This window comes from Notolabrus celidotus, chromosome 10, assembly GCF_009762535.1.
Source record: "Notolabrus celidotus isolate fNotCel1 chromosome 10, fNotCel1.pri, whole genome shotgun sequence".
NCBI lineage: Eukaryota > Metazoa > Chordata > Actinopteri > Labriformes > Labridae > Notolabrus > Notolabrus celidotus.
Window position 1 is genome coordinate 12977539 of NC_048281.1, and position 71728 is coordinate 13049266.

The 71728-nt window shown below is 40.5% G+C and overlaps 4 protein-coding genes across 6 annotated transcripts; 2 read left to right on the top strand and 2 right to left on the bottom strand.

Annotated features, from left to right (window-relative positions):
* Positions 1–4291: 4291 nt before the first annotated feature.
* On the top strand, positions 4292–11741 carry casq2 (calsequestrin 2). 2 transcript variants are annotated; one of them, XM_034693620.1, is made up of 12 exons: positions 4292–4315; positions 5085–5386; positions 7045–7129; positions 7949–8049; positions 8142–8253; positions 8710–8783; positions 8860–8990; positions 9090–9135; positions 9230–9284; positions 10873–10973; positions 11061–11135; positions 11221–11741. In XM_034693620.1, the coding sequence occupies exons 2-12, from the start codon at positions 5150–5152 to the stop codon at positions 11524–11526; spliced, it is 1323 nt and encodes a 440-aa protein (XP_034549511.1). In that variant the 5' UTR covers positions 4292–4315; positions 5085–5149; the 3' UTR covers positions 11527–11741. The 2 variants fall into 2 exon arrangements, with proteins under 2 accessions (XP_034549511.1, XP_034549512.1); XM_034693621.1 differs by lacking the exons at positions 4292–4315; positions 5085–5386; positions 7045–7129 and adding an exon at positions 7511–7788.
* Positions 11742–14739: 2998 nt separating this feature from the next.
* LOC117819706 (vang-like protein 1) lies at positions 14740–45120 on the bottom strand. Of its 2 annotated transcripts, XM_034693126.1 has the most exons (11): positions 45023–45120; positions 43791–44116; positions 32158–32426; positions 29669–29837; positions 20833–21261; positions 20548–20723; positions 19844–19977; positions 19414–19449; positions 17779–17929; positions 16631–16865; positions 14740–16365 (listed from the first exon to the last, which is right to left on the bottom strand). In XM_034693126.1, the coding sequence occupies exons 3-11, from the start codon at positions 32226–32228 to the stop codon at positions 16105–16107; spliced, it is 1662 nt and encodes a 553-aa protein (XP_034549017.1). In that variant the 5' UTR covers positions 32229–32426; positions 43791–44116; positions 45023–45120; the 3' UTR covers positions 14740–16104. The 2 variants fall into 2 exon arrangements, with proteins under 2 accessions (XP_034549017.1, XP_034549018.1); XM_034693127.1 differs by lacking the exon at positions 19414–19449 and having other exon boundaries at positions 43795–44116.
* A 2242-nt stretch (positions 45121–47362) lies between these two features.
* LOC117820286 (helix-loop-helix protein 2-like) lies at positions 47363–48024 on the bottom strand. The gene has a single exon (XM_034694010.1). It carries the CDS (start codon positions 47999–48001, stop codon positions 47612–47614), a length of 390 nt encoding a protein of 129 aa, XP_034549901.1. The 5' UTR covers positions 48002–48024; the 3' UTR covers positions 47363–47611.
* A 13621-nt stretch (positions 48025–61645) lies between these two features.
* On the top strand, positions 61646–63124 carry nqo1 (NAD(P)H dehydrogenase, quinone 1). The gene is made up of 6 exons (XM_034693937.1): positions 61646–61779; positions 61922–62086; positions 62169–62299; positions 62370–62483; positions 62562–62663; positions 62757–63124. The coding sequence occupies exons 1-6, from the start codon at positions 61776–61778 to the stop codon at positions 63054–63056; spliced, it is 816 nt and encodes a 271-aa protein (XP_034549828.1). The 5' UTR covers positions 61646–61775; the 3' UTR covers positions 63057–63124.
* Positions 63125–71728: the final 8604 nt, after the last annotated feature.

Consider the following 71728-nt stretch of genomic DNA (forward strand, 5'->3'; position numbering starts at 1 on the left):
TCATGATGAACTCAAGGCTAGCCCTTAATCATATTAATAAGGGCCTAAAGATGTATGCTCTGTGGTTTTTTCATGCCCTTATTGGGCAGAGTTTGTATCTATTTACATACACAACAGTGGAGTTAGGCAACAAGGAGATGTTTACCTGCACCAAGATGGGATGGGTAACAGAATCAAGGAACTCGATGTGCATGTTTTGAAATGTCCCACTTTAATGAATCAAATTAAAAGGGAGGTAAGAGTGATGACTTCTACCCTAAAAATGTAACAGCATGACATGCTGAATTGAAAAAATAGAGAAAAAATAGAGTCATTTGTACTAAACTTGGTTGAAGTGGATAAATAACCTTCAGAAAAATTATTTCCTGTTATATGCTGAGCGCCTTGACTCACAGACCTCCGTGTTGATAAATGACATAACCCAGATGCCCACAAGCCCAAACACAGACACATAACATGTGAGGTAACAGATCACACTTCACATGAGTTGGTTTCTGCCTATACATGCATAAATAAGTTGGCACAGAATACGGTGTCTCGGTGTGGGAATCTGCATCTAAAATTTTATGTAATGTTCAAGACCAATAGGGGGTTATGGTTCAATACATCCAGTGGCATTCGCCAGTCTCTTTGCCATATGTCACCCTCACCTCAGGGGTTCTGCTATTGTTCGAGTACGTCTCTGACCACTGACGTTGAATCCAGCACGGGCTGTGAAACTGTCAGATGGCCTTTGGTTAGTGAAGTCATTGCTTTGCCCTTTACTTGTGGACACTGAGGGGGGAGCTGCACTTTACAACTATTTTCAAGGACTATCTTGATATATAAGTATTTGGGATTAATACTATGTATTAATCACAAATTGGCATCATGTTGACCATTTCTTGACCTCAAGCAGACACTCGAGAAACTGCAGTTTTTAACACTTCCTCATTGGCTTTAATTCTCACGGTGGTGATTTCCGCTTGATCGCATAATATCGTGTCATGTCATAATGCATCATAGAAATTAAAAAGGATCACTTAAAGATGAAGTGTTTTGTAATTAGTCTAAATTAGCAGGACAGATTTGGTAGAAATGTAATATAATTTTCATAAGAATGTTCAAACACTGTGTTCCAAATTATTATGCATGTGAATATTTTTAAAACTATGTTAACAGTCGTTTTCAAATTGGTTAAGAAGTCAGATATTGAACACGGTTTTTCTATCCCTCCAAACTTCTTAATATTATTCAAGATCCCTTTTACTTCTACTTTTCTATGTGAGCGCATCTGTTCCCTTGTGTTTGTGCACTTTGGACACACTGCTCCATTTTTCTCCTGTTTCGCTTTACAGAGCAGATAGTTAACATAGCATCCACCCGCAGAGAGAAAACATAAATGATCTGGGAATGATCAGATGTGGTGGGAGGGGGGGGGGGGCAGACACCCCCTCCCACACCCCTGACAAATGCTGGATCCAGTTTCAAGCATTCTTGTCAGCAAACAGACACCATGCTGAAATGTCACATAGCAAGACATTAGACTTTTAATGACTTCAGGGTTCTGAGGTGCTTTGAGGTTAACACTGACCTCATTTCACCTTAAATTAAGATCCAATTTTAATTCTTTACTCAACTAAAAAGCTCATATTTGACCTTTTTAATATAACAGAAAGGTAATATAAAGTAATTTCACAATTAAAATACAACTTTTTGAATTGATCCATCATATTACACTTGAAAAATTGAAATGCATGTTAGTGAAGTTCAAACATATTGCATTAAATCTCCACCAGAAGGCTGTAAAATTGCCATAGACTTTGAACACTGCTCCATTGTATGGTGCGCCCTCTGTCTGTTCAGAGTGGGAATAACAGCTGAATAAAAACACTATCTAGCCATTTAGAAAATATTTTGTCAGTTTGACAATTTTGTACTAGATAAAAATGTCCATTTTCTTAATCAGCTGCAGGATTTCTTCCTGTATGCACACACTAACCCCCCATACGCATCGTTCAGCCAAGCAGAAAGATTAAACAAGTAAAAAAAAGACAGTGTTTTGGTTGGCTGTGTTTCTGTAAGCTACTGTCTTTGATTCTACCAGTATCAGTGGTGGTATCTGTCAGTGCCTCTTAATTTACTTGCTGAAAAGTGTTTTGATCTTCAGACCGGTTATATGAGGTGGCCTTAGGAAACTTTGCCAAAGGATGGTACATTGTACAAAAGTTGAACAAAAGTTTTTTTGTGTGGTTGTGGTTACGGTTAAGTTGGTAAGAATAAATCATTTTAAACCATCAAGGTCAACCATGGTCAGATTGGGCTCACATTATTTGGCTGTTTTTGAGTTTTGCTATTTTTTTAACTGCTTGTTTAAAAACTCACAATTCTCCACACAAGGCCTTCCTTTAAAGCTGATGATCAACAAACTATGATTCAGCAATGCAGCACTTTTTTACTGTAGTCCTTTAAAGGAACATTTAATGGGCGGCTGCTGAAAATGCATCAGTTGGAAGATGAAGAAGAGGAAGAAAGTGGTTGTTGTAGTTTTTGATGGTAAAAAAAATGTCATCCAGCAGTCAGATTCTAGATTTAAATACTCTCTTGCTCAAACTTCAGAGGTGACAGTGGCCTTCATGAACACACCTTGAAGATGAACAGTTATCGAAATATTCAGTTTTTGAGAGTGTGGCCCTAGTAGGGGTCAAAGTTGGATGTTTTAGAGGAGGACTTAAAAAGGAGTGTGGGGTTGAATGGGGTGTTTTGGGGGAGTTAGTGGGGAGTTTGTAAGGAGTTTGAGAAGGGAGAACTTATAAAAGAGCTTGTGGAGATGTAGGGGGGGAGTTAGGAGTTAATGTAGAGTTAGAGAGAAGTGGGGGAATGTGTGTCCCTTTGATGTCTTGCCATGGAAATGGAAGTTTCTCTGACTCCTTCATTAAACTGTCCATCTGCTTGAAATGTTGTATACACGATCAAGGGCCAGGTAATATGCCAGAATTTTTACATCATTGATGAATGCACTATTATGAACAGATCTATAGATGAGACTTTGGTCATAGTCACAGTACTAATGGTAAAATAATGTACCATCTCTCGTATCCTGTGTTCTTTTATGCTATACATTTTAAAGGTATACTGAAAGTCTCAGCCTGAAAATAATCTATATATAATTTTAGTCACATGCCGACATGTCCTTGAGCAAGACACTGAACCCCAAATTGCTCCTGATGTTGTTCAGCATAGTGAATATGTACGAATAAGATTAGCTAATACTGCTGATGGTCCCTTCTATATAGCAGCCTCTACCATCAGTGAGTGAATGGGTGAGTGTGACGAGTAGTGTAGAAGTGCTTTAAGAGGTCAGAAAGGCTAGAAAAGCACTATGTAAGTACAAGTCCATTTACCATTTAGGTCTTGTTAATTTGCACCACATACTACTGTACAGCAAAAGTCATTAGTTCAACACATCCTGCAGCTACAACACACCAAATGTACCCAAATCTACAAAAGCTCCACATAATTTTCGCCAACAGTTGTAATTGCTTTGCTTTTTTCACTTGGAGAAATTTTAATATTCAAATGCTTTTCTGGCCTTTTCTCACTGGATTGAAGTCGGAGGGACTTGTAAATTTGGAAATGATGTACCAAATAGAGTTTATCAATATAATCAAGCATTTGCCTAACCTTTAGATTTAACTGTAGCATATTTAGCTATCACATAGCTATTTATTTTCAAAAAAAAGTGTTTTGGAGGACTTTTTTCAAACAAGAACATGACCCCATCCAATCCAATCCAATTCAATCTAGTCCGATCCCAACCCATTCCACCCCAATCCAATCCATCCCAATCCAATATACTTTATTTTCATTTATTTAACTGTTTCCATTTATCTATCACTTTATTTTCCAAAAAGAAGGTTTTGGAGGACTTTTTCCGAACAAGAACATGATCCAATCCAAATTCCTATGCCAATCAAATCCAATCCAATCCAATCCAATCCAATCCACTTTATGTATAGAGCTCATTTTAACAAACAATTATATTTACCAAAGTGCTGCACAGTAAGACAAAAAAAAAAAGCGGAAATTAATAACATTTCAATTTATACAAAACAAAAGCACATAAGAACACTGTAAACATAAAATGAATAAAAGCCAGAAAAACACATAAAAAAACAGTAAAACAAATCACCAATGCACAAGAATAACTAATACAGCATATATTGGAGATACATGGTTTCTACCTGCAGAGGGCAGAAGAGGCTCCTCAAAAGCAGCAGCGTGCTTTCCTTGGTAGTGGATATGAAGAAGACTGAAGAGGAAGGCATAAATAGAGGTGAGGCCCCAGCTACATTTTTATGAATCAGAGGCAAAGGATAGAGATATTTCCCACATTGTGTTACTCAAAAAGAGATACATTTGAAGTTTGTGGATAGACAGCACACTACACATTTAATACTCTTGAGACCACATCTGCAGATCAACCACCACACACAGATTTGAGTTGCCCTTCACACACCTGTTGGCATCATGAGCAGTCGCTTAAAATACACTAACATTTTTCTACTCTGGCACCAAACCACATAATCACTGTATTTGCAATCCTCACACACCTCTAAATAACTAAACCCCCAAATCAAAGGGGCTACACACTCTTTCACACATCACTGACTACCTCACAGAGACATCACACGGCAAGAAAAGAACTGTCCTCCCTATTGAACTCGCCCCACTGTTGTCCTCTACTATCTCTCTTTCTCACTTGCACATTTATTTTTAGCATTCAAACAACTGGTCTCCTAAAAATGGGCCTATCCTGCAAGAGTAGGGGGAGAGGACTGCTGCTATGTATGGTATCCACCCCCCAGAACCTCGCAGGGCAGGCAGTGCTCCTCTTTTGCCTTTGTTTCTGCAGAGGAAAGCATGAAAGAGTGATCACAGTGGCTGAAAAGGGTGTTAGGTCCTGAGGATGCTTATGAAGTCTTGATTCCTCTTTAAAGCTTTATAGGATGCTTGAGGACTGCTACTGACCAACCAACTTTTATCTTTCACTTTCTTTTTCACCTCCATGTGACGGTGCTCTGGTGACCTTCTCATTTGCACAGTTTTATTCTGTGGAACTAAAAATTACTCTGACCTTCTGCGGGTGTGTGTGTGGTTATTCTGGACCATGCTCTCCCTGTGGTTGTTCCTGCTCCCTTGCCTGAGCCTCCTGCCTCTGGCTCCAGCCGAGAAAGGCCTGGAGTTCCCACAGTATGACGGGAAAGACCGGGTCCTTGATGTCAATGACAAAAACTACAAGAAAGCCTTGAAGCAGCACAACATGCTATGCCTGTACTTCCACGAGCCAATACCAGACAGCAAGGAGCTGCAGAAAAAATACCAGATGACTGAGCTGGTGCTAGAGGTAAAGTGTTTCAAGAGGAGACAGAAATGAAGGAAAAGTTCAGCAAAAGATTCTTTCATTGAAGGAGATAAAAGAAAAGATATAGATTACATGGTTTTGAATGAACAGTATATAACGTATAAAGGTGGTGATGGTATATAGTATATTACTACAAAGTATGTTAAAGCACAAGTGTGAATTTCATCAAGGTCAGTGTGTGTTTCGTACTCTTTCGGAAGCACTCTTGTGACTAAATGCTTTCTCTGTTAGCTTACTGATGTGCATGTTATCTCTAAGAAATGTATCACACACAGGACCAGGGCTCATGACTGTTATAGATTTCTCTTTCAATTCACATTAAGGACACAAACACGATTTCCTCTGTTGTAGGTTTTGGCGGTACCCAGCTAATGAGCTGGGTACACCTCTAATTGATAGATGAAGTGAATCTCTCTGAGTTCCACAGAGTAGAACACATTGTGCACTGTGCCCTGTCTCATGTTACAAATGGCTGAGGGTGAGCTGCTCTCTGATCTGTAGAAGGTAATCTGATCCCAGTCCTGATATTAGCTTCTCTTATTTTACACAGCACAGGTGGGCCATGTTAGTGTAGAGCCAGGCACGGAAACAATGCACCGTAAGATGTTAATGCTGATCACAGTCTACTTTAGGCTGCAATGACTTCTCATGTGCAGAGGCAAGTAGTAGTAGAATGTGTTTCCTGAATATCTACAACTTACACATGGCTTGTTTGCCTCTTCTTCACTGGTTAATAAGTTGGAACACTGTTTATATGTACCTGTGAAGAGATTTTGTATAGAAGCCCAAAGCAGACATGCATCAGCCTAACAACTGATAGTGAAAGTTCAGGGGGGATATAGGACAGTATTTCTTAGCAAATTAACATAACACATTGATAACCCATTTGCTAGCATTGGGCTAAAGGTGATGATAGAATTAAACATCCTCCTAGCTAGCTTTGTTTCAGAGAGGAAGTTGGTTTCCAGCTGACAAAAGTTAGCTATATTCCCTTTTCTATTGTAAAACTAACAACAGTAATATTGGCTTTAGCTGTGACCTGTACCTAAAAGGTTATTTGATATGGTTTTTTTTTACTTGAAATATAGTAATTTTTTAAAAATGATAAGAATTTGTTCAATACCATACTCAATAATCCACCCAAACTGGAAACAGTAATGTCAAAAGTTGCTTCATACCCCCACAGGATAACTTAAATTTTAGTTTTCCTGAGCAATATGTCTATTTCCCTTGTGGCAGTAGACTCTCACTTAGTTCACCTACTGTACTTCATGGATCAATTGCCAGAATAATTTCCCCTGCTTTGGTTATATTTAGATCAAGGCAGTCTGGGTGGTTATGTAAGTGTGTCTCCAGTGCCCCCAGGCAGCTTCAGCACCTCTGTCATATTGCCAACTTTGGTATTATTTCTTTTCCTAAGACCTTACCTGGCACTACAGTCAAACACACATTCCACTTCTCTTCCGCAAAGTCAACCTCAGTGTTTCTGGGTTTTTTATAACTCAACCAGGCTTTATGTTTCCACTGCTCTGAATACAAATGCTCAAAATAAACATCCCCTATATGTGCTGTTTCTTTACATTCTATGTCCAGTTATGTTCTTCCTGCTTAACTCTCCATAACATTTCTCTTGTCTGCAGCTTGTAGCTCAGGTGTTGGAAGAGAAGGACATTGGGTTTGGAATGGTTGACTCACACAAGGATACAAAGGTGGCTAAAAAGCTGGGTGAGTTTATGTATATGGTCTTACCTTTGTTGAAAGATGATTGGCCTCAGATCATCCTTACCCACAGTGGCCATTTTCCTTTGATTTGTCAAGAATAGGTAGAAGAACTTGGTTGTTTTTACAGTGCTGGCTGTTGTGTTGCAGGTTTTATGTTGTTCAAACTTACACAAATTCAACCATAGCACAAGTTGAATCTCCTCCATGCTAACAGACTACCTGTTTTGTGAAAAATGAAGATGTTAACCTGTCTGTCTCCTTTTATGGTGTCATTCTTGTTGAATTGCCTTCATCTTTGTCTTACTGCCCTCTACTGGTCTGGCGGTGTAGTGCATTTACTTTTTTTTTCTCCATAAGTCACTGGCCTGTTGTGCAAAATCTCCACAGGACTTCAGTGGAGACAGTTTTGATAACCTGTTAACTTTCACGACTACAGTTACTGCTAGCACATAACTTCTTTTCAGCCAACCTAGCTAGAATAAAAATGTCAAGCTAACAAAATGTATGCTTCTAGCTGACAAAACATTAGCAGTTTACTCCTTTCTTAGTCAACATCAAGACTACCTAATGGAAACTTTAGCTTTTTGCCCCTACCTAGCTAATGGAATTTATTTTATCAAGGCTGAATGCTAACAGAAGCTGTTGTCTGATTTATTCACATGGTGATTTAACTTCAAATTTGTGCCAGTGTCCCTCTTGATTTCCATTATTTATTTTATTCTAAGTAAAATGATGGAAGTATAAAATGATGATGATATGATTTCAGCATTTTACAAGGGTTACATTAAGTAAAAATGTAAAAATACATGTATTTTCCCCCAGGCCTGGAGGAAGAGGGCAGTGTATACGTTTTTAAGGCTGATCATGTGATCGAGTTTGATGGCTTTCTCTCAGCAAACACCTTGGTGGAGTTCTTATTAGACGTAAGTAAAGAATATCAGGGCAGATCTCTAGTATTGTCAAAGAATAAAAAATGCACCTAATGCTTCTTTCTCTTCTTTCCATCTGTCTCTAGTTATTGGAGGAACCAGTTGAGGTGATAGGAAACGCTCTGGAGCTGAGAGCCTTTGACAGGATGGAAGAAGACATCCGCCTCATTGGTTACTTCAAGAGCGAGGACTCTGAGCGTGAGTGTGTGAAGCTGTCCGCATAAATGAAACATGTGCAAAGTATGTTTGTTTTTTGCTGTCTGATCACAGCTCACTACCTTGTTGGACGGGCCTGGGATGAGCTGTCTGTGGCTCATGCCCTTTATTATAACTGGAGTGCATTTTAACCCCCTCATCTCCATGGATTTACAGATCCATTTTTACCACTGCTGCTCTCACAGCTGCCAACAGCCTTGTTCAATCTCACATGCTGTCAAAGAGCTGAGTCTAGAGTAGCGCTGAATCCCATCTGACCAACTGTGGGAGGATTAAGGGGAGGTCAAAGTTCAACTATTTCCGCTCCCTGATGTGCAAATGTCATGTATACAACAGCAAAAGAAAGCACGAACAGATGTGTTATTCAGAAAACAAGAGCATAGCAGATCCCTGCTGTAGAAAACACTGTAGTTAAAGATCTCTTCTTCTCATCCTCAGATTTTGAGGCGTTCAAAGAAGCAGCAGAGCAGTTCCAGCCCTACATTAAGTTTTTTGCAACATTTGAGAAATCCGTAAGTAGCAAATAAACAAATACAGCTTAATTGTGACGTATGATTGCTCGTGACTGATTTTTCTTAATTGTTTTAGGTGGCAAAAGAGCTGACTCTGAAGTTGAACGAGGTGGATTTCTATGAGCCTTTCATGGAGGAGCCGGTCACCATCCCAGGCAAGCCTCACTCTGAGGAGGAGCTGGTGGAATTCATAACTCAACACAGAAGGTAAAAAAAGAGCAAAATTGAACTGAATGCGCCAATATTTTAAATCTTTGAGAAACATATATTTCTGACTGCTTTTTATTGCATTGTCTGTATCAACAGACCAACCCTGAGAAAACTGCGTGCAGAGGATATGTTTGAGACCTGGGTGAGTTAAAACTGTCATGCCGCATTGGCAACTTTAAAATGTAGTGTTCCCTAAAACTTGACATTTATATTCTTCTTCATCTTCGTCTTCTCAGGAGGATGATATAGAGGGTATTCACATTGTTGCCTTTGCAGAGGAGGAAGACCCTGGTAAGAGGAAGTTATGTGTTAATTGGATATACCTCTGAATATAGCACATATGGGATGATCTTGCTACAGTGGCTGGGAAGTGCAATGCAAATTTACAAAGGATGACAGAGTTTTACAAAGTTGGAGACAAGTTTACATTTTGGAAAACATTTAATGTTTTATAAAACAAAATAACATTAGCAAAACACTTTTACCAAGGCTAGAACAAATTTACAAAATCTGAAACACTTTTACAAGCGGTGAGACAATTTTAAAAGAGATGGAACATTTTTACCAGTCCTGAAACTAATTTACAAACGGCAGATTCTGACGGAAAAGGAATGTACCAAATGCCAGACTTGATCAAGTGAGCGGTTTGTTTTGGCGGAGAAAATGGACTGCCCTGTCAATCACAGGTCATTCTGATGTGTCCTTTCAAAATAAAAGCCAAACCAAATTTGAATTTTTTGTTGATAATCCTGGATATTTTAAATCAGAGATTATGAACAAAGAATCTCAGTTTCCACTGAGTCATTTTTGTTCAGATTAATAGTGGTACGCTATTTTTTAGAATTTATTAGGGATGTAAGGGTACACTCAACCCATGATTCGATTTGAACCCCGATTTTTTGGTAACAATAAGATTCACTCACGCAACACCTTTAGTCAGCTGATTCTAAAACATGCTTTAAACTTAAAACACCTCCACTCCACACTTATTTGTATCGATTTTTTAACTGTCTTGCGATATATCCTTACATCCCCATAATTTACGCATTAGATCAAGCTGTGATTGGCTCGATTACGTTATGAGGTTGTCCACCATTAGTTTGAACTATAACGAATCGGTGGAAATGCCGTAGCCTACGCCATAGGTCTTCGTAGCTCCCATACCTACGCAGAGGTCTACGCAAGTAGCGGATGCGCACCTGCTCCAAAACATAACCACTTGTGAATCGATGCGGACCACAGGCCCTGTGATTGATCAGCTCGGCGACATTGTATTTCCCGCATTTACAGCACTTCCAGGATTCCCGCACATCAGCCGCAAATCAGCCGTTTATTTCATCACCTCCGATGTCTCCTCTCTATTCTTCCCTGTAATCATTGCTGTATGATAAACAGCAACATTTACAGTATCAGCTGTATATTAACAAAATACGCTCTGAATCACTGTGAAAAAGTGAACAAAAACCATAGCAGGGTTGGAAAAAGATGACCCAACTATCAGAGAGACCACACTGCTCTCAAGCATCAAGATTATTGCTGCGTGTCATGGACACATCGATGCACCCTGCTGCGTAGGGTTGACTCAGAAGTATAAACCAGCCTTAGGATGGCAATTTTGAAACCACCCCCATGATTGAATGTGATAAGAAGCTCCTGCAAGCATGAAATCAGCTTAACCGAAAGACCAGAAACCAGAAAAGACTTCATGAAATCATCTTGCCTGTAAGAGAAAAGAAAAATATAATTTGTCAGCTTAATTTTGTAATCCTTTGAGACAGACTGGCTCACTGCTTTTAAGTCTTAAAGCTTACCTAAATTGGTCATATATTTAATTTACAAACATAACTCTGACACTAATTGGAATGTGACATTCTTATAGATGGTTTTGAGTTCTTGGAGATCCTCAAGGAGGTTGCCAGAGATAACACCCACGTACCAGATCTCAGCATTGTCTGGATTGACCCTGATGACTTCCCTCTGGTGAGCCATGACACCACAGACAGAGAGACTCTATCTTAGGCAGGCAGATAAGTAACCTGCAGATCTTTTTTTTCTGACCCTCTTCAGCTGATCCCCTATTGGGAGAAGACCTTCAAGGTGGACCTGTTCAGACCTCAGATAGGAGTCGTCAATGTTACAGATGTGAGTCGCCTCCATGATGTCTGACGTGACAGGAATGTTGAGTTTATCATGATTTGACTTTTCCCCTCCGTGCGTTTGTGAGCAGGCTGACAGCGTGTGGATGGAGATGGACGATGAAGAGGACCTGCCCACTGCACAGGAGCTGGAGGACTGGATCGAGGATGTGCTCTCTGGTAAAGTCAACACAGAGGATGATGATGATGATGATGATGATGATGATGATGATGATGATGAAGATGATGATGAAGAAGACGACGATAACGACGACGAGGAAGAAGACGATGATGAGGACAATGATGAAAATGATGATGATGAGGAGGAGGAGGATGATGGTGAGGATGAGGAAGATGATGAAGAGGAGGATGAAGATGAAGATGATGATGAAGAGTAATCCACAATAGTAGATGTTGACTTTTCAGTTTTGTTGTTGAACAAACTGTACAGTCAAAATAACTTTTCACAAAGAAATAATTCCAAATTTATACTGAAGATGTGCCAGCTCATTATAATAATAAATAATTATAATATCTATAATTGTCATGTTTGACCATGTAAATAAGCCTGGAATGGGTTTTGGAATTTAAAATAAATAATATATACACCTTAGTGTCTTGAATGGACTCGAATGATATGCAGCATACCTATCTCTCTCATACACACACTCAAGTAACAAATACTAGTAGAGTCAGTTGTTGTAATACTGCTGCAGTACCAAGAAGTGCCACAGGATGGTGCCCCATTTCTGTTTTGGTTTCATGAAACAGACAAGTTGCTATCAATCAATCTTTATTTGTATAGCGCCAAATCACAACACGTTATATCAAGACGCTTTTTTAAACCTCAGCTCTAAACTGTACTCTATGTTAAATTATTAACAAAGACCCAACATCAAGACAGGATAAGAACCAGTCCCTTCTTACTAACAGGACTCAGTCTGATCTCATCTTAATCCACCATGAGCATTGCACCTCGCAGTATTTAGCTAGTTACAGCGGCAAGGAAAAACGTCCTTTTAACAGGCAGAAACCTTGAGCAGAACCAGACTCATGTTAGACAGCGTTCTGCCTTGTGGTTGGAAAGAGGGATGGAGGAGAATAAGAGAGTAAGAGAGCGATGATAGTGATGAGTTGGATAGAAGAAGTAGAAGAGGTAGCTGTTGCTGCTGGAGTCTGGCATGTCCTTAGAAGCTGGGGTCTGGAATGTCCACAGCAGCAGACCGTCTACGGCAGTGACTCGGAGGAACCTCCGAGACAATTGAGCTCAGGGACTCCAGAAAGATCTATGGTTAGTTGCTAACCTCTGAGACACAAATTGTTGTTCCGTTCGACCGAGAGAGGACTCTCATTTTAGTGACAAGTTGGTGTAAGCAGTGTTTTTTTTCTATTTCTCACGTATGATTAATGAATAGTGCCGTGCAGACCTGGCGTTGAAGGTCGACTGTTAACTTCTGTAAAATAAACTGCCGTGTGGAGATCCTAAGCGGCCACCTCTGGCGGTGAGAATCAAAGCCAATGCGGAAGTGTTAATAACTAGTTTCTCGAGTGTCTGCTTGAGGCTGGCTCAAGAAGTACCAGAGACCACATACACACCAATTCAAAAAAGCTGATCTTTACAGCAGAAATAAACATGTTTAAAGTCTGGTACCAAAAATGAGTGTAGTCTGAAAAGGCTATTTCTTGATCAGCACACACTTTACGTGGGGAGAATTTTTGTAGCTTTTGGCGAGGAGGCTCAAAGCCCGCCTCTTTACCTCACACTAGCTCGACGGAAGTTAGGTTGATTCCAGCATTTCCAATATGGCTCCCACTGATTCAAAACAGCACTTCAGAAACAGATGGGTGACACCATGGACAATACCTCCATTAATAATAAAGTCTATGGGAGATCCCCGCTCCGTTATTAAGCTCTCGGATGCGATCTTGGGTTGACTGCTAATTGCTAAGATCGCTAGCTCTCTCCGCCTACACCAGCCACGTTACAGTGTAAAATAATTTTGTCAACTGCAATCGTTCTTAGAAATTCATATCTATACTTCTCTCTGTATATATAATTCTTTATGAAAAAAACCTAAATCAATACAATTTGACATCTAGCATACACAAATAAATATCAGGCAACTATAAATATTCAAGAATTACTGTAGTTTGCTTATTTAGTTTTTTAAGTTTTTTAAGTTTTAGTACAGAAAGTCATATATACACAACCATATAAAAGAACCACAGAATACTGCAGAATGCTGACTCATTGCATTAACCTTTCAATATGGCCGACCTCAGAATCTTATCAAGTAATTAAAATAATATTTGTTTAAAAGTTGAGCATCCTGTAAGACAGCAGATATTTAGTCAAAACAACAACAATCAAATCACTTGAAAATTTCAATACAAATTTTTATTTTTTACAAATATGACTTTGACACAGTTGTGATGCTTCGACATGTTCCGGTGTATAAAAATGACAAGGACAACTTGGGGAACTTTACTAGTCAGCTCAATTACAGGTCGGGAGGAAATCTCTTTTCTTCAGTATGTTCCCTTTTCTTTTCTTTACCACTCATTCGTACACACTCACGCAAACACACTTGAAAACTTCACATGTATGGTAAATATGTGTAAACGAGGCACATGTGTAGTCTAGAACTCTTTACAACCACCGACTTTCTAAAAACCCTAAACAAAACTACACCACCAAAACTAACCATGGCAACACTTTTGTAAATAGAGATTTACAACATGACAGGCATCAATAAATACAAAGATTTTTTTCTATAAAACAGATAGAATATTCATACAAATCACCAGTTTGATTGTAAGTCAGGATAGTGTTCTTATCCCAGTAGCTTCAGATAGAGGGCAGTAGTGAGACACTGAGAAAAATACTGACAGCAAAAATACTGACATGGAGTGGAGCTAATATACAGTAAATTATTTATTTGGAACAACTGTTTGAAAACTTGCCAGCATGAGAAAAGTTTTGATTAAAAGTGGTTTAGGATTTGGAGATATGTTAAATCTTTGCTGAAATAAATACTCGTAGCCGTGTCCAGTTAGGTGTTATTTTGCTCCAGGTAACGAAAGTGGTCACATGGCTCTTCCGCTTCCCGAAGAAGTGACCATATGTGTACAGTAGTGACTGTATAAAATGCTCTGTATTCTTCATATTTGCTTTCATTCGATGGCATTTTAACAAGAAACTATATAAAAACTATTGGTAAAAATCATGTCAGAGCAGCTCTACACTTGGACAGTGTACCAGGAAAAAACTGACTGTGTTGACTTCTGCCTCCGTACGGACCTCCGCCATTGCTGTTGACAAAGTTGATATCAGAAGTCCCGCTTTTTCTTGGTGGTCAAAAAGTGACATTGATGAGCATTGATAACCCAGTGTTCCAAAAGTTAAACTTTTCTCTACTTAAGTGCTGAGAGCACTGCAATAAAAATTCAGCTGACGTTAACCCGGGACTTCGACCAGATCAGTGTCTGGTCTGTCTCTGATCCGCTGCAGTCCGGCTCCATGCTCTCTCGTCCGTCAACACCCACTGGTTGCGTTTTCAGAACGCAGCAAAGAGCAGGACAGCTGAACAGCTGGAGTCATGTGACCGAGGTTTTCCTGCAGTAATTACTGCATTAATGAATATCCTCTTCCTCTCCTCATCCATGTTGTCTTTATCGTCCTCTGAAAACCTCTGACCTGTTGACTCCAGGTTTGATTTCCCGCTCGATCTTCTCTGTTTAGATTTATGTGTCGTGCTCCGGCATCCGGCAAAAATAGAAGTCTTGTGTAAATGTTCCAGAGGGCTCCGAAGTGCCGGATCAGAGACGGACAGACTGAAGGCAACGGAGCGTATACAGTGGCTCAGAATAGAAACCTTTCAGAGCCGGTGCCGTGACGGATCGGAGACGGACCGAAATGGATCGGGTGGAATTTTGACCATGAGGGCGTTTTAACCCTGAGGCTGCTGAATCACATTTAGTTTGAATAGAAAACAATCGCTGCTAGCGCAAAAAACTGCGTTGGTGGACACGGCACCAGGCTTCTTGTGTTTCTTTTCACTTGGCTGCTGAGCAGAAGTGTGGTTTAAAAGCAAGTTTATAAAAATGATCAAGTATATGAACCTCAAAAGCATCCAAATTGTTAGTTGTTGTGTACAAAAAGATCAGTTTGCTGCAAACAGCAAATTTCCGAAGTGTGAACATAATGACTTCTGTTTGTAATATATCGGCTACATCTTACCCACTCAGCTGTACTGTAATCAGCATTCAGTCCAAGAGATTCCGGTGATTTTTCTGACATTTGCGAACACGTATTCTTCTATTTACAGTCCAGTTTTCTCCACGAATAAAACGCAAACAGACATGGTAGAAAAGGGAAAATCTCTGAAAAGTAAAAAAAAAAAAAAACATCAGAGCAATCATGACTTTTTTGATGTTAAAAAGTCTTGAGGGATAAGGTATATTCACATATAAATACTGTACAAACATCTGTAATACAGGAAAGAAACTTTGCAAAGACCGTAAACAGAGCAGTTTTGTTGAAAAGGATTCAATGTCGTATTAAATCTCCAGGTCATTACAGTTAAGGAGAAACGAAAGACAGATTGAGACAGATCCTAGGTATCACGCATGTACACACGCACTTTTGCACCCTATATCGCCCACTCCTAAGTCATGAACTTTCCCATGCAGGCACACACTGGCACTTGCAGAAGTAAGGGAAAAGAACATTTGTGAGTGTGATCTTAACAGTGTTCTGCAAACGTCAGGTTAGAGAAATCCAAGCATATTCCCTCCAGCCTTCTATCTTTTTTTTTTTAACTGTCATGTCACCCCTAGCAAAGACAATGACACAGAGATGCTCTATGTAAGAAAATTACATAAACGGAAGTACAAAAACGGTACAAAAAGGTATCTTTTGAAAAACCTAGTAAGGAAATTGTAACAGTCCTTTAAGTCCAGATCATCAGCTCTGGTTAAACGGAGGTTTCTGATTGGAGCAGCAGTATAAACTTGTGGGATTTGGGGTCGATGTACTCCTCAGTGAGTCGAATGTAAGGTATGCCTTTGATGGAAACAGCCAAGGTAAAGTCAAGACATTTCAGCAGAAACTCTGTCCCCTCCTTGATACCACTGGTGACGGAAGCTTCGCTGACCAGAGTCCACTGGTCAGCCATCCAGCGCTCAGGGCCGTACTGCAGAGTGGGACCAGGGGCCAGGTACGCCTCCAGGAAGGCCTGGAATCACAGCAGTTACCAATCACCAAGAAAATCAATCAGTATCAGATAATTCAAACTAACTTACAGTAATCCCAGTTTAGTGTTAGCCATTTGATCGACCATCAATAACAGGTTCAAACTCATTTGTTTTCCAATCTTTTACATCAATGTCTGTGTTCCAAAGATACCATGTGGAACAACATAGAACTGATGGCAATTCATAAAACTGATAGTTAGACTTAAGTTTTGTATATCATTGCTCTAACGTGTGGTTTAAGCTCACCTTAGGGCTCATGTTGTTGATGAGGCAGAAACCAAGGTGCTTCTGGATGCTCTCCATGCTGTGGCAGTGCTGCCTCCTAGTGGTGCGGAGGTATTTCTGCAGGGCCCGGGCCATGGAGGGAAATATGGCCAAGGCGGCTTCGCGCACATCCATGATGTCAGACGGAGTTGCACGCTCATCTTCTTTCTTCATCCTCCGTACATGAGTGAAGGCCTCCTCCACGGCCACCACCAGCCTGACAACATGAAAGTCAGCTTAGGAGTAGTTCTCTAAATAATTCACTCCATCCAATAAATATCTTAAAAAGCTCATAGTGCTCTATTACCTCCATAGAACTCCACGCTCCCAACATGCAAGCCTGCCCATTATATCTTCAGTCTCTAAATATACTATGGGAGGTCGAGCCTTCAGGTATCAGGCACCTCTCCTTTGGAATCACCTACCAGTCGGTGTCTGGGAGGCAGACACCCTCTCTACTTTTATAATTAGGTGTAAAATCTTCCTATTTGATAAAGCTTATAGTTAGAGCTGGCTCAGATTTAGAACAGCTCTTAGTTGCTCCTATAGGCTAAGACTGCCAGGGGAACTGGCACACAGGGATCCTATCTTTTCCCTCTCTCCCCGCTGTCTGCCTATCACTTACTTCCATCTGTCTCACCACTATCACCTCTCTCTCTCTCTCTCTCTCTCTCTCTCTTCATCTCCCTCTATCCCTCTCTCCAACACGGTCTCAGCAGATGTGTGTCTAGCATGAGTCTGGTCCTTCTGGAGGTTTCTGCCTGAAAAATGAAGACTTTCCTTGCAGCTGTAACTTGCTAAATGCTAAAAAGTGCTCTGCTCATGGTGGATTAAGATGAGATAAGACTCCTGTCTGTAAGACGGACTGGATCTTATCCTGTCTTGATGTTGGGTCTTTGTTAGTAATACAACATAGGTCTACGGTCTAGACCTGCTCTGTTTGTAAAGCGTCTTGTGATAACATTTTTTGTGATTTGGCGCTATATAAAAAAAAGACTAAAAGATTGAAACACTGTTTGTACAACAACTGGGTCCTCCTCAGAGTTTGACATGATATATGTGGATTATTATCAAGTCAAGGTAGCCTCCAAGGCATTCTTTTTATTTTGTTTAGGTCACTCATGCCTCACCTGGCTCTGCGTTTCCGCACCCTTCTCTCATAGTCGGCCTCTTCGTAGTACAGCTCATTGTGGGCACTATCTTTGCGCTTGCCAGCAGCTGTAACCATGGCCCGTGACTGATTCCCATTACTGGGCTGTGCTCCCGCCGTGCTCCCCGGGGCTGTGCCACAAAGAAAAGACGGAGGCAAATTGGTTATATCACATTGTGCTCGACATAGCAGTAGCTGACCCTAGCAGACTCTCTGATTAATGAACTGTATCTCAATGTAAATCACGGGCAGGGGGGTGAGGCTTAACACATCACAGGAGTTTTAAAATAACTGTTATATATCCGTTTTGTCTGGGTTATGTAACACTTTTGTAAAAGTTAGAGGGATGTGGGGCATCCTGCCATCAACATCACTCTCTTTTAATGAAAATTTTAATTACAGCGCTGAGAATAGAGGCAAACTCCACTGGAAGCATCCACATTCCTGCACAGACATCCAGATGCAGAAACCTTTTTTATTATCGGAGTGCAGATTAAATATTCATCGTTTTACACTTCAAAGGCCATAGTTCTTGTCTGATGTTTGAATTTACTGGTTTATGTGTGAGACCCATAGAGCTAATGGAGCTTGTGGAGCAGTATATTAGAGCTCCTGAGGATTTTTTAATGTGAGGGAGTCAGATCTGGTCCATATTCATGAAGATCAGTTCAGTTCTGGGGGAGGTTTCAGAGAGTAAACGCTGCAGGTCAGGTAAGGATATAAAACATTAAAGATCTGATCTGCATGTGTGTGTTTATGCAAATGTTCACAGGTGAGAAAGAGAAGCTGAATCTAGTCCACAACTTGGATTAAAGCCTCCTATTTTGTACTATAGAAAGAATGTTTTCATATTATTTGCATGAGCAGCGTTGTAAATATTTTCCTCTGAAAATATGAGTAAACAGCAGCCCTGTTTGACATCTTAGCCTACATATTCACACTGCAAGATGAGTTGAAGTGGATGACTTTGAATGAGAGAGAGAGGCGGGTGAAGCAAGCAAAAAATGAAATGAATAAAGGGAGAAAAAAAAAGGAGAGCCGAGCTGGAGTCGGGCTGAGCGAGAGGCAGGAGAAATGTGGGAGTGTGTGAGGAATGAGCATTACTCTGATGAATTATTTAAGGCTTGAAATTCCAGGATCCTCTGGAGGCCTTTCCTCTGCTCTTTGATAGGAAAGGGGGCAAGGGGGAGGGGTGGATGGGAAGTGCGTCAAGGACACCATATCCCATACGGCATCCCTGCCATAGATCATGAAACCCGCGATGTCATGCAGCAGATTTAAGATTGATGAGTGGTGAGTGGTGAGTGAGAGACCCTTTTGGAGAGAGCAATATGTGGCACTACAGGATGCATGCATGTGTGTGTGTTAGTGGGAGCAGGGAGGGGGATAAATCAAGTGCATTGTAGCACCACAGACGGAGTGTGTGTGTGTGTGTGTGTGTGTGTGTGTGTGTGTGTGTGTGTGTGTGTGTGTGTGTGTGTGTGTGTGTGTGGCATTATGGCAGGCTTTTTGGAGTGCACTAAAGATGGAGTGTGCTGAACCGTGAAATTAGCCGCTTCCTGTGACAAAGCACCTCGTGCGGAGAGAGATGCAGAGTACTGTTATCTGTACTTACTGTCCAAAAGGTATGTTCTCAGTTTATTTTTAAAAGCTGCTTATGGGAGAGATGGAGATGGAGGAAGAAAACATCACTACAAGGAAGCAGGAGCAGCAACAAAAACACAGCGAAGCAGGGGACAAAAACAAAACAACACAAAGGGGACAAGAGACAAGAAAAAAGCTCAATCCCAGTTCCACTTACTTGGCCCTAACCCTAGATTTGGAGTACAGTGTGTAGCTTTAAGAACATAGTTGCATAGAGTAAGGGTTAAAATATTTATTAAGGTAACTGTTTCTTAAAACACTCCGAGGGCTGTTTATAGCTCTTACTTGGAGCACTCAAACCAGAGGGGTAAGGCCAAGTGTTCCGGCCAAGAGGAGGGATTGAGATGTAAGTGTTATTTAAAATAGGGGGTCATTTTTCCACACAGCTAAAGAAGACTTACTGTCTACGTTGTAGACCTTTAACCCGGCCAGGTGTTTGGCAGCTCGGTGCTTTGAGGCGGAGAGAAGCGCTGGGTTATGGAGTGGAAAATCTCTGTAGTAGTACTCCAGAATGGATAGAGCAGCTTTCTGAATGCTGAAGAGAGAGAGAGAGAGAGAGAGAGAGAGAGAGAGAGAGAGAGAGAGAGAGAGAGAGAGAGAAAAACTGCTGACACAACAGAAAAAACATTTGTATATGGGTGCATAAAAACTTCATGTTTCTCTAAATCACAAGAAGAAATTTATACACTCCTTTAAGTTTTCGCTTGGTCCTACAAATCTGTCTAATCGCCTCCATTGTATCCTGTTCCTGTTGTTGATACACTTCATGGTAAAGTAAAACAGACACAGGTAGAGCAACTTCCCCCTCCCTGCCCCCTAAAGTCTGTGAAGAGCTCTCCTTCAGAGAACCAGATGAAGAGCCTGATGAGTAACTCAATTACTGTGCCAGCCTCCCCTGCGGACACAAGCCTCCAATTACACACACACTTCAACATGATAGAGTATAATGACTATGACCGTGTGTGTGTGTCTCAGTGTGAAGTGGACAGAGAGGTCATCTCCACTTCTGAATCTGCTTCAGGATCATTTCGATTCTCTTTGTTTATTCATTGCATGCACAATTTCGTATGTTAGCAAGACGCTTACAGTGGCCGACTGTTCGTACCTGAGCTGCCCTATGTTGTAGTGACGCGTCTCTCCATCAGTGGAGCGCATCACGCACACGCTGTAGCACGGCTGGAGATGGCGGAGCTCCAGCAGCACCACGGCCAGGTAGTGGACAAACAGCTGGGAGTCCACGAGGGAGACTGCAAATTGGACGATGCCATGGTAGTCTTCATCCTGCACAGACAAATATCAGGTTTAAAAAACAAATGCATTCACCTCTAAAAATGTTCTGTTTTGTTTTTTCTTTCAAAGAAAATGCTATTTAGCACACTTTTAAACCCACCTGAGCATCGAGGATCCTGACCCCGTAGAAGAGCCAATAAGACATGGTGAGCAGAAGTGTGAGCGTGGTGAGGAAGGCACGGTACACACACACACGGGGCAGACTGGCGCGACTCTGCCGGATAAACAAAGCCCAAATGGCCACCAGGAGGATGAGGAGTTTGAAGGAGATGGAGAGGAAGAGGCCTTCACAGGCAGTGCCACAGGCCTGCAGTCTATCGGGCCACATGACCACCGGGAGGAGCAGGAAGACAAGGGGCGTGGCCACCATCAGCAGCCCCACACACAAACCCACAGCCACAGGGAGATAACGGCGGAAACCTTGGGTCCGGTCCTGAATTTCCTTCCCAAGACCAACGACATCCTCCTGAGAGATGCTTAACTCTGAGGTGCCAGTCACTGCGGTGGTGGTTTCCCCCCAGTTATCATCCTGAAACAGGAGAGAGAAGAAGAAGATGAGAGTGGAGATTACTTGATGTGACACTTGCAAATTTTGATTCATCATCCAGACAAAAAGCACTATATTTGCATTCATATGAATGTAAATCTTATTTTTCCTTTTCATGCTGATGCTAAGGTTCCATTCTTTTTCACAAGCTAGCTGTTAACTTTGTTTCCCTTCTTTTTGTATCAATGATAATTAAAGCTCTTCTGCTAAAAACAGCTACCTGCTGCATTTCAAAGTACACAGAAAGCAAAAAAGCACCAAAACAATGAGCTGAAAGGTCATAAAATGCTGGAAAGTGAGGAAGTGGACCAATGTAGCATCAGAATATTTTACAAACGAGTCATAACGCTCTCAGTTAAGTTTGTAACGGCTGCTATTGACAGGGCAGACCTCAATTTCTCTGGACTTATAACACATACCAACAACGAAATACGTAGCGTGGCAGTGCTCGGCTCAGCTAAGAGGGTAGATCATAGACTGTATAATAAATGGACGTAGTATCCGTGACGTCACCTAGAGCTGGGCGGTAATTCAATAACGATAATTATCGTGATTTAATTTATTTCAATATAAATATGACAACGGTGTGATAAAAATTTGGATATAAATAAACCTGTAATTACACCTCCCGACCACTAAAAAGGGAGGGGGCTCTAATGAGCCTTAAACACTACTAGTTACCACCCAACATTAGGCAGAAGAAGAAGACGGCATTGAACAGCCAATCATGTCGCAGGGTGAGAGGTGGGCAGGGCTTAAAGACGTTTGGAGTGGAATATAAACAAGTTGAGACGAGAAACAGCGACACTGAAGAAAACTCAAAACCTAGCAGAGTCGTTAGTCTGACACTGAGTTGACTCTGCGTTAACTATTAACTTAATACACTTCATTAAATATACTGACAGGATGTGGGTAAAGGAAGAGCACAGAGACAACTTCTGCTGGGCATCTCTAACACGTTTAATGTTCAACGCGACCGTAGGACAACTGAATAACCGTGATGCATTCACTGCAATGTGGAAAACAACATCACTCTGTAACCCTTAGTAACCTTAAAGGGGAGAGCACAACACAGTACAGAACAGTTTGATATATCATTGTAGATTCTTATTTTTCTCAGGTTGAGATTTAAATTTACCTCAAACTAAAACTCCACAAAAATCTCATCTTATATTAAAAACCTGCTTCCTGTCAGCTCTGTCAGAAATGATGGATTCAAGAAGATTATCAGAAAACTAAATCCAGACACAAGCTAACAACTTTCATTCAGGACCAAAAATCTGCCTTTAAATGAAATGAAATAATGATTTGATATTTATTGTGTTAATAATCGATATCGACTGATATGAAAAATGTTATGATGAAAACGTCTTTTTCAATATCGCCCAGCTCTTCCATCCCCCATCTGTCCCTGTGCACTATTTTGAAGCCAACCGTCAGCAAGTGCCATATTGGAAATTCTGAACACAACCAAACTTTGTCCGAGCTACCGTGAAGTAAAGAGGTGTGCCTTTAGTCTTTTCACGAACAGCTCCAGGGTGGCTGCCTGTCAATCAAGTCAGGACATATACTAATGGAGAGATGTCAGAGTGAGAAGGCGGCCATCAAACCAGCACCTCCCAAGCAGTTGCCCTTGCTCGAGGGCACCTTGACAATGCCTAGAAGTAAACTAGCACCTCTCCCGCTAAGTCCATAACGGGACTTGAACCAGCGACCAAGGTTCCAAGGCCATGTCCCTTTGTACTGAGCTACTGCTGCCCCTAGTTAAAAAATAACAAGACAGCAGATTTTGAAACTAGCACATCAATGGTTGGGGGTTACCTAATCAATAAACTATTGTGATTGGCCTGACCTGAATTTGTAAGTACAGACAGTTCTGTCAGAATATATTTAGCATCAACCTAGAGATTTGTCTAGTTCTATAACTGGAAGGGAGAAAATCCAGCGTGATAACTTTCCACTTTTTCTCGTCCTCTCTGTGAGTACTGCTCCTGCTAACATTTCACCTTCTAATGCCAAGATCAAGAATCCCAAGAAAGACATCTCCTCACCCCTATATTATTATTGAAATGGAAAAAAATCAGGATCAAATATCTTAAAAGTATGAGAAAGAGAATCAAAACTCTCTGGATAAGAAATCATTTTAAAATTTCTAACTCAAAGGAGTAACATTCAAGACAAAATCACAACTCAACAAAGAAATAGAAACCTGAATCCACTAGGCAAAACGCTTCCATCATCCTATTTTACTCCCTTCTTCGCTCAAGACACTACAGTAGATTTTACGCTCATTGCACAGGGAACATTCCTCATGCTATTCAAGGATGCTTGATTTTCTTGGAGTATTGCCTCATTGTGACAGGCCTTCAAAGCCCCACTAAAGTAATATGAGATGACAAGTTGGGAAGCCTACTTTGGCAGGAGGATGCACACACTTACACACACACTGACTCACAACAACAAAAGCTGAAGCATTCCAGGCCCATCACCGCAAATTAGATTCATTTTTTTCCCTCCGAGCCTGCGGGGTCATTTGAAGCATAAATCTTTCCAACAAAGAGACAGAAACAGAATAAATTCATGACATGTCTGTGATAAAAGGCGTTATTTTATTGTGTGCCTGTCATTAATTCAGGTAATTAGCAATTCATTGTCCCCCAGAGTGTCGCCGCGTTGTACATCGCTGCGAAGACAACCAATCAGAGGAGCCGCAGCTGCACAGGGATGGATGAGGGCTGAGAAAAAACAGCAAGCTGAACAAACAAGCCTTCCTGGCTGCACACACATGTGCACATACATTCACTAAGCACATCAAACAGCCTGTAAAGCACGATACTCCATCCATACAGCCGCAGGGGAATCCAGACAGGCAAACATGGGATGGACATATGAGCTCTCACCTGTACAGAGTATCTCCTTAAAACTGTGCCAAAGCTAGACTTTTTTAGAAGTTGCTGTAATTTGTGGAATTTGAAACATGAATTCAAAATTGTGTCTGCTTATTTCCAGTCCTGCAGCGTGAACTCGATTTCTGCGCTCCATTACTGTTCACAGCCAATTAACTCAGCTGTGCTGGAGGAGCCGATGCCAACAGGGGCCTGAAGATGAATGAGCTAGCTGAGATGAGGAGAGGGAGGTAGAGGAGGAAGAGAGGGACACAGAGGTGGAAGTAAATGAGTCAAAAAATAAAAGAGGCGGTGGGGGATGCAGACAGATGCAGCAATGCATTCTCAGACGAATGTGTCAAGCTGTGTGCGAGCTTTTTAAGCGTGATGTCAAGTCCATTTGGTGTCCCATCTCATTTCTATTCCCCTCACATCGCTCATCTTTTCTTTCTTAAGCCCTCTCCTAACCTTTTGAACAATCTGTGTGTAATCAGTGTCACTCATACTTCAGCAAACAAGCAGACGGAATAACGTCCTGTAACGATTGACAGTTTAATCTTAATCCTGGAAACAGCAGCTGACAAAGTCATCTCCACTTGATGTCAACTTACTGTCTTGATGATGTCGCACAAAGCGATGGAGGAAGTCATTTTGATACGTTTTATTCGGTGGGAAGTAGGACATGCGTGTTTAGTCAACTAAACCACCACTAGCCTTCGATCCTCCTTGCAGGTTCACATCCACATGCCTGTACTGCTTAAGCATTGCTCTAGTTGGTTGTATGCTTTAGTTAAGTTTAACCGGACACAGCCTAGATACAACTTATCTCCATATTCTCGATCAAAACACGTCAGAACCACTGCACACTGGAGACACCATCTGTCATTTGCATCTATTTACGTGTGGGTAGTAGGGCATTATAGCACAGGCCGTTAACCAAGCTACAGATCCTGCTAGTAGCAGTGACAGCTTCAGCTTAGACACAACAAGTGAACGGCATTTTGGTTTTGTAGTGATCAAATATTAATAATTTGTTGAGCAATAGTAATTCTCGCGCTGATGACATACTAGCTCTGCTAACCTTAGCCGCACTCAGCAAACCAATCTGACATTTACTGGCAGACTTTGTGATCTCATATTTAGCCTTTTCATCAATCAATCAATCAGTCAATCATAACCTGTAAAGTGCGATATCACAACAAAAGTTATTTCAAGACACTTTTACAAACATAGCAGGTCTAGACCGTACTCTATGTTAAATTATTAACAAAGACCCAACATCAAGACAGGATACGATCCAGTTCCCTCTTGATGACAGGACGCAATCATATCTCATGTTAATCCACCATGAGCATTGCACCTCGCAGTTTTTAGCTGGTTGTAGCGGCAAGAACAAACGTCCTTTGAACAGGCAGAAACCTCGAGCAGAACCAGACTCATGTTAGACAACCATCTTCCTCGACTGAGTTGAGGTTGGAAAGGGGGATAGAGGAGACTATCGACTAGAGCAATGCGTAACCAGTACAGGCATGTTGATGTTCACCTATAAGGAGGATCGAAGGCTGGTGGTGCTAGCTCTGCTAACCTTAGCCACACTCAGCAAACCAATCTGACATTTACTGGCAGACTCTGTGATCTCATATTTAGCCTTTTTAAATAAATTGTGCTTAATTTTTACTGTTTTGGATTGTTTTCTAACCTTTAGACTAGGTGGTTAGTTGGAATTTCAAATGACTTGGAAATATGTCACTTTGGAATGTCTCCAGTGGGAGGGCTTGGTTCCACTGAGCTGCTTCAGTTTCTATGCTGGCATTGTTCAAGCTGGCTCACTTTACTCTTCCTCTCATGATAAGTAAAAATGTCTGCTGGAAAAAGGGCCCATTTTTTTTACTGGTGAATATGGTGAGGTAAATACGGAGCCCAACACTTGATCTCATAAACCAGCCTCCGGTACTCAATCTGAACATGGCCTTAGACGAGCTTTCACAGTATATCACTTACTCAGCTAATACACTGTTGAAACCAGCCATTAAGTCTCTGGATTAATCCTAAAGATTAATGCCACACTAATCAGGCCTGATCTCTACGTACTGTTAAGAGAAGAGTGAGTGAGAAATTGAGAGAGGGAACGAGATGGGCAGACAGACAGAGAGAGAGAGAGAGAAAAGAAGAGCATGTCTGCTGCTGCTTGCTTGGCAGTCTTTTTATCTGGCGCAGGGTGAATGAGGATTACAGTTAGGCCTGTTCCACCGTCACAAAGCACAACAACACAACAACATACTGATTAGCCCCAAAGCTAACACATACACACACCCAACAATCTACCAGCTACAAAACACAAAGGCTAAGCGCCACACGCTTCAGTAGAGGTTAAAATGACACTTATATACCCGTAAGGCTGATTTATATTTCTGCGTCATCCCTACGCAAGAGTGGCTGATGCAAACATGAGCACCACATACTTGTGCATTGTTGTGTCTGTGATGCGCAGCAATTCTCCGCCAAAACGCTTGAGGGCAGTGTGGTCTCTCCGATAGCTGGTCGCCTGCTTCTAGCCCCGCTTCGATCTCTGTTTACTTTTCCACAGCACTTCAGAGTGTGTTATGTTAATCTACAGCTGATACATGTTGCTGTTTATCATACAGACATGATTACATGAAGAATAGAGAGGAGGAGATTAAATACACGGCTAATGTGCAGCTGAGAGCGGGGATCCCAGAAGTGCTGTAAATGCGGGATATACAATGCAGACAAGCGGACCAATCACAGGGCTTGTGGTCTGCGTTGATTCTACACGTAGTTACATTTTGGAGGAGGTGCACGTGCCTCTGCGTAGGTATGGGAGCTACACGGACCTCCGGCGTAGGCTACGCCATTGATTTGACGCAGAAGTATAAGTCAGCCTTTAGTGTGTGTGTGTGTGTGTGTGTGTGTGTGTGTGTGTGTGTGTGTGTGTGTGTGTGTGTGTGTGTGTGTGTGTGTGTGTGTGTGTGTGTGTTGATGTGCATATAAGTGTGTTTTATAAAAGCTAGGGGACACAAAAAAATTGCAAGTTTCTTTTATGACCAATTAAGTCAAGGCAAAGGGATGTCTCCCTGTGAGTCTGGTTCTAAAGAAAGCTTTCCCTGACACTGCTGCCAAGTGCTTGCTTACTGGTGAGATCAATGTTGGGTATTGGTGTGGTCTAAACTTGCTACGTGTGTAGAGTGTCATGGGATAGAGAAACACATTTCCCTAAATGTATATAAAGTGGTTATTTTTTATTCTATATACTCTATAAGCATAGGAGCAAGTGTATGTGTATATCCATGTATTTTGATCTTAAGAGTAAGGGAAGTGTGAAATGTCAAAACAAGAGTGTGTGCTTCTCAGCATACGCTTTGGTGTTGCGAGAGCTAACAGTGTGAAATAAAGCTGCTGCCTTCTGGCATGAAGTCACACTGTCTCACAAAGCAGCATGGGCAGTCTCAGTATCAGACTTGGCGCTCTTTCTATGACTCACACACACACATACACCCAAGCTGTGGTCCAAGCCCGTATCCTTATGTCACAGGCATGCAAGTAAACACGGAGGATTATTCATATCAGCTTTCCTAAAAACAGGGTTTGGCTGGATTCTAACACTCCGCTCAGCCGGTCAGGACGTCTCTCTGTTCTCCATCCTGTTAGTGTTACAGCAGCTCTGAAACCCAACAGAGATGCTCCCTCCCGTAAAATACAGCCAGTTGGCTGTGGCGGACTTTTGGTGGTGGTAATGATGGCGCTGCTTCCTGTGCCATTTGGACACTTTTCGTCTGGAGGGCTACCACAGCACAATGGCAGATTACATTACACCGTGGACAATGGACATGAGCTACGAGCTGACAATCACATGACATTGTGGAATGTGGTCGCCCAGCCAGGAGGGGAGACGGCAAAATAGGTCAGAGCGCATTGGAAGTCATCAAAAGGTCTGGCTGAAGACATTTTCAAATACATTTGGGTTGGGGAGGTTCCAATTTCTCAGGCAGCTTGCTTTCCTTAGATGAACACACACACAACCTTTTCTCTCATCTCTCAGTAACAGTACAGACTCTCACTCACCTTTCTGTCACAGTCAACCAACAGCAGAAAAAGGCTGATCAGCTTTTATTTTGCAAGGTTTAAATCTGTGTATTACATATAATGCTGGAGATCAAAGACTGAATAAAATGACGCACAACATGACAGCTACCAAAGAGTAAAGCCAAAACATTTACAGCTCTCCCGGTTGACAGGCTGGAATATAGTTTATAAAGCCCGTCTCATAAACATGACATAACTCTTCTAAAACATGGTGTCAAGTGTGTGCTATGGTTGCTAGCAAGGGCGTGTCATCAACACCATCAGCTCCACCAGCTGAATCATTTCTACGGATGCCAGAATGTGCCACTAGTGCAATATGGAAATACTTGTGGCGTTGGTATTTTGGTTTCATTTTTTTTTTAGCAATGGGAGGAGGTTGAGGCACGTCATCCATATTTGTATACAGTAAATACTGGAGCCAGGAAAAAGTTAGCTTAAGACTTTGAGCATCACGATTATCATTGTCCCAAACAAAAGAAAGATGTTGTCAAGCACTACTGGAAATCACTTCTGTTTGTTTGATATGTAACATGGAATCATGTCACTGTTTCGTATAGGGTTTGTATGATATCACTGCAAACTACACACACTACACACACACACACACACACTAAAATTTGGCACAAAACACTTTGTAAACAGGGAGCTGTAGTTTATGTATTGGCGTTTTTTGAACAGAGTAAATAAACACGATTTAACAATAATACAAGTAACCTTTAAAGCTACTGATCTGAGGTTTGTTTTTTTTCTTTCGGACAGAGTTTTACCCTGACTAAGCTAAGCTAACCAGCTTCACATTCTACCACCAGAGGAGAATGTTAAAAGTCTTGTCATCTAACTTAAAACCAAAAAGCAAGTAGGTATATTTTCCAAACTGTAAAACTACTTCAGAATCTTTAAACAATAATCATTATTTAAATGATTCCTGAGTCCATTAAGATTTAAATGTCCACGTGTTTCATTGCCTCTCTTTGAATTTTGTTTTCCTGTATCTACTCACAAAACCATTTCCGGTCTCAAGGCTCAGCAGAATCAGCTTTGCAGAATGACTCGAACCAATTTGCTCTGCCCTCAAAGCTGTAATGTATGATAGTTACATCCACTATCACACACGCACACAAGCACACACGCACACGCACACACACACACACAATGTGACACGGTGCAGTCCGTATAAATCTGGCCAGGCCTACAAGAGGGATACTAATCCCCCTGACCTATCTGATCCCTTGTCACATTGTTATTAATGCATCAGGCGATGTGCCAACGAGCAGCCAGCTGTGTGAGGATGAGTTTGAAAGGTCATGGTGTGGAGTTCACAGAGGGATTAGTGGGCTGTCTGATTTACTTGAAAGGATAGCATCACTTCTTGTTTGTTCTGTTTTGGGTTATTTAAATACCTGGGCTTCATCTCCTTGCTCTCCTCCAGGTATTGGCTCTCCTGGCAGTGGCTCTCCATTGTGAACTGGGGATTCCTGGGAGGGTGAGTCAGGGGGGTTGATGACGACAGACCTCTCCGACCGAACGCTGTCCTTACTGCTGGCCTTGTGGCGCTCACGGCTTCGATCCCTTCAACAGAAACACAAAGCAGTTCAAAAGTGGCACAATAGGAACATTAAAATAAACATTAATAAACATGAATAAATCTCTACTGTATTCTTCTAAGAGATGTTTTACTGATTCATTAATTTGTCTCCGAAACAAAAATTGAAAGAGTAGATAATGTGCTTTTACATTCAGCCTAATAAGTGTGAATTTAAAATCTCTAAATCAGGGCGCAGTTTCCTATCAGATAAAGGCAAAAATGCCAAAAAAACATGACTTAAAAAACATTTTAAAGGACAAATCTGTAGAATTTTTACATTTTTGCTTGATGAATGACCATATACAGAGGCTATAGTCCTTATCGCAGCGGTCGCAGGCTCGACCCCCAGCCTCTACCACTTGCTGCACGTCTTCCCCCTCTCTCTACTCCCTCACATTTCCTGTCTCTCTCCAGCTTTCCTATCTAAGGCAAAAATGGCCAAAAACTAAAATAAATAAATCACATTTTAAAGGATAGACCTGTAGAAGTCTAACATTTTTGCTTGATGAATGACCATAAAACCAAATATTGAAGTATATGTCCATACAGTGTTTGTTGATATTTTATGAATTGACCAATTATTTCAAGTCCAAACTTTAACAATCAATCACATCTAGCTACTCTAAAAGTACTCAAATGCAGATCCTCTGATCCACAGGGTTGAAATAATGATTCCTCAGTCAATTTGCAGAGTATTTTGAAAATCTATTATTTAGCAAAATGTTCTTGTTTTAGCTTTCAAAAAACAAGAAGGACTTCCTTTTCTGTAGAACAGTATCATAAATTACTTCAATACGGCACCACTGACTCTACAGAAGAGCTGTTTTATTCAGATATGTACCTAACACTTCCTTAATTCATCAATAGCGGGATGTAAAGATATATCGCAAGAGGGTAAAAAATCGATACAAATAAGTTTCAACAAAATTTGTGTTGGGATTTTATTTTTAAACAGTAGAAGGCGCTATCTACGTTATACTCCGCTTGTTCAACATCATTAAGTCTCTTGCACTGCTCTCTCATCACTCGTTGAGTGGAGGTGTTTTAAGTTTGAAGCATGTTTCAGAATCTGCTGACTGCACACAGTGGAGAGGCTCAGCTGAGGGCTGCAGCTGAGTGACAGGTCTCCACGAGCGCTTTTTTTCTCCGCTGCTGGAATGATTCTGACCCGGTTGCGGTCCCGGCTGATACCTTACCTGTGAGTCCAAAAAATTAATCTGTTCAGTTGTCCTGTTGCAGTAAATCCGCATGTTGTAGTCTTCACTCTATGACCATGCGTCCACAGAGATTATTTATAAGTCTGCTCCTCACGTTGATATTCAGCATGTTAACATTTTGAACACCTCAATATGATCCGTAGCTGTTTAATACCATCAGTAATATACATTGTGTCATGAAGGAAAATTTTATGTAAGGGGAAAAAACGCATTTGGCATTATTTGTGACATGGAAAATGTTTTTTTTAATGATTAAACAATAATTGATCACTAACATTTCCAAATATCAATCAAGGAAAATACTTGAAATTTACATCCCTAATTTAAAGAGATTTACCGTATATGTTTTAATATTTAATACTTTCATTTGGGAATTGTTCACTTTCCATTTCTCTATAATTGTTCTGAAATTTTCCAACAAGGTACTTTTGTACAGTCATTTTTAGTTTTTAGGTACTGAAAAAAAGTGGTTTTATTTGAGTTACAACACACCTTAAAAATGAAAAAGGATTACTTCGTTTACAAAGAAATATAAGAGAAAAATATATACTGCAACTGTCTATATCTGAGAATTGAAATAAAATAAGTTATTTAAATTTTGAGTTCATTCCAGTTTTCTTTAAAATCATTAGAAAATCGTGAGTGAATTGTATTGTTAACCGAAAATCGGAATTCGAATCGAATCATGGGTTGAGTGTATCCTTACATCCCTAATTAATAGTGACACTTTTTTCCTGAATCTTGAACGTTTTAAGTAATTGTTAGCTCCAGCTCTACATGACTGAAATGAGACAGACTAAGCGGGTGAGGTACTGACAGAGCTGTAATCAAATGATCCTCTCATTTACAGAATGAACTGAGTGAAATGGGTTAAAGCCACTCAACTGTGACGACCCTAATCCACCAACTCTGTCCGTGCCAATCTTCTCTCCGTCGCTCTCTTGCACTCTTATTTGATTTGTCTACAAAACAACACATTTGCCACATAAGCTGAAGACAAACACAGCTGAGTCTTTGTACGATATCTATCTCTACCCCCACAGACAGCATGTGATAGAAGAGACAGGCAGACAGTCGGCAAACATACCCATGTCGGTTTGATCTCCCGGAGCGGCTCGAGTGATATGAGTAGCCCGAGTGGGTCGACTCTGTGTCCATTCCAACGCAGTTCAGAGGGAGTGGTTGGCTGAGGGTGGGGTGGGGGGTATGGGGGGGATTGAGGAGAGATTTGGCGTGCGGCGAGGAGAGAAAGTTGGCAGCAACACTCAGGAGGAGGAAAGGGTTGCTATAGAGACGGACCTCAGGAATCCACAACCGCTGACGACTAGTCCAGGCTGCTTTAGTAGCCACATTGACCTGAGAGGAGAAGAAAGGGAGAGGGAGAGAGAGAGAGAGAGAGAGAGAGAGAGAGAGAGAGAGAGAGAGAGAGAGAGAGAGAGAGAGAGAGAGACAGACAGACAGACAGACAGAGACAGACAGACAGAGAGAGAGACAGAGAGAGAGGGTGTGAGACACTCAAATCTGCCAACAATGACAAATAATGCGTTAAATACTGTGACCAGGCAGCATGTGCCCATTCATACACTGTATTTGAAATGAGGTCAAACAGCCAGCAATCCAAATACTTGTCATTATTGAGTTTTCATATCTGTGCTGACTAACACAGGGTTCCCCCTCTTTTCCAGAGATCATTTTCCAGGACATTTCCAGGACATTTTCATTGATGATCAAGCTGGTATGACCGTCTAAATTTAGTTCCTCATTTAGTTCCTAAATAGTCTAATATGTTCCTCTCAGTGGAAGTCTACATTGAAAGAAAGACATGTAGTCTATGGCTATCAATGAAATCGTCTCTTACATACTTAAAAATTATGGCAAATTGATTATAGAATAATGCAACCACAGATGTACAGCACTTCACTTTATTAGTGCAACCAAGTAACAACGATGGGCAACATCTCAGCTTTCTCTTTTTTTAAAAAAATATAAAATTAGCTAAGAAAAAAACAAAAGAGCCAGCAAAGGAATCAGGAAGCTGCCTTACTGAAATAATTAAATAATAATAATAATCAGAGGACCAGTGCTTTAATGACCTAAATAGAACTGAATGACAAAAATGGCCACAAATGTTTCTCAACTCAAACTCAAAATATACCTGCTTAATCATGATATTCATCCTGCTAAGTGGTCGATATAAAACAAAGCAAATGTCACGTTTTTTATTTGAGTTACCGTAAACTCTGAAAAAAATTGCACCGGTGTAAAGACACACTCTGTATTTGAAAATCTCTCAGAGATTTAAAAAAATGTAAACTGTCTTCCTGCATGAGGATGTCTATTATGATCAGCGATGTCTACAACGTGGAGTTTCTGTGCAGCTGTGTCGCTCTTTTTGTTCCGTTTGTTTTCACTATCGGGAGTTTGCACACCTACTAGCTAGAGCAGGGGTTCTCAAACTTTTTGGAGCCAGGGACCCCTTACAGGTGAGAAAATTGTCCATGGCCCCCTCATAATTGTAACACAGATTAAGCACATTAGTGATGTGTCATGATCAAAAGCTGCGGCTCTGAGAGCCGATGCTTTATAGTGAATCAGAAGACTCTCGGCTCGCATCGAGAGAGAGCCGGGTCCCAGTTTTTTCCTTTCCCTGCTTAGCTCTCACAGTGCTCAGCCCCAGCTCTGCTCACAGCAGAACTTTGTTTTGATTGGTCAGCATGGCGGCCATGCGGCCAATCACATGTGAGGATATAGGATACAGGTGATGGAGGGGGGCTGTGTATCCTGGCTTCATCTGTTCCTTCAGAGAGAGTCTTCTTGAAGACCGGGCAAATACTCACTGAGAGGAGAAATCGGATCAGCCCATCCGAGCTGAGGCATCTGATTTTTCTCAATGCCAACCTGAGGACATTAATAATGTTGCTTCAGTTTGGTTCTGGTTCTGTTTGCTTGAATTTGGTTCTGGTTCTGTTTGCTTGAGTTTGGTTCTGGTTCTGTTTGCTTGAGTTTGGTTCTGGTTCGGTTCTGGTTCGGTTCTGGTTCGGTTCTGGTATGGTTCTGGTTCGGTTCTGGTTCTGGTTCTGGTTCTGGTACGGTTCTGGTTATGGGTCTGGTTCGGTTCTGGTACGGTTTGCTTGAGTTCGGTTCTGGTTGGGTTTGCTTGAGTTTTGTTCTGGATCTTTTTGCTTGAGTTCGGTTCTGGTTCGGTTCTGGTTCGGTTCTGTTATGGTTCTGGTTCGGTTCTGGTTCTGATTCTGGTACGGTTCTGGTTATGGGTCTGGTTCGGTTCTGGTACGGTTTGCTTGAGTTCGGTTCTGGTTGGGTTTGCTTGAGTTTTGTTCTGGATCTTTTTGCTTGAGTTCGGTTCTGGTTCGGTTCTGGTTCGGTTCTGGTACGGTTCTGGTTCGGTTCTGGTTGGGGTCTGGTTCGGTTTTAGTCCGGTTCTGGTTCTGTTCTGTTACGGTTCTGGTTCGGTTCTGGTTCGGTTCTGGTTCGGTTCTGGTTCGGTTCTGGTTCGATTCTGGTTGGGTTTGGTTAGGTTTGGTTCTGGTTGGGTTTGGTTCTGGTTCTGTTTGCTCGAGTTTGGCTCTGGTTCTGTTTGCTTAAATTTAGTTCTGGTTCTAACCCTAAACCTAACCCTAACCTTAATCATAACCCTAACCTTAACCCTAATCCTAACCCTAACCCTAATCCTAACCCTAATCATAACCCTAACCCTAACCCTAATCCTAATCCTAACCCTAACCCTAATCCAAACCCTAACCCTAATCCTAACCCTAACCCTAATCCTAACCCTAACCCTAATCCTAACCCTAACCCTAATCATAACCCTAACCCTAACCCTAATCCAAACCCTAACCCTAATCCTAACCCTAACCCTAATCCTAACCCTAACCCTAATCCAAACCCTAATCCTAACCCTAATCCCAACCCTAATCCAAACCCTAATCCTAACCCTAATCCTAACCCTAAACATATCCCTAACCCTAATCCTAACCCTAATCCTAACCCTAACCCTAATCCTAACCCTAATCCTAACCCTAACCCTAATCATAACCCTAATCCTAACACTAACCCTAACACTAACCCTAACCCTAAACATATCCCTAACCCTAACCCTAATCCTAACCCTAATCCTAACACTAATCCTAACCCTAATCATAACCCTAACCCTAATCCTAACCCTAACCCTAACACCAACCCTAACCCTAATCATAACCCTAATCATAACCCTAATCCTAACCCTAATCCTAACACTAACCCTAACCCTAAACATATCCCTAACCCTAACCCTAATCCTAACCCTAATCCTAACCCTAATCCTAACCCTAATCATAACCCTAACCCTAATCCTAACCCTAACCCTAACACTAACCCTAACCCTAAACATATCCCTAACCCTAATCATAACACTAACCCTAACCCTAAACATATCCCTAACCCTAACCCTAATCCTAACCCTAACCCTAATCCTAACCCTAAACCTAACCCTAATCATAACCCTAACCCTAACCCTAATCCTAACCCTAACCCTAACCCTAACCCTAACCCTAATCATAACCCTAATCCTAACCCTAATCATAACACTAACCCTAACCCTAATCCTAACCCTAATCATAACCCTAACCCTAACCCTAATCATAACCCTAACCCTAACCCTAACCCTAATCCTAACCCTAACCCTAATCATAACCCTAATCCTAACCCTAAACACCGCTACAAAAGATCCTAAATTAAGAGCCGTTAGGGAGTTGAAAGAGCCGGCTCTTCTTTGGGAGCCGAGTGAAAAGAGCCGGCTCTCTGAAAAGAGCTGATCTTCCCATCACCAAAGCACATGCTTACTACCATTTGCACTCTTAGTTGCCCTTGGAACTATTTGTATTGTAAAACGTATCAATGTAAATACTTCAGACCTGTACCATAGTGATAAACAGATAACACTTCAATTTGAATCAAGTAAATACCACTTGTATACTTTAAAACAGAGGGTCATTTCATTCCTTGTGGACTCAACATGACAGCATTTATACTTTTCAAGTAATTCATCTTAAACGCTTTCAGAAAATTAACAGTAGCAAGACTCACATATCCCTTCGAGCCACCAAATGGTATCATAACAATGGTGTGTATGCTGTTTTGTAATGACACAATTTTATAATGTATTAGAAATGTATTCAAATTATTTCACGGACCCCCCAGGCTATGGTTCAAGGACCCTCAGGAGTCCCAGGACCCCACTTTGAGAACAACTGAGCTAGAATACAGTAATTGAGGTCTCAGCCTGCAGAGAAAGTTGTGAGGCACAGACCCCCAAGCTCTCTGCCCGACTCCACTGGTCACACTATAACTTAAATATAAGACTCTTTGAATCAAAAGAGCACTCTACAAGGTTAATGTACCATAAAACTAGACAATATACCCCGTTTTCTGTGAATGCATGATTATGAAGTGAAGGAGAAAAGATGTGAAAAAAGTTGTGCAGTGTCGCTGTCTTTTCCAGCACAGCGTGCTCTCAACTTTCAATGAATGGGGATGTGTTTTGTTAATAGGGTCAGGTTGCATGCAGCCATGTTGGAATTATTTTCCAGGACTATCTGTGATTTTCCAGGACATTTGACTTTTTCTCCCATTTTCCAGGTGTTTTCCAGTACTGGAAAACCGGTCAACTGTTTTCCAGGTTTTCCAGGACACGTGGGAACCCTGCTAACACCATGCTTCATGAATCTCTGTATCTGGGTTGTTTATTCATGTGTACTGCTGCAAAGTTGCTTTTTCCTATGAGATGGAAAATAAGTTTATAGTTTAAAGAGGCTAATTCAGACGTGGGAAAATGTTACAGTCTGCATGCTGCATCCTGGGCGTCAAATTCTTTACAAGACTAGCTTTATTTGGAAACACTGCTTTAAAAGCAAGCACTAAAACGCCACATTGAAAACACAACTCATGAAAACAGTTACAGTTTTAAATAATCAAGCTCTCCCTTAATGGCTTTAAAACTCTGTTTTATGTGACTCTCTCAGTGCGGCCAAGAATGTCTCGTAAATAGGAATATCTTTATTGATTTATGGAGTTCATTTGATATGGACAATGCAAATCATAAAGTCCAACTTCTGCCTGCTACAAACAGCTGTAGCAACTGATGCTTCGTATTAGGGATGGTTATTTCAAGCCTAAAGACTATTTGATATTATTATTTGTGGTAATCATGTGGGACGAGGTGCTGCCAGGAGCGGGTACTTGTGGCTTCTGACTAAAAATTCATGCCGTTTTTCTGATCCAGCAGCATGGCGTACGTTTACATTTAACAGCCATGCTCAGTCTCTGCAGTATTCTCCGGCTGTTTTCGAAACCACCTACTATTCTAGCAGAACTTACTGCTATTCTAGCAGAACTTAGTGCAAAATCTGCACTATGCCAAAACTACTTGGATGTCATACTAATTTGGATAAATGTCTCAGTACGCAGCGGACCCTTCTCCCTCATGTGCTGTTTCTTACAATGCACAACGCTAACGTTATGCTTCTTTTTTTTCCCGTATATGGCGGCAGGGAATCAGTTCTTAGGTGCTGTAAAAACGTACATTCCCTCCTTAACTTTTTAAATCATAAGTGGATGCTAAAGAAGAAGTTTCGCTATCAGCTCGGTTATTGTTTACTTCTGCTTTCCGAAACCAGAAATCAACGCCTAATCCAGCATGCTGCAAAACAGATCCAAGTATTTATCATGCAGTATGCGGTGCGTACTGCATACTACATTCGTAGGGAGTATGTAGCAGGCAGTTTCCAAAACAGCCTCCGTTTTTGAATCTTACACAACTACACCCGTATTTCCAGCGACTGCTGCTAATGTTTTCGACTTCTTTCGCTATTTAATGCAGTTAGCATTCTTTTTCTTCTATTATTTAATGTGGTTAGCAAACAGCTTTAAGACGATCTATAGCCACCCTCTGGCGGGGATACCGTATTAAAACCAGATGCTGGTGAAAACGATGAAAATAGTACTTTCAAAATGAGATAATATTCGCATTAACAAGTGTTCGAATATTCGAGAATTCGAAAATCATGTCTCATCCCTACTTCCCATACAGAGATAATAGCTATTACAAGTTTTCAACTCCTGTGCTTAGTTGGGCTAATAGTATGTTAAAAGAAGACAGAAAGATATCAAGATCACATAAAAGAACATGCACACAATAACACAATATACACATCTCAATATCTATAAATACATCACAGGAGAGTTGTAGGTTGAAATATGCTGAATTAACAAAATACCTTTTTTTTCCCCAAATGAGTCTTTAAAACATGCTTAATCAAAAACAATCTGTGTAGGACATGGCTTTAGTTTAGTGTTTAAGTTGCGTCCCATTTATAACAGGTGGCCTGGGATCAATTCCATCCTATAGCCTCTTTCCTGCGTGTCATTCCCTCACTTTTTTTTCTTTTTTTTTTTTTTAGACCTTTATTTTACCAGGTAAAAAAAATTGAGAACCGGTTCTCATTTACAAACATGACCTGACCAAGAGGCGCCAACAGGAACACATACACACACAGACATATCTCTAGTTTTCTGCTCTATCCACAGTCCGAGCCTCTACAAATTAAGGTGTAAAAGCCCAAAAAGTGTCACTTTTACACACACACAAAAAAAATGTTTCAACCTGGACTATTGCTGAATAACTATGTGATACCTTCATTTACAATATACTAGGGATGCACAACCCACGATTCGATTCGAATCCCGATTATTGGTTCAGGATACGACTCACTCACGATTCTTTAACGATTTTAAAGAAACATTTAAAGGTAAATCTCTTTAAATTAGGGATGTAAATTTCAAGTATTCTCCATGATCAATCTTTGAAAATGTTAACGATCAATTATCATTTAATCATTAAAAAAACTTAAAAGTTTTACATGTCAAAAATAATTTCCCCCTAAATCAAATTTTCCTCCATGACACAATGTATATTACTGACGGTATTTAACAGCTACGGATCATATTGACGTGTTCAAAATGTTAAACACGCTGAGTATCAACATGAGGAGCTGGCTTATAAATAATCTCCCTGGACCTATGGTCATATGTGACCAAGAAAAATAATATCCCGATACAAATTATGTTGAATCGATTTTAATCCAGTTATTTGTATCGTTTTTTTATCGATTTGTGATATATCCTTACATCCCTACAATATACTGACATTAGCTTTAACCAAGATTTTCAAAATATGGAATCTAATGCAATTAATATGTTTATTATTTTTTGTACAATAAGAGAAAATCTCACCCAGCTAATCAAGAAAATCTCCCACTATAATCCATTGAATTCATCACCAGGTCAGACTGAGTATCACTCTCACTTCCTGCACATTAATGCATGCTGCACGCTGCATGAGGATGTCTCAGTGCCTCACCATGCGAGACCGTTCATTTAGACCTCAATCTACCCCCCTGTCTGTCTCCTGGCTGTTGTCTTGACAACCATCCCATGCCCAGTCTCATTTTACTAACCCAGATGATTTCTCCAGCTTCATTTACAGGCTGTTTGCTATCGCCACAGCCACCGGTGCGGGTAAATAGTAAAATTGCTAGATCAGCATATAAGCATGGATATTATAGTGGTAAGAAGAGGCCTGGAAAAAAGGCAATATAGCAGATTTCCACTAAGGAGACACAGAGGGGTTGAATGTTTTCTCTCATATGGAGGTGGCGTATGAGGAAGCACCAGTTTCTCATTCCACACGGCATCAGCTTTTTCTAAAGCAGTCACTGATGTAACTGAGAGAACAGGAACATGTGTTGAACATGACCAGAGTTGTATATTTGCCAGAATTCAATAAATGTTTTAATAAATCATATCACTGGCAGCATCAAAGCTGATGTCGCAGCATCAATTTTTAAACAAGAGGCAGAGATTAGACAGAGGAGAGTCATGTCTAACTCACATCTGGAGCGTCCACTGTTACCATGGCAACAACAGGAGGCTGGAGGCCCAATCTAGATGCAATGATCAATCACCCCTGCAGCGAGTAGATGTGTGTGATGCACTAATATGTGAAGGTGGGGGCTGGGGGGGTGGTACACTGAGAGGGCACACAATGGCCTCTCTTCACACCCAGCACCCGCATGGTTAAATGAATGACCCCTGTGATTTAAATAAAAGCCCTTAACCCCTCGAGTGCTGGTCTCGGTGCGCGTGGCAGCGGTATGTGGGCCAAGATGATCTCTCCCTCTGAGGGGGGGGGGCCCGCTCATCCACGAGACGAGCTTGAAGAGGCACAGAGAACCAGGCCATGTGGAAAATCGCAGCCACGGGGTAAGAAAAACTATCAGTTACAAACTGAGGGTAAGTATGAATAAAGCATGCGGGAGGATAACAACGTGTGTAAGAGACGAGAGGCTCTACCCCCCCGATATAAAATATCCAGTGGTCCTCTGGTCTGGGGGACTCTGTGGAGGAAACGGATCGTCCAGTGAAGCGTGGCTGCTCCACTACTGACAATTCTGCTTGGCTGCACTGGGAAGAGACTCACAAGGGCAGAAAGTGACACTAATGTAAAACAAACACTCATTAGTCTGTTTGTTTAGTGGGTGGGGGGCTACTGCACCGTGGGTGATACTGTAATTATGCATGGACAAATTTGTCTTGGTTTCTGTGGGGGGGGGGGGGGCTGCAACATTTTTTTCTTCAGTGCAATATACTGTACATAGTGTACTATGCAATGCACGTTATCTATTGCCTAACATGATCTAAAGCCAAATACACTATCCACTGTGCAATATACAATACCTACAGTGAAATATACTTTATCTACTGTGCAATATACGTTATCTGCTGTGAAATATACATTATCCACTGTGCAATATACATAACCTACTGTGAAATATACAGTATCTACTTCACAGTATACTTTATCTACTGCGCAATATACATTATCTACTGTGAAATATGCATTATCAACTGCACAATATACATTATCTACTCTGAAATATGCATTATCAACTGTGCAATATATATAACCTACTGTGAAATATACATTACCTACTGTGAAATATACATTATTGTGAAATATGCATTATCAACTGTGCAATATATAAAACCTACTGTGAAATATACAGTAACTTCTTCACAATATACATTATCAACTGTGAAATACACATTATCTACTGCACAATCTACTGTGAAATATACATTAACTACTGTGAAATATACATTATCTACTCTGAAATATGCATTATCAACTGTGCAATATATATAACCTACTGTGAAATATACATAACCTACTGTGAAATATACATTATCTACTGTGAAATATATATAACCTACTGTGAAATATACAGTAACTTCTTCACAATATACATTATCAACTGTGAAATATACATCATCTACTGCACAATCTACTGTGAAATATACATTACCTACTGCACAATATACATTACCTACTGTGAGATATACATTAACTACTAAAATATATTCTCTACATTATCTACTATGCTAAGTGCACGATCTTGAAATGCAGATTCCTTTTCTGGTCTAATTCATAAATTATTCATGAAACTGAATATATGTGGAACTCGAGCTGAAGACCTTGGCTTCAAAGATTTGGGGGGAAAAAAAGATTTCAGATTCCAGTAAAGTGCCTGATGCACTGTTGGCACCCTAAAAGTTGGTTATCATAGCTCCTCTAGAGCACCAGGCAGGGGCTGGTTACTATGGCATCTGTACCCTCGCTCACACCCATCAACCCTCACACTGTCCTCCTCTTCATGTGCATCCTGCTCTGGTGGCAGTGTGCCATAATCTGCCAGATGCAGCAGCTGGCAGTCTGCTGGGTTAGTTTATTTACTTTAGCGTTGATTTAGAGCAATTTTTTAAAACTAGAAATATCCACGTGAGTGATTAATTAATTAATTTAATTTTGGATTTATCTGATTATTGTCTTGTGTGTGCAATGTGTTGCACAGTCAGAGAGGATGCAGAAAAGTAGCCACATTAGAGGACCTCAAAGCACTCAATTGTATTATTTCCTCCCCAAAGTAAATGAGTACACTGACCTTTTATATATTTGTTGTGATTTTCTTTTTGCAAACTGAGAGACTGAGTTACTGCTACATATCCGTTTGTCTAAATAAGATATATGAAAGTGGGAAATAAACAATAAGCAGACAGACAGTTACATGAAGTTCAGTAAGCTGCATAAGACCTCTAGAATCAAATCAAAGGACGGGGACACAGACAGTGTTTGTCACTGTGATAATAACACTCTACAATCCCTCCGTGGACCCCAAATAACCCAGACGAACAGCTGCTGATAATGTGATATGAGCCAACATAGCTGCTGACTGACTAAAATCACTCAAACAGAGTCCGAGATGTGGATTTTTCTCTCATTTTGTCGACCTCGTCAGCAGAATAAAAGATGAAATGTGGAACTACTCTCTTGTGTATTGACCTTTCATCATTGTGCCTCTCGTCTTTGATTCTTTGTACAAAGGATTTTGTTTGACATGTGCAGAGAGCAAACCTGTGACCTCTGAGTGACTGGATGGATAGAGTCTCGGCCACTCCCACCCTGCAGCACACACTTACACACACTTACACACGTTCACGCACGCGCACACACACACACACACACACACACACACACACACACACACACACACACACACACACACACACAAAGTTAAGACCTGACACGGTTCTCTGGAATGCAAACTTAGTCCCAGTCTTATCCGCTGATGCGGAACTAAATAAAAGTACAGTACAGAGAGAGAGAGAGAGAGAGAGAGAGAGAGAGAGAGAGAGAGAGAGGTGGGGGAGATACCACAGTGCATTCTTGCTGTTAGAGCAAAGCTTTTATGTCGGTAAACCTAAACACACCACTCTCAATGCATCATGCATTACACCTCACTATCTAAGCTTTTAGGGATTGTCACCGGCACCCTTCAGGGCGCTCCGCTTCTCATTACACTTGTGACACACACTGCCCTTCCAGCCAGAAAACATGCTTTAAAAAGAGAACAATGACGAAAGCATTGCCAACCACACCACTTTCTTTGATCCGAATGTGCTCCCAGGTAGTGACTCATTCATCTACAGTGTCCTTACACCTCTCTCTCTCTGCACAGGACCTCTCTCAGCACTGCTCAATAATAAATGTGCTGCACGGTCTCACTGCAGCATCATGACTCTGAGCTCCTGAGGAAGAGGAGGGAAGCACGTGAAGGGGGCTTCAGACCCAGTAACACATCATACAGACAGCTGTGCACGGTGATGATAGTGATGCACAGCTTCAACCTGAAACAGTAGCTGGATTAGGAATAATGCTTTTATTTTGTAGGACCCACGGTTTGGGAGGAGACAAGACAGGGATGTGGTGTTTCTCCTCATTACACAGCTGCAGGTTCGGTTACAATAGATCTCGTTTCATCCACATCCTAAACACTATTAACCACAGCAGGTTATAAGCTACCATCACCTCGAATAGGGCTCGTTTTAACAGGAACTTGAACTGTTTCAGAATACAAATCACGAGCTTGTGCCACCCCTAGGTAAATGTAGGTTCGTCTCCATCCGCCTAATGATGAGGGGAACCATTTTTTCCACGACGGCAGCTTTGAACTTCATCAGTAATTCCTATGAGGGGATGTGGCTCGGGTTTTTTTGGCATAGACATAGCCGGTGTAACATACAGAGCATCGCCATTTTCAGTTCATTTACCTACCTTTCTCTCACAGAGGTGCCATATTCCTCCGCGTGCAGGGTCCCGGTGAATCCGCCGCTGTGCTCGCGCTGCTGCTGCTGCTGCAGAGGCTCGCCTGTCTCTGTCTGTGTGTGCTGACAGTCAGAGGCAGCTCCTCACACGAGCCTGGACATTGTGGTTAGTGGCATCAGAGAGGGCGGCTGCATGGAGGTACTATACACGTCAATTGCACTCAATTGAGTATTTTCAGCGGAAGACCACTAGATGGCGTGGTTTACGTCAGGTCTGGATGTGATACAAGCAGGAAGTTGGTCAGTTTCCCACCTGAATCAGAGCTGAAAGTCTACGGAAGAGGATTAGGGCCACAGAAAAATAAATAAATAAATAAATAAAATCCAACATGTCTGACTTTAAACTTAGAATAAAAAAAAAATATTGCGCTTTTTAAAAAACATCTTAAATTAATGTCAGACTTTTCATTGATCCAGAAGCATCATCTCATATAGGTAAGTGTCACTTTGGGGGAATGACTGAGGAGGACCCAAGTGTAGATTTAAAATAAAAAGGTTGTAATAAACAAAATGTATCAACAAAACTCACATTGAAAATGTCCAAGAATTAAATCCAAATGAAACAGAGAGAACACAGTAGAGACGTATAAAGATCCAAACCAGGATAGGGGGAGACAGAGGAACTAAATACATAGAGTAATCACAGATGTGGAACACAGGATACAGAAGAACTAAGGCTGTTTTCAAAACTGCCTGATACATACTACCTAGTACCTACTAATGTAGTAGGCAGTAGGTACTGTACTACATACTGCGTTTGAATTTAGTATGTAGTATGAGTGTTCTGTTAGATCTGTGTTGCAGCCGTAGACTGTAAATATGTTGCATGTTGCAGCATGCTGGGCCAGACGTCACTGAATTTCTGGTTTCGGAAAGCGGAAGTAAACAACGGCCAAGCTGATAGTGAAACGGCTTCTTCAGCATCCACTTATGATTAAAAAAGTTAAGAATTTGTTTATATGGAATTTAATAATTTTCACAGCACTTAAAAACTGAGTTTACCCCATCAAAAAAAAGAAGAGAAAAGAAAAAGCTGAACGAGCGCTCCTCATTGTGGGAAACACTACATGAGGGAGACCGCTCTGAACTCATTTTTTGTACCAGGCTGTAAACGTGCATATTTCTTCTGTAAAGATCGGCATTTTTGAATTGGTGTGTACGTGGTTTCCAGTACTTACGGAGCCAGCCTCAAGTCACCCAAGGACACTCGAGAAAATGCAGTTTTGAACACTTCCACTTTGACTTCAATTGTTAAAGCCAGAGGTTGCCGCTTGCTAAACAAACAAGGGAGACAAAGGATAACTTCTACAGGAACCAGGGTAAGAAATGCAAGGAAAAATTAAAACTAAACATCAACTCATGGCAGTAAATTCACAGAATCTGAACTTCAATTTTACAAAGAGCAAAGGAGCTGATTTAATTGGTTTGAATTTGAAAGTTTATGACTGTTTTTGCACAGTGGACCAGGTTCACCAAATTACTATGTAATTCTATGGGCAGATGAAAAAGGAAAAATACATAATGCTAACAGGTGGCTTTAAAGAGGTGTATAATTCCTACATTACTTATAGTAAAGGGGGACGTTAAAAAAATGGAACATATTGAATGCCTGATACACCAAGGGACATTGAAGGATGTAAAAAAAAAGCACAGAGGCCCCAAATAGAGGCACAGCATTATTATTATAAGGCAAACAATGTCCATAATAGTGTTTCAGAAGGCCCCTTGTATCATACAAGAGGTGCAAGACAGGAAGAGAGTTGCAGCACTCTTTTTAAATGATAGTCTACCATATCCACCAAGACCAAGGATCAAGACACTGTTTCCTCAGTGAAATCCATCAGAGGGCAGTGTTGCTCCTCACAAACAGAGGATGTATGCCATAAAAAGTAAGGGATAACCAGAATAACATCAAATCATAATTCCATATCTGTTCACACATGAAACTACACAGAATTGAAATTAATAATTTAAGTTTGATGTCAATACACTGTGTTTGACTGAGCTGTGTGCAGACCTCCACAGCCCAAAGTTCTCCTTTTAGCATCTGACCCACATTATCTTAACTATACAAAACATTAGTAACAACAACTTTCCCTGCTCCATTTATCTCAAAATCTGATGTCAGACCCGGCCTCTGCTCCTCAGTGTGCAGTCACAGTGTGTGTTTTGTGCAGTGTGTAGACAAAGGGCTGTCACTCCTGCTGCTGGAGTGGACATGAACAATACCCCAAACCCCTTGGGCTACATTACACCGCAGAGACGCTCATAAAGGGACAAGAGAGAAAGCACAGACTGCTTCTGACTAATGGAGATAGAAATAAAAAGGGACACTCAGGAGTTTATATCCACGGTCTGAAAAAAAAGATACTTGTGGCAATGTTAAAAGCAAAGGCAGTGTATTCAAACATCGCAAAAAACCTTTAACTGTTTATATACTTATGAAAATCATGCAGTCAAAGACGAGTATTTGGCCCACTCTTGCCATCACTGCAATATACAAATAGGCAGTTACACAATTGTTGTCATCGCTATCTCTCTCTCTCTCTCTTATTCTCCTCTATCCCTCTTTCCAACCCTAACTGGGTCGAGGCAGATGGCTGTCTAACATGAGTCTGGTTCTGCTCGAGGTTTCTGCCTGTTAAAGGAAGTTTTTCCCTGCTGCTGTAACTAGCTAAATACTGCAAGGTGCAATAATCAATCACGGTGGATTAAGATGAGATAAGATCGAGTCCTGTCAGTAAGAGGGGACTGGACTTATCCTGTCTTGATGTTAGGTCTTTGTTAATAATTTAACATAGAGTACGGTCTGGACTTGCTATGTTTGTAAGAGCATCTTGAGATGGCGTTTGTTATCTATAACAACGCTATACAAAAAAAGATTGATTGATTGTTTTCTTGTATGTTTCATATTCCTCCTTGTCATAATGTCATCATATTGGTCCATTTGGAGGAACACCTGCACCATCCAGATGGAGAGTAATCCCAGGAAAATACCAAGCCTACATTAAATAGATCTTTACCATAGACTATAAAATCGGCGGTGGCAGCCATATTGCTGCTGTCGAGCGATTGTGACGTAAAGAGGCGGGCTTTGAGCCTCCACGCCAACTGCTACAGTGTTCCCGCCTGTCAATCAAGTCAGCTGTGCCTCTCGTAGGAAGACTCGGAATTTTAATATCTTTGAAATAGCCGTGTTAGAAAAAAATTCACCCCCAGTACAGTGTGTGCCGTTCAAGAAATGAGCTATCCAGACTACACTCTTTTGTACCAGGCTGTAAACATGTTTATTTCTGCTGTAAAGATCGGCTTCTTTGAATTGGTGTGTATGTGGTTTCCGGTACTTCCAGAGCCAGCTTCAAGTGGATTCCTGATGAACTGCAGTTTTTAGCACTTCCGCATTGGACTCATATTTTTAGACCGGAGGTTGCCGGCCTTTACACATGAAAGCATTTATTCTTCACAAATTGATTTCAATGCTATTCCACCAACCTATGTTAAAAGAAAGCACAGAAAAGTCCAGGAGACTATGTTTAATGAAGCTGAAGAGCAGACAGAGACAGAACTAAGCAAAAACAATTTAAGACAGAACACCTCCTCTTTCCATTGGAGATATTAAGCCTATAGTCCCACAACTTTCCAAAAGAAAACTAAATTTTCATAGCCCTGCCATGCACTTACAGTACTCCTCAAATGTTTATTTTTGCTTCCAGAAATCATTCACCTGTCATGGCTGACTATCAACAGTCCTCCTGCCTCAGTCCAGCCTACACATCCAGCACTTGCTTGAGGTAGGAGATGTAACACATCGCAAGTCTCAGAATTTCAATCTTGGATAACTTTTTGTCCGGAGGGAGAGTCGGGAGAAGTTTTCTGAGCTCTGTAAAGGCCACATTAAAAGCTTCAACGCGAACACGCTCTCTGGTGGCGTGAGCTGATCGATATTTAGGCGTCGCGCGCCGCTTCCTCCTTTTCTCTTCCTTGCTGAGAGCGGGCGCGTGCACAAGGGAGCGCGCCTTGTCCCCTCGATCCACGGGTTTGGTAGATGTGCACCATGATGTGGACCCACAATGCGCGTTCAAAGTGTTCAGAAGGGTCTCAGAGTCCGTCTGTCCCCAGTGCAGCTCGGGCTCGGGCGGATCAGGACTAAGCATCATGATTTTTGCCTCAGACTCTGAAGATCCTGGAGAGCAATGGGAGAAGTCAGTAATACATCAAGAGTGTTGGTGAAGATTCGGCTTTTATGAAATATATAATAATAATAATAATAGTAATAATAATAATAATAATAATAATAATAATAATAATAATAATACAATAAATTCATTGAAATAAATACATAAAATAAATGAAGTGAAATGTTATGGGTTAAAACAGTACACCATTATCTAGGGCAGGGGTGTCCAAACCTTTTTCAAAGAGGGCCAAGTATGATGTTGTCAGAATACCTCAGGGCCAGTGGCTCCTACTGAGACTTAGGAATCCTAAAAGTTATATAAATATCTATTAATAACAATTATTTTAAATGTTTTCTCAATAAAACAGTAACTAGGAAGTCCTCAGTTCTCCACAAGCCATGTAAACATTAGCAAATGTTATCCTCTTCTGGAGGAAAATGTTTTTAAGGGTCGGGCAATGTGGGAAAAAATATTGTCTCATTATTTTCCTATGGCAGGATCAGGATCTGGATTTCCTCACACTTATTTTTCATGTTGTTTTTAAGACTTTTCTGACCAGCAGACAACATTTTAGAACAAAATCATTATTTTCCTACATTCTGAACATTTTTTATGCACCAAATTTTGCCTTTTCTGTACAATTTCATAATTTTGATCTTGTCTTGTGTCCTCTTTTGTGTCTTCTGAACTTTTAGTGTTCATCAAGAACATTTTCACATCATGATGAACACATTCATTTGAAAACCTGTCAGCTTTAAGAGTTCTTGTGTTTCTTCTTTATTACCTTCTTGCAGAATTCCCAGAGTTTTGGCTTTAGACAGGTAGTCCATATGAAGCTTTTTCAGACAATTCTTGATGACTTTAGTTTTGTTTGTGCGCTTGAAAGAAACTGCAAATGTACAGATGATTCAGAAGGTGATTAATTTCTGTGATATAAATAATACAATTTAAGATGGAAGCTTGGGGCCATAAATAAATGGACCTCGGGCCGCAATTGGCCCCCGGGCCGTACTTTGGACACCCCTGATCTAGGGCATAAACAAGCACTGAAACACGCAAAACAGGGGAGCAGCAGCATGAGCCAAAGGGGCATCTCACGGGTCCTTCCAGTTTGATTCATATGCCTCTTATTACTTACATTGACATGAAAGGTTACTCATCCACAAAATTATGAGCTTAAAACATCAACATGACTCAGAAAGGGCTGCCATATCAATAAAAACTTGTTAGCCGATCCCCTGACAGCCTACCTTATCTTCTCCAGCTTCACAAAATGTAACATGTCTCTAATCCACTGTTTAAATGTTGGAGAGTTACAGTCTTTCCATCTAATCAAAATTTGTCAATTTAGTTTTCTTTTACACAATGCTTTAGTTGCAAGTCCTTATATAACTTTCCACTGTTGATCATTGCATCTTTGAATCGAAACTATTTTGTTTTTTATAAGTTTTTATAGGTTAAATTGTAAAACTTTTTAATTTAGGGGGCAGAACACCCTAAAATACGAGGGGATCGTGCTGCCCCCTAGCGGTCCATACACATAATTGCAGCTACAGTAAACAGGAGCTGTCTAAGGTGCTGAAACTAAATGACACTACAAAACCTTAGTTTCACTTGCTAAGTTATGTATTCAGAATTACACACATGAACATAAAATTAAAAATAAGATTTCATTTAATAAAATGTAATTTGTTCTATTTATCCCTGTAAAGTACAAGTATGAAAATTGTTCTTACCTTACACATAAAAACGACCCAAAGGTAACTGATTAAAAACTCTCACATGTTAGAGTTTATGTTGTCTTTCATTTCACAGTCGGTGCAGGTATATATCCGTAAAGTTTCCTTCCCATTAGCCTCCATGTTGTCTTGGTTTTGGTTTAGTTGTGATGAATTGAAAAGCTGAAACCAAATCTCGCCCTCCTCCCTATCGTCATGGTGCCACAACCTTCAGCGACGGACTGCTTTGTTGCTGTGGCCACGCGCAGGATAAGAAACGCCCTGAAGCGAAGTGACGTCACACAGCGGAATAACGACATTTTTAACTTTACATTAAAATTCTTTGAGAATCTTCATTTCAGAAATTCATTATCCAACTGTTACTAGGTATCATTTCATTTTTGGATATCCAAATTAAAACAAAACGAGTCATTACAGATATCCACAAGGTCATTTCAGATATCCAGTAAAAACATTGGGACTGGTGCCAGTGGAAGGGAGGTCATGTGTCATTCTTGTTCACCTAGAGATATTCAGATATACCATCAGCGGTTGCACCAGGATATTTTTTAACACTTGGCAACAGTTCATATCCTATGTTAAACATGGCAGCTGCCAACCAGACTCTGCAACCCCTCTCTTACTTTCCCATTTTTATTTCTATATACATGTATATATTTATTTTTTATTTATTTTATTTTGTATGTACATCTATGTATGTGTGTATATATGTGTGAATCATGTCTGTATAGATGTTCATGTTTAATTGTCTGGTTGTGTGCTTATTAAAGATCCAGTTATGTGGGAATAGCGAGTAGGTAGTATGTTGTTGTTGTTTGTTTTTGTCTCTGACTGTTCTATGCTACTGTTGTTGTTGTTGTTGTTGTTGTTGTTGTTGTTGTTGTTGTTGCTGTTGTTCTCAATGTAAATGTTTTTGTGACTATACTTGAAAAATAAAAAAGACTGTTAAAAATAAAACATTTTGACTGGTAAAAATGTCAGGTATTTCCATATTCCGTATCTCTTTACAGATACATATATCATATATATAGCCTATTTCAGATATCTACAATGTAATTTCTCTTAACCAGAATGAACATTTTGGATGTCTGCAATACATTTCTTTTGAGGAGACATATAACATACAACATCAGTACGTCATTGACATCATTTTATATAGCCTTAATAAGATATAGGAAAGCAGTCATGTAGTTGGCAGCAATAGGAAAAAATGCAGGAAAATACAATTTTTAGTCTTCAGAATGTATCTTGGGTATCTAAAATACTATATGGATATCTATTAATTCCTTTTTTGTTGATATCTCAAAATGAAATTACATCTTGTAACAATTGTAGATGAGTTATTGGAGTTGTTCCCAGGGAGAATTATATCGCACATTACTTTTTAAACGTTCATTCTAGAAGTATGACACAGATATCTAGCATTGAAAGCCCAATACACATAAATGACACAAGTGACATCATGCTTACTTGTAAGAACCACTTGTAAGTGGTGGACAAAGTACACGGCTTCGTTACTGAGTCAAAGTATAGATCTTCCTGGTCAAATATTACTGCAATACAAGTGAAAGTTATTCAGTCAAATTATTACTTGAGTAAAAGTCCTGGAGTACTTGCTTTTAAAAATACTGAAGTACTCTTAAAAATATCTCAAAACGTATTTTCACAAAGCATGAGTGCAGTCAAGAATGCATGGGTGTACATTCTGCTATGTTATGTTTATCTAGAAAACATGATTTCATATCTAAAAATTATACCATGAAATATAAAAAGCAACTAAGACACTACAAGCACAGACAAGTTGGTTTAAAATGTTCATGTGGAATAAAAGAAGTTTGTTATCTACAGACCTCAACATGCTTTCTCAGGTTAGATGGTGATGTTTTGTAGGCTGTGATGAAGTTTGTGTGGTAAACAGATCAGAGATACGAATCATTCTTTATTTTAAAAAACTCAAACATGGGCTTGAAATATGGCCGTGGTGCTCAGGTAGAGAATCTTCATCCTTCTCAGTCATAGCAATCATCACCACAACTCAATGAACGGACTGATCTGCATTTGATACTCTCAACCGAGGTACGGCTACACTATTTAGACAAACCAAACGCAAGTACATGAACAGTTTACGGTCTTTGGGATCTGATTTCAGAACAGAAAAGAAAATTCATGAGCTGACTTCAAAGCAAAAGTAGTGAATAACTAGAGCATTGATAGAAATATAGTGGAGTCAAAAGTATGATATTTGTCTTTCAAATGTAGAGGAGTAAAAATAATAAGGTCCCCAAAAAAATTATATATGTGATATAAAATAATACTCAAGTAAAGTACACGTACTCAAAAAATGTACGTAAGTACTGTACTCAAGTAAATTTAATTTGTTACTCCACCACTGAGAATCATGTTGTGGATATTTGAAATAAAAATTGAAGACACTTAAACAACAGTGTTTGATCTCAAAACCTTTTTGTTCTCTTTTTCATGCCCAGCAGATGAGATCTGCCTACCTACATGCCGAGCTTCATCAGTTTGGATTTTTTTTTGGAGGTACAGCGGCTTCATTCTGAAGACCAACCCTTACCTTATAAGCAGCCATGCTCATGATGATCATACATTGGTTGTGGTCAACTGTACATTAAATTGCTTCCAATGATGCCATGTTCTCATGGATCCTGGTCCTGTATGGTCAAGTGAGAACACTTGATAACATGGCAACAACAGAATGAACAGTAAAAGCTCTAACTTGCTCTCAATAGATTATATTATATTAGGCTAAATCTACTGTATGTCAGCTAAACTTTTTTTTCAATCCAGAAAAAGGTTCCAAAGCTGGTTCAATAAATGTTAACATGTTTCAGAGGTGTTAATAAATCCAAAAGCTACTAATCTTTCTTACAGGCTGTTACAAAAAACAATTAAAGATTAAAGCCTGATATTGTTAGTTCAGTTGGTGTTGCGGTTGATGTGGTGTTAGGGTTGTGGCATTTTACTTTTCCTTAATGTGTGAGAGGGAAATGTCAGTGAGAATCATTACTAACATAATCACTGTGGGTGAATCACCAAAGGGTCTCCACTTCTGTGTAAGTGCTGGAAAATGTTTCCTCAGACGCTGTCAGAAATTGCTTCTTAGAGGGGATCGCATGCATTAACTGGAAAGGTCTCAGCATGTGGCGTACATTATTATCTTTCTCTAACAAGTAATGTGTGGCCGTTTCTGCCTTGTAGATTTAGAAATGTCAGCTTAGATACGCTGCTCAACCACAGGAGAGAAGGTCAGTGAACTTCATATCTCAGAGTTGCTGTTAGTAAGCACTGATATTTGCACGCCTAGCTCAGTGATGATCTTACTGATCTGAGGGAAGGGAATACTTCCATATCTTTGAACCTCTTAGTGGCTGTTTTACTTTTTACTGCCTTGTGTGTGGTGTGTTGAACTTTTGGTGGTGTAAATTAACTTGAGACCACAAGATTCAGCGTTGTACTTACTGTGAAAAGGAATGATCTCACTAAAGGTATAGTCTGCTTTGAAATCAGGGTCATAAATATCTCATGGATTATATAAAGTAAAGATTTTTCTTTCATAAAGGTGTGTTTCTTTCTCTTGTTTCAAGAGCCTTGAACATGGTTCCTTTTTTTTTTCCGATGACAGACTATTTCTCGAACAAAGAAAACGACCCCTTGATTTCAGCACATTCCCATCTGAACATATTATAAAGGGATTTTCAGGTTCTGTACCCTCTGCCCTCCACACTCATCTCCCTTGTGTCCTCTCCTCCTCCCTACTTTTACACCAACTCTCCTGGGTCCAACTCCTCGTCTGTCTCAGTCTGGATACCATCTGTTTAAAGGCCAGAGCCACAAACCTGACTTTCATCTCCTCCTCCTCCTCATCTGCTCATGCATACACATGTGCAACTGTTTGTTAATGAACATGAGTGAGCTAAACTTTTGCTCACACCTACAGTCAGACAAATAAATGTCCGGTATGTTTCCTTGTTTAGAATATGTCGACATATGTGCACTTTTTATGTTTGCATGGAGCTTTCAGTCCAGGTTTCTTCTTTCTTTTACCTTTTGCCATGCCTGTATTCAAGTAATTCTAACCTCTATTTGTTACCAACAGACACACTTTACAAATGCCAATAAGCTAAAGTAGTTAAATTCTAATTTTGTCTCCACCCCCCTCCCTCAGCTTCCCCGTCTGTCTGGTTACCATCTGCTGTTACATATTGGTTCTGCTGATTTGGGATCAGATGACATCTGATCGATCAGCTGTCACCATGGCTACTGCAATGAGGAGGATGAAGAAGGGAGGGGAGGAGGGAGAGGATGGGGAGAAGAGGGAGAAGAGGGAGATTTTTAGCCCAACTTTCTTATTCCTTGCTGGAGAAGGACGAGGCAACACAAACAGTAATGTTAAGAGGAAGTTGAACTCTGTAAACAGAATGAGGTTCCTGATATGTTACCCTAAGCTGTACTTGCATTCAGTCCAGCAGCATTATCCATTGTCTTTTGTTTAGTATATATAAAACAAAGACCCTAAATATCCACCCAACATAATTTTATAGTTTTAATTTCAATTTGGCATGTAGTCAGCATGCAGGCCTTCTTGTCATACCTAAAAAACCCCACTAAAAATAGTATGGGAGGTCGAGGCCTTCAGGTATCAGGCTCCTCTCCTTTGGAATCATCTACCAGTCAGGGTCCACAGACACCCTCTCTACTTTTAAGAGTAGGCTTAAAACTTTCCTTTTGGATAAAGTTTATAATTAGGGCTGGCTGAGGTTTAGACCAGCTCTTAGTTATGCTGCTAAAGGCTTAGACTGCTGGGGAACTAACACATTGAGATCCTATCTTTCCCCTCTCTCTCCTCTGTCTGCCTACACGTACTTGAAGTCTTCCTGTCCCATTAAAGTTACTAACCATAGACTTTTCTGGAGTCCCTGAGCTCCCTTGCCTCTTAGGTTCCTTTGAATCGCTGTAGTAGGCAGCCTGCTCCTGCGTACGTATCAGACTCCAGCTTCTACAATTACCACTATCATCTCTCTTTCTACCCCTCTTTCCAACCCCAACTTGGTCCAGGCAGATGTCTGTCTAACATGAATCTTGTTCTGCTCGATGTTTCTGCCTGTTAAAAGGAAGATGTACCTTGCCACTGTAACTAGCTAGATGCTGCAAAGTGCTCTGCTCATGGTGGATTAAGATGAGATCAGACTCCTGTCTGTAAGAGGGGACTGGATCTTGTCCTGTCTTGATGTTGGGTCTTTGTTAATAATATAACACAGAGTATGGTCTAGACCTGCCATGTTTGTAAAGCAGATAACATTTGTTGTGATTTGGTGCTGTATGAATAAGGATTGATTGATTGATTGATAGTTCAGCTTTGTTTTCTGGCCTGGAAAAAAAAAAATCTATACCCTAAAGAAGAAGAAAGACCAAGCCAGAGAAGCTTTAAACTAAATATAAGTGATAAAGTCAAGCTTAAAAAGAAAAGCAGAGTAGAAGTATGAGAATGACACCTGGGAATGCCTGTCTGAGGCAAAATTTGAGAGTTATCTCCTTCAAACTTAAAAAGCAGCTACTTCAGTTAGTTTCTTTCCCTAACTACTTAAACAGAGCTTCTGCTCAGCTAATGCAGACATTACAAAGAACACCTGTTTCTGACTCCTTGGGGGCAGAGATAATAACAGAGATAAAGACACACACTTCACTTCAGTTGCACAGTTTGCTCTGGCAGCGGTGACTCTTATCTCTGTGTGTCTGCGCGGTAACATTAAATAAATATGCACAAGGTTTGTCTGTCATCCTCTTTGTTAACAACGTGACTCTGTGTTTGGCTGCTAGATGCTCGCACACTTCAGTGAACATCTCTTCATTGTGTTGCCTTTAGGGGCTCTGGCTCAGGAAAATCTACAAGCAAACATACAAATATTATCTCAAAGAGAAGAGACGAAACGTAGGTGAAGGAAAGTGAGCATAGACTTTCTTGCAGAAGCAGAACAAAACATAAAAGATACTCATTTTCAAACTCAAGTTAATGAATCTAATAAGAGACAAAAGCACAAAGACTGACAGGGAGTGTTTGAAATAAAACTGAAACACTAATAAAGGTTATAAAGTCAAAGTAGAAGACACACGAAGATCTGATTATTTAGCTTAACTTTGCAAAGTGTTGGACCTTCTATGATTCCTATTTTTCTTCGTATGAGGAGGGGTCTAGTTCTCTTGAATTTGATACAGTGTATTACCAGGACTTAACATTCAAAAACTCACAGCTGCCAGCCAAAGCAAACCCTTATGACTGCTTTGGAACAGAACTGAGGTCAGTTTAAGTGGTCTGAAAACACTCTGATTAAAACACAAGTCAGGTTTAAAGCAAAATATACAAATAACAATAAATTATGACATCTTGTTGAGAAGAGTTTGAAGCTGGCTTCAAGAGTTAGGAATAAAGAGGATAATCCAGGTCCAGTAGAGCATCTTGGACTAATAATTCATTAAGAAAACATCAAAACTGAAAACAATGTTGGGATGAAAAGATGACGAATCAGGTGACCACTGTGGAAATGTTACAGGTATTTAAAATAAATCATAATATACACAACACAGAATGGATAAACACTTGCTTGAACCATTTCTCTACCGTATCCTAAAGTTATACACCACATGTGTCCTCTAGGTCAAGGTCGTAATTACAGTTTCTGGTTTTAAGGAGGCAGCTGTTTCATATATAAAACTGTGCTCTCGCCTGATTTGAAAACAATGTTTTTACCTATCACAAACTTTCCTCACATCTTTTAGCTCCAAACTTTGAATGAATAAACGATACAGCTGCAGCTGCCACCATGTCTCATGAGAAAAATGAATTCCTTGGTGCAAAACAACTTTTGTGCTTACTGCTCTCTTGAGAACCTGAACAGATAACTTTATTGCTGCTCTGTTGGGAAGTTATCTTTTGTAACTTAATCTCAGTCAGGTATACCGTAATTCAGATGTGGTTTTGACAGTGAAACTAGAACGTACGTGCCTGCTGAAGGAAATGTATCCAAGCAACTTCAGAGGTTTCTGCAAGAAACAACTTGAACGACTTTTAATTTGTGTTCCTGCCTGGCAGCAGTGCAGTGAGTGTGCCAAAACTATCACAGTAAATCCTGCAGCTCTGTTTACTTATGGTGATTCCAGTGATTGGATCAGTGACATTAATCTGTGAAAGATTGCAGTTTGCTTGCTTTTACAATCACCCTCTCCTGCCAATACAAAACTAAAATTCATGGCTCACCATCTGGATGGATGTCACTCACTTTGAACCTAATCTTCTCTCACTCTGGCAGATATTCACTGACTGCTACTGCAGCATTAAAGCTGGGGTTGGTAGTCAGATTTAGATACACTTTTTTGTTATACTGGTTAAAATGATCGATGGCAATCAATACATAATGTGTTCTTAAAAAACAGTGAAAAAAAGACGCTATCTACAGCCGGAGTAAACCTGGGAAAACACCAACCAATCACTGTCATTGGGTTCAAATTATGAAACCAATCAAATCCCATCCTGCCGTTCTGCCCGCCTCCTGCGCGTACATTTCCCCGTCGTGCACTCCGAGTCCCAGTCCCCTGCCTCTGCTTCCCCTGACTGTATTTACTGCCCCTCTCGCTCGACCTCGGGCCTGTCCCCTCTGAGGTGCTTTGCTCAGGACTGTAGTCCAGATCAGAGTCTAAAAAGCTCTCACCACGGGGGCTCTGACAAGCAGAAGAATCAATGACATTTAGTAAGTCCTACAGAAAATGTATATGTATTGTAGCATCTGTCCGGACGCTGTAGGGATGACGAGCCGATTCGTGAACACGTTGAGCTTTAATAACCGGTCACTGTCGGCCGTGACCACGCCAACCAACAAAGCAAAAATCAATGTTTAAATAAATTAAGAAGTTCTCCTCTTGTTTCTGCTCTCTCTCGCTCGCTGTGAGTTGTGAGTACTAACAATAGCCATGTTTGTTTGTGTTTTTAACTTTCACCGCTGTTTACCGCTGAGTGAGACATGAGTTGACGTAATGCAAAACACAAATGATGTGCTACAGGGCTGAGGACCTGTTTTGAATCATTCACGATCATATGGTTGTGAATCAGCTGCGCTCGTGCATGTGAGCGGGGCGTCGTTTTGGAGGAGCTCTGAGCGGCTGCGAGGGGAGGGGGGAGGGATTAGACGGAGTATTGAGGAAATGCTTCATTCAAATTCATGCTAGTTTTCCGTGACTACCAACCCTAGCTTTAACTGCATCAAATTGATATGTGCTCTGGAAGTGAAAGTGGGAAATGTCTCCATCTAGTGGTCACAGGTAAAAGACAAATTCCAGTGTGAGTATGCATGAGGAAGAGAAGCAAAGAAAGATCCTCTACACCCACTCTGTTGTCTTAACATTCTGCTCATCATCCCTTACCACACTTCAACTTTAATAATCTGATGAAGATCACAAAGCTTTTTGCCCTGGAAAATCCGCATTGACACTTCTCCAAATACCATCGCATTGGAAAGTAAAGTTAACCTTATAACTTGTTATAAAATAAAATGAAAGTAGAGTAAAATAAAAGTAAAACAAAAGTGGAAATCTGTGATTCAGCTTTTATGAAAATTTAAGTATCTTTGCTGTACTGCCAAACATATTGCTATATTATTTTTTTCTCATTTTCTCATGAATGCTCTCTCTCGGATTTGAAGGAGAAATGGCGAAATATTGTTTCAAAATAATTTCAGAAATCTCACTAAAAGTTGTTTTTGATCCCTAGGTCAAACAGAAGTTCTCCTATTGCATTAAAAAAACACATTAGATTCACATTGACAGTTTTTGGTACACTGGTACTCCTAATGCACCTACTTGAAGCATATTATTTATTATCTATTTAAGCATATTTATTATTTTATAATTTTACAAATTGATCAAAAGTATTCTTTATTAATTTTTTCTTTATTGCAAAACAATGAACAGACAAACATATTTATAGACTACAACAGACACTAACATAACAAAAGAGGTGAGACAATTACAAAGACTACAGGCCACTTAGATACAATAAGGAAATGGGCGTATCTTGTGTTTGTAGGATGTTAGATGTTAGTGATTGTATTGTATCTTTGTATGTGTGTGTGTGTTTGTGTGCGTGTGTGCTTGCGTGCATGTGCCTGTCACTGTGTGTGTGCGCATGTGTAGGTGGACATTCTCAGTTACTCCCGGATGATGGGGCTAATAAGGTTGAAATATGAAGGGAAAGAAGAAAGTGAGAAAGAAAGGGAAATAAAATATAACAATAATAGAAAATCAATCAAATAAATAAATTAAAAGTATTCTTTAAATTCTTGACAATATATGCTTGATTGTGCCTTTAAGAGACATGTTGAAACAACAGCAATCATATGTATTCTCCTCATATATTTACATGAAAACATATTTATTCTACTTATCTAAGTACCATTTAGTTTGAATCCATGGAAACAGATTCTTAAATAAATGTGCTTTATCGACCTACTAATATATGTGAATAATTTTGCCACGATGCGTAAGTCTTTTTTGGACTTTTATTAAGAAAGGACAACAGTCAACTGCAACCTACAGTATCTGTAAGGGGCATTGAGTATGAGCATCTAAAGGGAAGTTTGGTCAAATGACTGCAGTTCCTCTCATTACCCACATGATGGCACTGTAGGCTACGTTACCATCCTGTAATCCAGCATTTACATACAGAATCACAAGCCCCTGTATCAGTGTGTACATTTTTTATGCCCTTGAGTACTCTGTACTGTATGGTTGTGATTTTGTATGATTCAGTTCTGACAGGTGGACTGCACATGTTCCTTTTATAAGTAAATGCAAACAGCACTGATGGCCTCAAGCAGCGCACACAATACCTGACACATGTACTGCAGAAGGTTCGAGACACACTTGAGAGAACGTCATGCAGTGTTGCAATCAATCAGTCAGGCATTAAGTACCTCCGTACATCACAAATCATGAAAACATAGCTCCCAGTCAAACACATGATACCTGCCCGTCACAACAGAGGGAACGCAGCCTGAGGCTTACGAGCAACATAATGGTGTAAAAAGAGAACCCCGAAAGGTCACACTAATAAAAGTAAGCCTTGTAATTTGACATTTTAAAGAAAGTAAGAAGTGGTTTTGAACCTAACAATGCAGCTACCAACCTGTACAATTAATATCAAGTCTAATAAGAGAGACAAGAAGAGACACCGGGGAGAATGATGACAAAGCGTATCCATATGTCTCTCTCATGTGGTGTACTTGCATGTATGCAAGTAGAATTTCTTCCTCCTCAGTGGCCTCATGGTCGTGACATAGGTCTGATTTTTGGGTCCCAGATGTGTGCCAGCCTTTGATGTCAATAGCTGAGTCTTCACTTTTTTTTTTTTTGTTTTACAGGGCAATATTCGTGAGTGGGCTCAACCGCAGGCAAGTGTTTCTTCAGCGGAAAGTAATGTAAAGGAAAACAGAGCACGGAGAGCAGTAACTGTAGAGTAGAGAGGATCAGCCACATCTGCTTCATGTGGTCTGAGGACATTTAGAGGAGTGGAAGATATAGGTTTTGAACATCTTGTACGCAGACAGACACGCACTCTCTAGAATAAACACACTGTTGCAGTGGGAAAGACACGTAAAGACATAATTAAACATCTTTCAGAGTAGGCCAAGAAAAAGCGATGCTGACTCAAGCTAACTTTCAATAAATGAGCCGTAAACATGTTTGATTCTGCTGTGGGAATTCAGCATTTTAACATGGAACTTAATAGGGAAGTATCTCTGCTTTCACAGTCAGCCTCAAGTGGACACTTGAGGAACTGATGTTCTTTGCGCTTCCACATTTGAGGAAAAACCCCCCAGAGGACAAATCTGAATTAGCAGTTACTCTTATTGAAAAGTTGCAGTGCACGGAAGTCATCCGCGGGCCGGATTGGAACCTGTGGCGGGCCGGTTTTGGCCTGCGGGCCATATGTTTGAAACCCCTGCTCCAGAGTATCTTTACATCTAAAGTGTTATGTGGCTTTTGAGTGCTGTATATTAAATACACTGTTTATTTAAAGACACAAATGAGAACAAGATTTGAAAGTTAGTAAATGGTATAACTCTATGTGCATGACATCAGTTTCATGGTCTGTAATTTAACCAAGAAAAATGTCACTGTCCCATCACATGTGGTGTACTCTTTTTATTTTTCAGTTTGTTTGTTTTTCAGTTCGTTTTATTTTTCAGTTTGTTTGTTTTTGGAATATTTTATTATGATCATTATTTTTTTATTGTTATTATTTTTATTGTTATTGTTTTTTTGTCTTTTGTACTTTTTAAAAAAAAAATGTAAACCTATTTATTTTATTGTATTTTCACTATTATTTATTTTCCTCATTATTTATTTATTATTTATTTTAAATTCTTATCACTTATTATTATTGTTTATTTTTTCATCCTGTCACTTATTTTGTTTTCTTATACAAGGAAAATATCACTTGCTTTAATTGTTTACATTGCTCTTCTGTATATAATGTGTACATAATTTAATAATGAATTTCCTTTCAGGGATTAATAAAGTACATTCTATTCTATTCTATATTTAAATGAACAGATCTTTCAGAAAAAAAGTTACCTTCCCTGTAAAAATAAAATAGATTTAATTAAGTTGATAGCGGCAGACATTTAGTATCTGGCGCTTAAAACATGCTAAATCTGCTGGTGCTTCTTGTCTTCTACAAGTTTCACTCCCCCTTTCAAAGAGAGTTTAGTGTCAGTGAAAGATATGCAGATTTGTAGCTGAGTCTGACAGACAAACCTCCACTGGCAGCTGATTGGTTGAGGACACTGATTGCTGATTGACAGCAGCTGTGCAGGTGCAATGAACGTTGGCCAAACCCAGGTGTATAAAACAGAAGGGAGATTCTTTCTGCAGCATGAGTGACTTTATCCATCTGCAGACCAGCTGATACTCCTCATCTACAGTTCCGATCTAGCTCCAAAATGGGTATGTTTCTTTTTTGTCTGTTTGCTGAAGGTTTTTTTTTTTATTTTTTTTTTTATAGGTAACTTTTAAAAAAAGCTGCTATTTTACCATCGTCTTTCTGGCAAAGTTTCTAATCTGAAGTCTCTCGTTCTTGATTTGGCAGGAAAGAAAGTTCTGATTGTGTATGCCCACCAGAGCTCTGGCTCATTCAATGCTGCAGCTAAAGACGCTGCTGTTGAAATTTTAACTGCTCAGGGCTGCACAGTTGACGTTTCTGACCTGTACGCTTTGAAGTTTAAAGCCACCGCCACTGCTGAGGACATCATTGGTATGAAAGCATCTCAGTGGGAGTTAAGTTTTGGCTTTGATTGCCCCTCAAGGTTACAGGAAACTTTTTATTGTATCTGCAGGAGAAGTCAAGAATGCAGATCACTTCCGTTATGCAGAGGAGACCAAACTGGCATGGGAGGCTGGAAAACTATCTGCTGATATCACTGAGGAGCAGTGCAAGCTAAAAGAGGCTGACCTCATAATCTTTCAGGTATAAAGAGTTTTGAGTGACTCATTTATTTAAAGCTTAAAGATAACACTTTATCTATCTTTTTCCTCAGTTTCCCATGTACTGGTTCACTGTTCCTGCAATCATGAAGGGCTGGATGGACCGGGTGCTCACACTGGGCTTTGCATACTCTCAGGAGAAGCGATACAGCCAAGGAATCTTCAGCGTAAGACTTCAAATCAAGAAGTCTGATCCAAGTGAAGGCTTTATGTCTACCTACTAAATATGTTTGTTTTTTGCACAGAACAAGAAAGCCATGCTGTCTTTTACCACTGGGTCTCATGAGTCCATGTTCAGTGCAAATGGCATCAATGGAGACATGAATGTTACATTGTGGCCTCTGCAGGTACTGCTTCAGGAGAAACTGACTCTAAAAAAAGTAACAGGAAGTTTAGTTTTTCAAAGGCTATTGAATCAACTTTAATGTTTCTCTCTCCAGAATGGCATCCTGCACTACTGTGGCTTTCAGGTTCTGGCCCCGCAGATCTTCTGGGCTCCTTCTCACATTCCCACCGAGGCACGCACCACCTTGCTGGGGGGCTGGCGTACCCGACTGCAAGGCCTCATGGGGGAAGAACCACTCAAATTCACTCCAATGGACTGCTTTGACAGGGAGAAGGGCTTCCAGCTGAAACCTGAGGTCTGTGAGAAACACGCTGCCAAGGAGTTTGGACTAACTGTGGGGACCCACCTGGGCAAACCTCTGCCACCTTACAACCAAATGAGAGCTGGAGTCTGAGGAGGGCTGGGCCTTGCTATGTCACTGTCTTAAATTTGTATGAAATAAATGACTAATTCTAAATTTCAGAGGCAAAGAACATGTTTTGTCCTTAAAACACAGGATGGTTTATTGCCATCCCAACATATCAAGGCTATTTTTCATAATGCAGAACAGGTTTGCAGAATCTAATTCAAGCTGTAGGCCTGTCATACCCAACCCATTTTAAACTGGGAACAAATGGTGTAAAGGTGGTTCGTTCAGCTGATCCTACTTATAAATATATTGAGGCCTTTCAACTTCGAGTCACACAACCCTGCTCAACAACTATGTACGTACTGTACATGTAATGACATTCACCTTCCTACAATGACATTTGAAAGGGAATGCAAATGTGGATGTCAAATTTTGAAGGCTTTTATAACGGTAAATTACTTTACATCCCACCAGCAGCACCTTCAAGTTGACAGCAGTGGGCTGCAGCTAAAACTCTGGAACTCACTGCTCTTGTGCATTTCTTTAATTTTCTAGGTATGCAAAAAGAAACTAGTTATATGCAGTGTACAGCCAAAAAAACAATCCATGTTGGTACAAAACGTTGGCTGTAATTCTTTCCAATTTGAAGGCAATGCAGTAAATGTTACTCTGACTAGAATAGTTGTGCAGACCACTTCCTGTAGAAATGCTACAGCTGTGAAATTCTGGGTTCCTAACAATTTCACATTTAATGCATGTCAATCTTCACTTGCATAGCACCAAATCACCACAAATTTTTATCTCAAAACGCTTCAACAAACAGCAGGTCAAGACCATACTCTGTTAAATTATTAACAAAGACCCAACACCAAAACAGAATAAGATCCAGTCCCCTCTTACTGACTGGACTCGATCTTATCTCATCTTAATCCACCATGAGCATTGCACCTTGCAGTATTTAGCTAGTTACAGTGGTGAGGAAAAACTTCCTTAACAGGCAGAAACCTTGAGCAGAACCAGACTCATGTTGGACAGCCATCTACCTCAACTGTATATAAATAACCACATAATTTTCTGGACTAAATGAGTACATTTTTTCACCATTCTTAAGAAACTCACACCAGCTCTTACCAGTGAGTACTTTTTGAATTAAAAGACTATAAAAAATGGGGAAGAAAATAACCACCATCTGAAAACTCATTGAAAACTAGTCAAGTGACTTTACAAAGTTTATTTGAAGGTTTATGCTTTGACCAGATCTCCCTGGATAATGTTTGTCACAAGAGTCACCAGACATGTTCACACGTTCAGCGGTTTTCAAGTTGCATCTTGTATTTTATGGCTAAAATGAATATATTAATGCATCATGGTCACGAACCACAAAACATGAGCGGAGGTGAATTCAATTTTGCAACATTTGGCATGCCATCCTACCGCTCTTCACCAATGGCCAATGAGAATCATACTGCCCCTACGCCTACTCTGTCTTTCTACCTTTGTATCAGAGCACATGTACCTACACATGTGCAATTACATGAGTAGATGGGATTTCACCTGACTTTGTATAAATGCTGTCATAAAATTAATTCTTGTACTGCTTTAAAATGAACAAGTAGTTAAAATTTTGAACAAAATTGTGTTTTCTGACACAATGCAGTAATTGTGTTTTAGCTGGTTACATTCTTGAAATCATGTCGTAGATATTTAGACCCTGTTGTATCCTGTTTTCAACCACATTTTCACATTTAAGTCTGTTTGCGCTCACTGGGCAAGAGGGTCAATGTTTAATGCACTATTTTAATATGATCCTGTCTCAAATAGATATTAAGTACCTCAGTGTGATGTTTGAATACAGAGTATTGCACTTCATGATGATTTCATCTTGGTTCCTTTTCTTATTTTTACTCCATGTGAGTTTAATCAAACCCTGACCTTGTAAAAGTTCCGGTTCCTCCTTTTTCGGCAGATTAAAATAATTACTCTGTAGCCTTCTCTGGACACTAAAAGCTGCCCTGGTCTATCTGAAAGGAAACAGTTTGTGTCTTCCTCGCTCTTTTGAAAAAACATAATGTCCTATTGATCGGATCTTCACAGTGGTATCCTGGTTCTGACCTCACGGATTTGCCGGGCCTCCTGGGAGAAACGCCCTTTTTCTCTGCCTGCTTTGAAGGGTTTCCAGCTGAGACCTGAGTCCATTTAAAACATGCTAAACAAGGAGTTCGCTCTGACAGTGGGAGCCCACCTGGGGAAACCACTCCTCTCCCACAGCCAGATCAAAGCTGGAGGGTAGTGATGAAGTGCAACAAAGCTTAACCTCTTGCTGATTCTCCCTTGGAAGTTATGACTCCAATGTTTCGTTAAGTTGTGTGCACTTTGTTTAGGCCCCTGTGTGCTCTCCGGCTAAAGCTAAAGTGCTCTGTAGCTTGTAAACAGACATGCTGATGGCTGAAGAGTCTGTTTGCGAGCAGGTTTGGACCACATGGAGAAAAAAAAACATAAGTAGCCGTGCACTTTTCCCAGCAGCTTTTGTTTGGGTACGGAGGAAATGAGATTGGGGGAGGGGTGGGGGGGCACACTTAAAGGAAATGGCCTTGTACTCTGAAGTCCAGACCACAGCCTGCGACATGTAGGAACAGGGTTGGTGTGCATGTTTCACAGCTGAGGTTTCACAAGGTCACAGAGTGTTTGTTTGTCTAGAGCCAGGTCCAGTTTCATAATCACCTGTCTCTGCAGCCAGAACGTGTTCGGATCATTTCCTCCTTTTGCTCTAAAAACAGAGAGAAATTGAGCGATTTTGACTTTTCCAACAACCTAAATAACACTTTTAACATGTGTTAAATATTGTGCGGAGGCTGGAGGCCTCTCAGCTATCACTCTCTCACCACATTAAGAGAGCCAGAGATGACAATGACTTTAAATCATGCTTCAAATGTTTTAAACATGCAAATCATTATGCACATATTTTCTTTATCCTTTTAATAAAAAAAATCACCCCAGCATCTCTGTATCTAAACAGTTGCACACTCAAATCCCTTTATTGTTAATGTCAAGATTCTGAACTTTGCTTTTTCTATTTGTATTATTGCCCGAGACAGAAACCCATAGTGTTGGAGTCAGAATGGCATGGGAGTCGTTTTTGTGTTTATGTATGTAAGGGTTATACCACAGTCTGTGATCTTGTGTTCATCCTGCTCTCCCATTGTCCATCCCAGTTCTCCCACCATGGCTGCCGGGGAATGCCATTTTTGGCTGGTTCAATGGGAGGAAGTGGGCACCGTCTTATGTCGGGCCCGGAACAGAGGCTCCGGATAAGCAGTCTGCTTTACTGACGCTCAAATTCACACAACCATCACATGGCAATACAATGTTCAAAATGCAAACTCAGATGAAATATATACAGAAGGATATAATTCCTGGATGCCAATGGAAACCAAAGTTCACAGCTCTCTCTGTATTAGAAATTTAAGGGTGTTCGGTTACATATTAGCAAGCATCTATGAGTAGTAGAAATGATTTTCAAATCCAAATTAAAATGTTCTAATGTAAGGTTATGTTAACTTTACTCATGTTTGGGGTCAATATGTTTGCCATTTACAACAAGAATGTTCCGAAAACTATTAACATCTAACGTTAGCATTATCAGATGCTATCCCTAGCTTAAGGTATTGAGTGCTGCTGCTGTTGTTCTCTATTTTTGCCTTTGTCAGTTAGGTCAGTTAAGTTCTGTTTTAAAACAGCACTAGCTACATAGCAATCTATTAGCATACATTTTTAGCATAAGAGCAAATAGGTATATTAGCTAACATTTAATGTGTATGCTAGCTGCTAACTTTGATAATGACAGGACTTCTGATTTTTTACCTTGGTCAGCTAGGTTAGTTAAGCTCTGTTGTAAAACAGCACTAGCTATATAGCCATCAATTAGCATACATTTGTAGCTTAAGAGCAAATAGATATCTTAGCTAACATTTAATGTGTATGCTAGCTGCTAACTATGATAATGATAGCACAACATTTTGTTTCTAGCAACTGACCGACCAGTTGGAATGAAACATTTCAATGAATGTGATTTTAATGAATTATTTCACCATCATGTTCTCACACTGCTTTGTGCTGTGCAAGGTAGATGCCAATCAATTTGTGGTTAGCCCCGCCCACATGGTCTTGACAATCATTCTTAATAACAGAGAGTTTTTTGATTATGTTTTCTCATAGTTTTGTAAGTTGATTTTTCACTTTGATTTTTTTTGGACACTAAATGAGAAATTCAACTTTGATATCACACATGATTTATTTTAACTAATCAAAGCCAAACTTCTACAGAAGTCATGAGTGAGGTGAGATTTGAGTGATCGTTTTGGAAATGTGGTCCCGAGCCAGATGTGATTGATTGTCCTCCGCTGACTTTTAGGTGTTTTGAGTGGGCCGTAAATGGGTCCCTGTGTTTGCGCCAGATGTCATAGGGTTAACAGCAGGCCACCCATTAAACACTATGACCCAAAGCAGACAGAGAGAGAGAGAGAGAGAGAGAGAGAGAGAGAGAGAGAGAGAAAGAGGGCGGAGAGCCAGAGAGATGAGACAAACTATTCATATCAACCATTCTGTCACTCTTTTTTATGGCTGTCATAAACTCTATTCAATTATTCAACAAGAATCACAGCTTGTTGAATTCTAGGTGCTTGTGTTCCTGAGTGCATATGTGACACAGTGAGTGCATATATGCATATACATGAGGCACAGTTCAAGGAAAGTATATCAAGACTGGCAGCAGGAAAGGTTTGTAATGAAGAACTACACTCGCGTTTACTTTTATGCCCGAAATTGAACCTCTAACTTCCCCCCTTCACCTTTGTATCACAAAGTGTCCATTGTATGTTCCCCATCATGATGAAAGTGAGGAATTCACTCTGACATCTGAGCACAGTCATCCCCCAAACTACACCAATCACAGTAGCCTCTTAAATCAAGTTTGTTGAAGTTTCCCTGCTGAAGAAAAAAAATAGAAGAATAATGGTCCAACAAAAAACACCTTCAGATTTCTCCAACCTACAACACAGTAGAGATATCTGTAATGAAAGGGAATAACTTGCTGGTATTCAAATTGCATTACTGGAATTTAAGAAACAATAACTCATGTTGATGTGCATGACAGAGATCAAGTATTTATTGGATTTTTTCTCATGAACTCAAGGCCCAAACTTGCTTGAGCAGTGGTGTACTCTGGCTGTTTGAGGGGCAGGGGCGAAAAAGCAAAGAGCACCTTCTTGAAACTCCTGGTACTCACAGTTTAGGGTGAATTTAAATGTATTTATGCAGGTAAGAAGATGGGGGTCTGGTGGTCCTCCCCCATACAATTTTGAGCATTTAACACTTAATTCCCTGCATTGTGGTGAATATTTTTATGACCATAACATAACATAAGGAACTACAAGGACATGTAGAGGGCACTTTTTTTTTTTTTACATTGAATTCACTGGAGGGGCATTTAAAGGGGACTTTTGTGCATTCAATTCAGCGAAGAAGAACCCAAAGGGCACTTTTTAAGAATTTATTGACTGTAAGGCATTCAGGAGTATTTACGTTTTACACATTGGAGGGTCATCCAGAGGGCACTGGTTTTTTTTTTATGTTTGTTACATTTGAGAGGAATCCATGGGGCACTTTTTCATTTGTTTTCCAATGAAAGGGCACCAGAAAAGGCCATTTGTAATGTTTTATCTTATCCAAAAGGGCCCTTTAGTCGGGTTTCTTTTGGACACGAGGGCACCAGGGGTGGTGATCATCCCCTCTGCCACCACCCTGAGTACACCACAGTGCCCGAATATCAGAAAATGTAAATGCACAACACTTAAATTTCCCAGGCTTGTGATCACGGCCTGAACAGCTGGGTACTAAAATTATTTCAGAAAAAAAAAGGTGGACTATAACAGCTGTGGAGGAACCGGACCACAAATAGAGCCAAGAAGGTTTTCACAAGGTCCCAAAAAAGGAGAGGAAAACAAGGGAGAAAAAATAATAACAATCACTGCCTCCTTCCTCTTTTCATGAACTAGTGCAGGATGTGTCTTTCATGGCTCACTCTTTTCATCCTCTTCTCCATCCTTCTTTTGTATTCCCTCTTCTCCTCTCACCAGTGAGAAAATACACAGGAAACTTTTACCACAATGGGACTTTTCACACATCTTCTGCTCATTAGGGATCTGAATGCTTGCTGGGGGCGTATCCTCAGTGGGGGAAAAGAGGGTAGTCATCCATGTATAAGCAAACATTTCCACAAATCGTCCTCCTGACAAGCACTTCACTCAGCTGCTCTGACAGTGATAAGACGCAGGCCAAAGAGCACTCCGCAACTTTGAAACTCTTAACACGGAAGGCCTGCCATGGTGGGTTTGATGAATGGACGGACATCAGGCAATTGGTCTCTGTTCAGACTCTGACGTATGGAGTGCCTGGTACTGGAAAGCGGAAAAGCTGTTTCGTATTTACGGGGCGAGGTTTGAGTGCATATGGGAGGTTTTGGGGGAAAGCTTTTGGTGGTTTGAGGCGTCAGTGTCAGGGTTAAGACTGCAGTCAGCCATTAGGCTCCTCTCTAAATCCTTTTCTAAATCATAACGAGAAGCAGATTTTTACTATCTATCCATCCACCACAACCAAAGAAATGATGAGAGAAACATACACTGTGAACGAAGAACATCCTGCCTCTCACTCATGTATGATCCCGTGCTCCTCTGCTGCCTCCTTTTTTCATTTCTATCACTGATTCAATCTGTCTTCAGGCTTTTGTTTCATGTATCTCCCACTGTAATACATCAGTAGTGAAACAACAAAGACTACAAATGGTCTTGTATGTTTTTTCCTGTACGTAATAGATACAGCTGAAGATCAGAGTTAGGGATGAGACTATGAAAAAAGACTCGAGAGTGCGGGTGCCCCTCACTTGGAGCTCCAGGCGCATCACGCTCAAATCCAGATGCTAGCTGGGTTGCCACATCCTGGCCGTAATCCCCCTGCAGTGCAGTGATCATTTGGGAGACGCACGAATGAAAACCACCTGGTAAAGAGAAAAATGTCTTGCGGTCGTTTTCCATCACAGGGTGGTTTTGTGATTTTGATTGACCATTTTGCTCCACGGAGCCATTTTTTAAATGACGTGATATTTACATTGTACCACCATCTAGAGCTTTGTCCATTAAAGTGAGTCACGCTCCAATCTGAGAGTGTTTATCTATTATATTTATTCAATCATCTTGTTTGAGTGCAATGAACTTGTGTTTATGCCCAATAAAGCCTGCAGTGTTTGGTTTTCTCTCAGTGCTGCTCACGCTCCTTTAAAACTTGACGTTTTCTTGTTTGCAATTGGAAACTCACTTTGTCTATGTTAAACCCAACTGTTTACCTTTGACGCAAGTTAAAAGCTTCTGAGTTAAACCACAAACTTGATGCCAATGACTGTGCGTCAACACTTGGGCTTGGAAGGCAACACCTTCAAGTAACTCTGGACTGGAACTGTCGCTGCAGGCATCTTTAAAAGCCCAGCGCATTCCAGCTGAGATGATGGTCCATTTTTCATTCAGCGTGACAGGACAATAGGGGTGAAAGTTAGCCACCTTATCTGTGAACTCCATGTCAGCAGCAAGGAAAAGCGGCGTGTGGAAGCATACATGGGGATAGGATTACTAGATTAGAGCTGCAGCCCTGAGGGAACAGTGAGATGGACACCTTCTCATACAGCCTGTGGACAGATTCTGTCATTGTCTAATCCATACAGGACACTTTTTGTCCCCTGCAGCAAGACTTTACTTCAACTTTTACCCATCTTCTGTATGACCTCAATGACCTGACTCGTATTAATGAACTTGGAGTGTGTGTGTGTGTGTGTGCCAGAGTGCTGAAGGATGGGGGTGAATAGAAACCTGTAAAGCTTGGAGGGGAAAGCAGAGCTTGCACTTTGTTTGAGTTACTGCTGCGTGCAGAGATGATAGACATAGTCAATGGACTGTATGAGCCATAACCGGTCATGGTCAACAGCTGAGCATGAAGGCACTGACAGATCCAATGAGGTCAGAGAGAAAGACAGAACAAAGAGAGAGTTCTGCAAGACAGTGTAAGAAAGACAATGAACGAGATATTATGGCTAATATTTTAAGTAATATTAGCAGCAAGGTACAAGGGATAGCAATATATGTCTACTTCTAAGGTCTGTACTGAAATATCTCAAGTTGATCAAAAGTTAAATTCTTATAAAAAAAACCAATTCGAGGTCCCCAGAGGATGAATCCTACTGACTTTGGTGATCTTCTGGCTCAACGTATTGCACAACAGGCATGTTAAAGACCTTAGTAATTACATGGTTCTCCTTAATATCTACCTCTTGGATAGGCACAGAATTTTATTCCAGCATTCATGGTCCCCAGACAATGCATTCTACTAGTTTTGATGAGCCCCTGACTTTTACCCCCTGGCACCACCCTGAGGTTTACTGTTATCCAACCTTCTGCAGTATCCTTAAAATGAACGGGTGGACTGATGTGGAGGTGGGCTTACACATTCATGATCTCCAAATTGTTGAGTTACACATTTAGAGTTCCAACCATGTAGAGCCATTATCAGGTCTAAATTAAAGCTCCTCTGATGAAATTTAAGTTTGTGAACATTTTGGCACTTCTGGTTGTCACTTTGCCAATCTTGCCTTGTGTGCGAGTAAGTGATTTCTGATA

Excerpts from the sequence above, each read along its gene's own strand:
- casq2 (XM_034693620.1), top strand. The coding sequence starts at position 5,150 with ATGCTCTCCCTGTGGTTGTTCCTGCTCCCTTGCCTGAGCCTCCTGCCT. Across the intron at positions 8,254-8,709 it reads CAAGAGCGAGGACTCTGAGC|ATTTTGAGGCGTTCAAAGAA; the intron begins GTGAGTGTGTGA and ends TCTCATCCTCAG. Across the intron at positions 9,136-9,229 it reads AGGATATGTTTGAGACCTGG|GAGGATGATATAGAGGGTAT; the intron begins GTGAGTTAAAAC and ends TCGTCTTCTCAG.
- LOC117819706 (XM_034693126.1), bottom strand. The coding sequence starts at position 32,228 with ATGGACACAGAGTCGACCCACTCGGGCTACTCATATCACTCGAGCCGC. Across the intron at positions 19,978-20,547 it reads TACAACATAGGGCAGCTCAG|CATTCAGAAAGCTGCTCTAT; the intron begins GTACGAACAGTC and ends CTCTCTCTTCAG. Across the intron at positions 16,866-17,778 it reads GTGCGGAAACGCAGAGCCAG|GCTGGTGGTGGCCGTGGAGG; the intron begins GTGAGGCATGAG and ends TCATGTTGTCAG.
- LOC117820286 (XM_034694010.1), bottom strand. The coding sequence starts at position 48,001 with ATGATGCTTAGTCCTGATCCGCCCGAGCCCGAGCTGCACTGGGGACAG.
- nqo1 (XM_034693937.1), top strand. Across the intron at positions 62,300-62,369 it reads CTGACCTCATAATCTTTCAG|TTTCCCATGTACTGGTTCAC; the intron begins GTATAAAGAGTT and ends CTTTTTCCTCAG. Across the intron at positions 62,484-62,561 it reads ACAGCCAAGGAATCTTCAGC|AACAAGAAAGCCATGCTGTC; the intron begins GTAAGACTTCAA and ends TTTTTTGCACAG.